The sequence below is a fragment of the Cuculus canorus genome, chromosome 1 (genome assembly GCF_017976375.1).
Source record: "Cuculus canorus isolate bCucCan1 chromosome 1, bCucCan1.pri, whole genome shotgun sequence".
Taxonomy (NCBI): Eukaryota; Metazoa; Chordata; class Aves; order Cuculiformes; family Cuculidae; genus Cuculus; species Cuculus canorus.
This window is the reverse complement of record NC_071401.1, coordinates 66,433,401-66,494,348: the sequence shown is the minus strand read 5'-3', so window position 1 is coordinate 66,494,348 and position 60,948 is coordinate 66,433,401. Positions and strand designations below refer to the sequence as shown.

The following is a 60,948-nucleotide window of genomic DNA, read 5'->3' as shown; positions in this document are numbered from 1 at the left end:
TGGAGATGTATGAATAGTACAAGCCCAAAATATGACAAGAAAACTTCCTGCATACTGATGTGATCACATATCAAGAAATCCATTTCTTGCAGTCTGGAGTGTCCTTTTTATCTGACATTACATATACAAATTTAATAAGAAGTGAATTTGAAATATAAAAATCATGCATGCAGGAAATAAAATGCTGTTTTTTCAAGTTTGCCTGTAAAATTTGGCTAGAGGCAAAGCCTATCCCTACCAAAAAAATGTCTAAAGAAGAAACACAAATTAATCATCCCAGAAAAAAAACGAAGCTCTCAACCTTTTTTCTTACTGAGATCCAGCTGCTGCCTCTGTAGGACAGCAGTTCCTGTTGATGACGTGTAATGGGACAGTAACTTCATTGCTCTTTCAGAACATGTTCTAATCTCTTGAGTCCCCTGGAGAAAGTGTATCAGATAGCCTCAGAAGTCTGCTTCAAATCAATACATAGACTTTAAAAGATATTTTAATAATGGGAGAATTGTGAAAAAGAATGCTAAATTTATCAGATTTATTGCTCACTCCAGTTCCCTAGCTAACTGTTTCTTAATGCCTTGTTATTTCACTCTTAAATAACTAAATCTGTATGTATTATAACAAAGAATGATATGTAGTTTCTAACGTTCTGCCTACATAAGAAACAAAACTTAGGTAATGAGTCACTGTTTTTGAACAAAACCATAAATAAAGTCGTACTTCTAAATTCAAGGACAAAGTGCTGGTACGTATGTATACCCTGCGACGTGCTTTAGCACATACTAAAAGTATGACCTGACCAGGCTGATATTCATATTGTTACCGTTCAGTAACTCTCCATCTGAAGAAAAGACGAAAAAAACCTTAGTCCACCCCCACAGGAAAATACAACTGTCTACAAAAAACATCTAATATTAAAGATTTTTGTCTAGTTACTAAAAAAAATTATTTGGAAATGTCAGTGGAGGATCTCATAAACTGCCATATCCATGGGAACTGAGTACCTTATAGCCCTAGGGTCTTCTAAAAATCTCCTGGCTATTTCCTCTTTTCCCTGCCTCATCATCTTCATACTTCTCATGGAGCTGAAGCATTGCACTGAGAGAGCTCGTGGCTTTAATGAACCATGGTGTAGGTCTCCAGAGGGCAATGGCCAATATGAGACAAATAACTGGTCTAGAAGGAGACCAGCTGTCCGTTTAGTGAACACTGCCATGCAAGTGGCAAACTGACTCTGATGCAAGAGCATCGCTAGAGATAACGATGCTCCAAAATCCAGCAGAGGTAGTAATGGCCAAATTGCATCAGCTCCTACCTCCCAGAAGAGTCTTTAAATTTCTCCCTTTAGCTTATGATTTGGAAGGACAAAGATCTTTTTTTCCTAAAAGATGCTTCCCAAGCACATTTCCTACCATGCTAGATGGAAAAGGAGGGTCAGTTCTTGTTTGCCATTGAAGGATTAATATAATATTTATCTTCCCAGACATATACTGACAGAACCACTGGTCCTAAACACAGTGACTTTCTGTGAGGGCAGACGCATGGTGAAACTAGCTAAATCTATCTTTAGCAGCAGCTGTAGAAAAGCTCTTCACTAACTTAACAGTAAATAATCATGGACATCTTCTTTCACGCTGATAGCATAAGGTGTGAAAGACTCCTCTGTTCCTAATAGCAATGAACGGAAAAGACCAATTTTGTTCGGTTTTGGACCAGCTCAGTCATTAGGGGTTTGCAAGTTCAATTCAGATTTAAAGGTTATGGTGCCTGCATGCTACTGAAAAAAGATCAAAGCAAGGAAAGGAACAAACATCCAAGTCATGTCACAGAGGAGGGACACTTCACAGGCTTGGACATTTACTGTGCCATTAGTTCACACTTCTGGTGTTTTAAAGAAAAGGATGGATGACCTTTAAAAATATGAGGGAAAACATGCATTAACTTTGCATTAACTGGATTCTTAAAACCTAAAATTATTATGAAATATGAAAAAACAGAATTTTGCAGACAATATGTTTGCTTTTAGTTCAGTGCAAGTTTTGAACAGGATAAGGTCTCTCTTCCTGAGTTATCAAAGATAGATATTCCTCAGGAATAGGAAAACTTGATAAAAAGACACCAGATCTTTTCTGCCCCTTCAGTTGTGGCAAGGTGGGTGTCCCAGAAGTCTTCTTTCTTAACATGGAATAACCTTGTTTTGGAATATGTGACTGAGAAAAGTGTTTGCAGTGTTTGGTCATGTAGGTGGGGAATATGCTTCTTAACCATGGGCATCCATAGGCAGGAATTCTTGCCCCCAAAAATGTGGCAGAGAACCAGCATTTCTGCCTTGCAATGTGGTGGAGATCATTCCCCCAATTTTTTTTCTGTCTTCACTCTCCAGGTTATCAGTGGTCTTGATCTTTATTTCATGCCTGTGATCAAGGGAAAGATGAAGGATCACTTATGTTATTGTTATGTGATCTGTATATTGGTGGGAAAATGCTAGAAGGCAGTTGCCACTTATCCATGTAGCTGTGCACCATTTTCCCCTCTAGTTAGGAAGCTATTTCAAAGGAAGGATGCTCTGGCTGGCTCCATCCTTCTGTACAAAGCTACCCATGGATTTAGCATATTAGCATTTTTTTCTCCAGCTCAGGAGTGCGCTGTTGAAGCAGATCTGCCCTTGGCTCTTCTTACCAGTTTGGTTCACACCATGGAGCAGTCTCAGGGGGTGTGAAACTGACCCTTTTGTTTAAGACTAAACCAGGAGATACACTCCAGGAATTCACTCAGTGTACTATGTTTGGTAATGGGTGTTGAAACCACTGGCCCAGTTTAATGTTCTCTCATGACCATAAGCTTTTATCAGTCCTTCTTGACTCAAATCCAAAATAAGGGCAGCAATTTGCCTAAGTCATAGCTAGGTTAATGACAAAGTGAGGATCACACATTTTTTCTCCTTGACACAGGTGAAATCACAGTCCTTAGCAAAGCTCCTTAACTTTTGTGTTCTGTGCTTTGCCATTTGGCAGTTATTTGCTTATTTTCCTTACTTATTCCTGTGTCCTGCTGTATGCCTGATGTGAAACCTCTCGTCTATAAAACCTACTTCTGTCTGCCTTCCCTCTCCCATTTTCACATTTCTCTAAATCACTTCCTGCACTAAACCAAAGCTTATTGTTTTCCCTTCAAACTACAAAGCATGCATTGTCTTTATTTGGAGATGACTGGCAGAAATGTTTAACTTAAATACTACTTATTTGCTAAATATTCTGATTCATTCAAACTCAAACTTTTCAAAATCCTGATAAATTATCATTCTATTCTGACCTTCACTGTATGAAATTCCTGATTTCTAGCTCAAAATAACTGACTGCTTTGTAAGCTAGGCTAATTATGCTATAAACTTTTGTAAAAGTCTGAGATGTAGAGGAAATATTTTAACTGCTTTGATATAATTTTTTCCCCCTGATTCTTAATGTGGGAAAAATTTCAAAATGCTGACATTTGTCCCAGCTTGAGGATGAAAAAAATAGAAATCTAGAAATATTTTCCTTAGCAATAAAGCCATATGGTTAAGAGGAGCAAAGCGCACATATGGCAACAAGATCATCTCCTGTAATTCAGCCTATTAATGCAAGAAATTTGTTCAGACAGGTATGGAGTTTGATTCTCATTTATATTACTGCCACCTCGTTCTTATCTGACCATAAAAAAGGCCCTGAAATTCTAACGGTAAATATAGCATATGCTTCCACTAAAAGGTGTAAAAATCTTCTTGCTTCCTTACACCAAATTAGGCAATAGTGTGTGCATGTAATGTATGTGTGCTTGGTAAAAAATTGTAGGGTTTTTTGTTATTATTTTCCTTGGTCTGAAATGAAACAACTGTAAAAAAGCCACTTGAGGTTTGCAATATTTTTACAGAATGAAAATAAATGTGTTCTCTAACTTGTGCATACTTCCTTTTCCTACTGGGCAATCCCTGTTTTGACAATTCCTTATTGCGTAAAGAGTTGGTCCTACTGTCTGTGGAGACATTTCTTTGTGATGAAGCATAAAAACAACCACAGATTAATATCCTTAGTTTCAAAGGGGTTTATGGTAAGGGTGCTCAATGATCAGTAAAACAAGGAAAAAATATGTAATTATCCTACTCCCATTGCTGGCTTTGGGGATGTTTCAGTAGCTTCATCATCATTCTGTGCATGTTTATCCCAGTTTCCTGGAATACTGCTGACAATTTACATGGACAAAGCCGAAAGCCTTGCTAGTTCAACTGTCAGGTTGCTGAATACTGTGCATAGGGAAGCTGTGTGACCGAAGAGATAGGAAACAGTATACCTCTTGTCCAATGAGGAGTGTCACATAAGTCTCTTCACCCCTCTATGATTCAGATTCAGTGGTACCGTCTGCCTCTCTAAAGCGCTTAAGCAGACCTGATATAAAGCCGTGGTTATTGAAGATGGCAACAGCACACTTCAACACAGCAGTATTGTTCCACAAAGTGTATTTTCAAACAAAGTTGTACTGACTTCCGTTTTGGTTTAAATGCTGTTTGATTGCTTCAGGAAATATTTATCTCCAAGCAAACTCCTGTAAATGGTACCTGCTACATAATCTGCCAAGTTTCTGCAAAACCCTGTGTTCCAGCCTCTGCACAGCTAAGTTAAATTGAACTTTTGCTGTTAAAAGTATAATAGTAACAGGTATTAGCTAACTTTTTAAGAAGCCAGATGGAAGAAGGTAGAGCACTTGACAAAGTCAGATATGGAGAGTGCAAGTAGTACATGATGTTACCAAACCCCTCCATTATTATTATTATTACTACTATTACTATTATTATTGTTGTTGTTGTTATTATTATTATGTAGAAAATATCCCAATTAATAAATTATGATAAAATTCGATAACAATTATAATGCTCTGACATTGTGGGGCAGACTGGAGTGAGACCTGATCTGTTGGTTAGTTGTAGTGACTGTGCATCTTTGTGTATTTAGACCCAGACTAACCCCATTTCTGAGTTTATATTCTCTATAATAAACTTCGCAGTCACTGCAAAATGAAAGGCTGAGCTGAAAATAATACAGCTTTCTAAGCTCTTGCTGAGAAAATTCTCTAATATAGTCATTTTATTTAAAAAAATAGCTGTGAAAATCAAAACAAAGGCGTTTAAACACACTGCCAAATTGTTCCATAGATATATCTCATTTTCCTTTGGTTTGTTATTTATTTTCATGTTCAACAGCTTATTACTATCATTCAGTCTTTGCCCTCAGGTTTGTTTGGGAACAAGGATTAAGGAGACTGTCCCAGGAGTAGATTTTACTGTCAAAACCATCAGGGGCTGTGTAAATCCATCGCATATGTTTCAGGGGAAAAATTAACAATAGTATCTAAGTCTTTTGATAATGCAGTAGCTAGCAGGTATGCAGAAAGAAGACTAAAACCAGTATCTGACATTATTCACTGTCAGAAAATGGCTGTTTAAACATAAGAAAATGATCCTGAGCCTAGCTGATTTTAAATGCCTAAGTCCACAGGACTGCTGAGAGAGTGAGTGAAATTTTTCACACGATAAAATTCTTCTGGACAAGAGGCTAGAGTGAAGAAATCACGTTTATTTTCTGTGATGGTAAAATATTTTAACTGAGAGAGGTGATATTTTTACTTCGACCACACATATGTTTCTAGCACTATTTTTGCCCTAATGCAGCGCTAGGGTCTCTATGTGCCTAAAGATGTCACAAGATTGTGAAAAGACTCCCCGCTGAAATACTTTCAAACATATTCCCCTAATGAAATCAAGTAAACAAGACAAAATGACCATAGGAACATTCAATATTTAGCCTAATTTTGATTTTTCTGGAAATGAAAATGTTTACAGAAAAATTTGATTTTTTTTTTTTAAGTTTTGATTTTTCTGAAAATGAAAACCCTTCTGACTAAGAACAAAATGTTGCCTTTGGTCCTATCATAAGTCACTGTGAAGGTATTTCTGTAACACAGGTCTCTGACTCCTGCTCTAGCCTCTGGATCATGCCGATTCAATATTGTTCTGCTTTCTTCTGTCGTTTCCAGAGAGCACCAGCTGTGTTTTGGCTTGCTTCCCAGAAAATGCTGTTCCAGAGCAGAGATTTTGACCCTCACTAGAGACAAAGACATATGAATTAAAAATAAAAAAAGAGGTAGCAAATAAAACAGTGGATCTCTAGGCATGTGAAGAAAATCATAAGCAGTTTGAATGGTAGACCTTACCATTAGGCTGACCTCTAAATATAGGTCAGACTTGCACACCTCTAATCTTCTATTTGCTTTTCATGGCCTGTAGTTACCCTTGGGATGTCTTGGCTTTGTGTACCAAATATTCTTGAAAGACAAACATCTTTTCCAACTTCCCAGGAATGGTTACTTGGATTAATAGTAAAAACACATATTAGAGGTAGATTAGGGGAACTGTGATGGGTCTACTGAGTCTAGCCTAGCTAGACCTAACTTAAACATGTATGTGCCTATGTATTCAAGTGTCTGTCTTTGGAAAGGCATTTTGTTGGGTACTTGGGGAGCTCTTCAGTTCAAGCTGTAAAGTGTTTGGATTTACTTGCCTGGAAGCCTAAGAAGCTGGGAATGTGGAGGAAGTTAAGTGCATTACACCTACCGTTGCTGGTCTAAATTATACAGTTTTCTAAAGGATTGTGTCCCGTTTATATCATGAAGTAACAAAGGAGAGCCTAGTTCAGTGAAAAATGTTAACTAAGCAGCCCCTCAGACAAGAAAGGTCAATATAATTGGTGTGAGGGATGGCCTTTCAATGACTTTTAATGGTGGCCATAGCAGATCCCAGTACTCAGTTTAACAAAGCACAGCATGAAACATTTTCTTAACGTATGAGAGTACTGTACATATGTATGTCTCTTTAACTGCCATCTCCATCAAAAGATGCCTGTTATCACTGCCAACATCTTCAAGCGTCTATGTAGAGATCAGAGAATTCTAGGACTATGTCCTTTGCTCGTGTATCACTGACATTAGTATGAGCAGTATGAGACAATATGTTTACGTAGAAAAGTACAGTATATGGGTGACTCAAGAGCATACTCTGGCTCTTAATATTTGCATTGGTTCTGGAAGACTGGAGTCAGGCCAGGATAATTGTTGGATATCAGTATGGCACAAAAGGCGTTCAGCATCCTGTCATTGTTTCCTCATTAGGAAATAGTCTTTTATCTTGAAATGGATATCAGTAGACCAAATGCTGTGAAACTGGTCCATTTTACAGGGTAGGCAAAGGCCTTTGGTTAAAAGAGGACAACTACCAACTGGAGAACGGGCTGGCTGTGGAGTATTGGCGATGTTGGTTTTCCTCTTCACAGCCATGCTGTCAGCCCTTCGTTTTCCACCTGTCTCTTTTTGTTCATTCCAGTTGTCTAATTTTTCCCTTCCTCGGTGTCTTGAGTCAAGCACATCAGTTCCTTTTTTTGCAGCCTTTTGTGTTCATGGATCGGATGCTGTCATCTCCTTGACTCTCCTTATCTGCAACAGAACCCTCCAAACCTGCGCCTCTCTGCCTGCCTGCTCCACCAGCCCCTCGCTACCCCTTACCCTGGGCTGTCGGCATAATGAAGGCTTGATTTCAATGCTTCCCCTCATTTCTCTGTTCACTGCTCTGCAGGTTAATGCAGATTCCAAACTTCAACAAGGAGCTGTTAAACATGTCATTAACACTGCTTCGGCTGCAAATGAAACTCTGCTATTGGGATTATTCTGGGAGCTATAGTTTTGTGATGAGCTTTGTCAATCACAGCTGACCTGCTGTGTACAGAATGAAACTCAGATTATCTTCTTTCTTCCTCAGACTCTTGTCATTTTTTCACAAAGAATTACTATTCTACTCCCCGAAAGATTGATTACTTGCACAAATAAGAGAGTCTGAGACATTAATACAAAATTCACAGGCTTTTCTTTATCTCAAACCTGCAACTCCCTCTACATTTCCTCCTGGTAATTATATTAGAATTGTGTACACTAGGAATTGCCATCTGATTATTATGAAACTAGTTTTGTCATGACAAAAATGAGCTTAAGTCTTGTTTTTTTGGAAAATGATCAGTACAGTGCACTGGATGAGAGAGAAGGAGATTAAATCCAACTTGCTTTCATCCATGAATGCTTTCATCTCTTTTTCAAACACAGGAAATGATTACCACTGCTATAAGCTGCAGTTCATATGAGTGAAAAAGGATAAGAAAATATTGAAAATTCTGTAACCAACAGTAGGATATAATATAGGTCCCTGGTACCCACTGAGAGACATGTACTTTATTTTTCTGTGCTGGCAATGTCAAGGGTTTCACATTTTAAGAGTTCCTTTCTACTGAGGTGTCATTAAGTACTGGAGAATATGTTAATTAATTTGCCATTTCTGCAGGTTAGGATTTTCTTTTATTGTAAGAAAGCAAAATATGCTAAAAATTTTTCACTCAGATAGCCTGTCCTCATCAATCACTTAATGAACCTTAGTGTCATGTTTTCCAGTAATTCTGGAATTATTGAATAGCCCAAAAGTGAACCCAAGCTGTCTTTTGTTTGTAATACTTAGACTATATTCAAAATGAAGTAGGAAACATTTAGCACTGGTCTGGCAGGCTGAGTTCCGTTCTTTCGTGTTCTATTTTAATACAATGTTATAAATGTTGGTTTGCTTTGGTTTTAATTCTAAAGTTGAAGGAATTGCTTGACCTCTTCCACAGCACTTTTTCTTTTACTGAAGCATCAATACCAATGAGCTCTGCCTCCTGTGATATAAAACTCAATATTGGGAATCAGATGCACTTTTGGGCAGAGGATATATTTAAATTTGAGCTCACCTCCTCTAATACTGCAGTCCAGTAAATAAAACCTTTTCTAACTTCATTGTCCTTGCCCAATAATTTTCCCTTTACAAGGCCTGTCGAGTTTGTGTTGAAAAGCAAGTCCTGGTAACATTTCCTCCAAATCACCCTTGGAAGACTTTGGGTTTGTTAAATGGTGTGCCGAAGTAAGAAATTCAAACTCTCCCAGGCACCTAAGCCAACAGAGCTGTTGAATGTAAAAAGCCAATGTTCAAAGCCAAATCACTGCCTCGTGAATCATGATCACACTGAACAACTGAAAAAGAAAGACTGAGAGGAGAGAGAGCATGTTTTAGAGTAAGAGGGGAGAGGCAAGTGAGTAAGCAGCAAGTATAAGGTCTGAATCAAAGGGAGAGACCAGGATGATGAAGAGCGAAGGGTTGGGAAAATGTGGGTGCCTCTTCACCCCTGGAGCCGAGCTGCTAATTTCCTTCTCTTTTAACCCTTGTGTCTAGCAAAGCAAGAAAGGAGAAAGGTGTGAAGTGTGGAGTGAGTGACAAAACGCTCACCAAACAAAACCTCACAATTATTAGTAATTGAATATTTCATATTTTGAGTCATTCAAGCTCTATGAGCCCCAAATAGCACTTTTAAGTATTCAATTTTTTTCTCCATTGACTTTAATTAAGCTTGCCCCAGGCTGGCAATCCTGATGAACATGGAAAAGGTTTTTATAAAGAAATAAGCTTTCTACCAGTGCAGATATTTTTTTTTCTTCCTGAAATCATCCAGCTGTTATTAAAACTCAAACTCTTATTATGCCATCAGGTACAGTCTTAGAAATATAAAATACAGATCTATTAAACTGCTGCACCATAAATATTTTCCACTTGGTGACTGTGAAAATTACCATATTATTTCCTGATTCAGATATGCCTGACGAAACCTAGTATTAGTGATAAGTGACTGTATGTATAGCAACTTCTGTGTAGGGACTAGCATAAAACGCTTTAATGGTGGGATTCACCTACATACCTGCATTAATGCACATGATCTCACATCTTCTGCTTTTCTGTCATTTAAGCAATACTATAGCCTTAACAGCAAAATGTCCAAAATGACCATAGGGTAAGATCATTTGGAAGCAACTTTTCCCCGTTATCAGTGACACTCTTTTGCTTGCATACAGTGAATTTACTGTGTTCAGGAATTGTTGAACTCACTGACTAAACTGCTCTTGATGATAATGCACTGGTGTCACAGAAGCCATACAAATCCATACTGACTGCAATTATCTCCCTATCTGTCACTGAAATACAACCAGTTTGGTAACTCTGGTCTTTTCTCTGAGATGTTAGCTATTCTGGTGTTAAAGCATGGTGTTTTCTTAGAGCACATAGGAGTCTTATAGAAGCAGTGACACAGATATATTGAAAAAAGCACGTTCTTCGTGTCAGTAAGTTGGATTTACTGTCTAGATACTCTGCCAATATTACTTGCTCTAACTTGTTGACTTCAGTCTAGCTATATTGATTTCGACTAGTGGTGAGTTAAGATTTAGAAAGCACAATGATCTGGAATGCTAACAAACTACAATTATGACAGAGTGAGACATCAAGGGGGAAATAATCCTTGCAGTCATGCAAAGCTCAGTGCAGAGATCAAGGGCAGACAGTCATGCAGTTGCTGAGACGGTGCTAAGCCTAGTACTTGTTAGGTAAAACAGTGGACTGCCTTCGGGGCTTCTAGAAAACCCAAGCTCCCCATGAGATAAATAGTAGTAAAGTTGAGGTATATGTTAGAAACCAAGTCTTTGGACGCTTGAGAAATTCAAGTGACCATGTAACATGATGAAGACTTCAAAGGTGATGGTGGTGACAGCTTATTCTGATAGCTGTTCTGTAATGGGCTCTCCAAGTAAGCCTCAGCATTCTGGAGCACAGAAGGCTTACTATGAAGAACTGATTTCTGTTATAGCCTCTAGAATTACCTTTGTTTTACCGAATGTTATGGTGACATAGCTCCTATTGTACCACAGCAAATAAAAAAATATTCTAACCTCTTCCTGGGATGCTTGAACATTATGTTAAATCTAATTTGAATAACTCTGCCTCTCTGTTCTTTCCTGTCTTAGTTTATCTGCTGCAGATTTTAATGTCTCTCCAATTAAATGGCATGACATGTCAGCAATCAGTTCTTCTGGAGATCAACCTCAAACCAAACTTGCTTCATTTGTGACCCTATTGAATATTTTCCTTGTGGGCCCCTGAAGCTATGGCTGTTTTGTTGCCTTGAAAAGACTTGCCTTTGCTATCTCTCAGCAAAACTATTTTGGCCAGATTTGTGCCTGACTATATCTAGGCACTAACCCAAATTCATATTTGCACATATTTGTGATACAGCTACTCACTCAGAGGATCCTGGACCAGTGACTCCTCCAGCAATTACCAAAGTTCTTGCAGCCAGAGCTTTGTTACAATGGGTCTGGCAATAAGTGATAGGGTATTGGGCTTCTGAAATGTGGGCTATATTGGCCGATTTAGCAAAAGTTGCTTTCTGCACAACCTTACATGAATGTTTCTCATGCTCATTTGGAAGTAATCACAGCATAGAGGCTGTGTGGGTGACTTCTGCTATGAATATTGCCTGGTGCTGATGCTGCATTAGTAGGATACAGTATTACTAGTAGTCAAATACCAAAGCAACTTTGAGTGCATGGATGTGCAGTTTATCCTTATGAACTAAATTTCATTTGTACATCAAAGTCAATATTCATGTTGTAGTTAATGCTAATTAATTTTTGTAGCAGGGAAAGGGGTAACACCAAGCTGCCTTGTTTTATGGTTGTTTGTGCAAGTACATAAGTTTTTTACTCAAACTTGCAGTCCTTGAGTGTGAGGTGTAGAAGGTGACTATAAAAGGTGAGTATGAAAGTCTCACCTACTATATATTTCTGAACATTTTTTACACACTTGATTCATGGAATGGGGCTAATTTCTTTCCTGCAGCTAAAATAAGAAGAATGGGTTATACCCCAACCCTTCTTGCCCCTTTTCTGAAGCATACAGGCGCCTGAACACTCAATTTCTCATCTTTGCCAGCCTGTAAACTTTTGAGATTGAGCGGCACAGCCAGCAGCAACACAACTCATCTCCTGTATGCTAAGGGGGAGGCCAACATAAGGCTCTGAATTTCTGTTGAACAAGCAGAATTTAAATGGCCCTGCCTAGGCTGCAGGCAAAAATAGATACAAATAAATTCAGCATTGAAAATGTTGGGGTTTTTTTTTGCTGTTGCCCCTGTGCTAGTTTGGAATATTTGGGGTTACCCATGTTACAGATCTCATCATGCCAAAATTATCAAATATGAAATTATTTGACTATTTTCTATGTCAAAAGGGCAACGTATTAAAAACAAGTCACAGACAATTCTTTTCCTGTAAAGGTTAGGGATTCTCAATGTACATTCAGAGCCATACACACAAGTGCAAATAAGTCAACTACCACAGCTATTTAATCAGGAGCGTTTGTTGATTTGAGCAGAGCCCCTATGCTGTGAAATGAAAAAAGAAAACCAAATTTTCTTGAGCAATCTTGCTGTTCCTGCTTCAGGTGCTAGGCCATTTCACTAAAGCAGCTCAGACGAGAATGTCATTAGTTCTTAAGCCCCAGGTGAATTTGCCACTGTTCCACATGATTAAGCCAGATAATTGTGTGTTGATAGCGAATGTGGTTGGTGAAATACAATTTCTAGGACCTTCCTAAACAAACACAATGTAGAAGTGAGTCAAAGTGCTGTCATTTCAGTCCTTTGTCACAGGCTTTGCACTTGCAGACATCTCTGGTGAGGACCGGCGAATCATTCTGTGGCATGTCACTGCACTCTTAAAGGTGACCTGGCTCAGAAAGTGGATCACGCATCTTTTGGCGTGAAGTTTAGGGGGGTGAGAGGGGTTGGGGAAGGCCTAGTTAAGGTGCTCATGAACAATGCAGTCTTCCAATGTTAGCCCATTTTAAACTACGCATGCTGGCCATTGCTCTATCCTCAAGTAACTTTACCATTCTAGACAGCATTTTCAGAAGTGATTAAAATGCTGCAAGTAATGTGCAATTATATATCCTGAGAAGCAAGTCACTGAAAACTTTTTAAGATCTATTTTAAATGAGATTTCTCTATCAGAGCAACACTGACTCAGTAAGCAGATTTCTGGGACTGTATCCTGTCTCTGCTGACTTTCTCTGTGACCTTGAATGGGTAACTAAAGATTTGACTTTTGATCCTGAGCTAAGAAGAGGTAGGGCCCTAGAACTAATTTTTTTTTTTTTTTAGATTACAGGCAGATATTCCATGGCAGTGATAGTTTCAGCAGGCATAGAACTGCCCTTCTGTTCTCCTGGCCACTTGTTTCTGTGCTGTACTGGCACAAACATTTATTTGGTGAGTCACAGCTGGGGACTGACTTGGCTGAAAATAGTTTCTTCTGCCCCCAAAGAAAGGTATTTTTTCAGCATATTTTGTTCTCTGATCCTGCCTACCATATGGCTCACCAACATTTGTGCTGGGCCAGTGCAAGATGAAGAGGTGGGAATAAGCAAATATGTTTAGGACTTTGGAAAGGGAGAAAGAGAAAGCAAGTGCATTGATTATATTGGTGTTGCTGCCAAAAACTAGTTGTGATTCTACTTCTAAAAAAGAGCTGCTAATACTCAGGCTGGCATGGTGGGGATTCTATATTGTAGTAGGATCTTCTGAGATTTTTTGATACAAGTCACAGTGGAAACAGAGGACATTAGTGGACTCATTCGACTTACTTAACTCTGGTCACAAGATGTGCAAAGTGGTTAATCATTGATGAAGGAAAATATTTTTACAAAGGCAAACAAACAGAAAGGAAGGCACATAAAAGAAGCTGATTTTCCTGATTTACCTACATTACATCAGCTGTATGTGGTAGTAGCAGGAAAATCTGTCCTTTGATTTTTCAGCTCTACTTTTTTTCTGAGTTATTATGTTTATTGGAAGCTGGGAAAGATGAAATAGTTTCGGGGACACAGTGGTACCTCCAAAACACACAGCAAGTGCCTGTTTATCCTGGAGATGCATGTTATAAGTCCACGATACTTTGCACAGCAGCCTTTAAAACAAATGTCAAGTTCAAACGTGTGTGTGTGCATGCATGCACGTCTGTGTGTACTGCACGTGTGTACACGCTTGTGTCTGGATCTTGCCTGCAAAGCTGTGTTTATCAACCAAAAGAAGGAGAATATGAGCAGGCAGGAAAGGGACTGGAGGTACAGGAAAAGAAGAATGCTCTGCTTTTTTTGAGTACTTTAAAAATATTTATCAGGTTATTATTTTTAACTCATTTCATTCAATAAGCAAGCATTTATTATGTACAGCAGTATCCTGTAGAATTATCTGGCAGTCGTTGTACCAGATGAGAAAAGAAGTTTCGTCTCATGATTTATGATGCCATTAGGTGTTGATTGTTTATCTGTGCAAGCTAAACATTCTTCATTCCTGTGTCTGTCTTCCCCATCCGTTTTCCTACAGACTTACTTACTTAAATCACACTGATCATGTATCTCCCAACACATCCCAAGTCCCTTGAAAGGCCATTTCAGCTTTATTTCACAGACTGGATGGGGTCTCTGGGTAGTATGACTACTGTTTTATCTTCTGAAAGTATTTTTCACCAAAAGACGAAGCACTGACTGAGAAAACAGTTCTCACCTGCCTCCTGGTAGTTTATTAATATTCAAAGATGAGTGAAGAAGCCAGAACGTGTATACCTTTAGCAAGCAGGTACAGCTTTATCTAGAATAAGACAAACTGATTACATTGACAGTATGGCAAGGTGGTTTAAAGCATGTGCTTTCAATTAATTTTAATTAGATTGGAGTAAAAGGAAATTTAAATTTTGATGGCTGTTGCAGGCCTGAATCACAGAGGAGTAATAGAAACTTTGTTCTTTGTATGTTTAACTGTGTTTCCTGATTCAGGGCACACAAGATCTGGGGGGAAATATTGTCATATAGGTTTCTTTCAGTGAAGGTGCTCAGAACTGTCACAGGGATGGATAAACCCTATCAAAAATATATTATATTATATTATATTATATTATATTATATTACATTACATTACATTACATTGCAAACTGAGCATATGCTTAATTAATTTGGGAGGGGAGGAGTTAGTTTTTAGCAAGATCTAAACTTTGTGATCATCCTTCCTGTTGAGGAGAAAAAAAAATCTTGCTAATATCAAGTCTTCTTAAAAATGGTTTTTGGTTCATAAGAGTTTAGTCATTTGTGTCAAAAGACAAATAATTTTCTGATTCTTCATAATTTAGTACTAATAATTTCTCTTTCTCGAGGAAAGAAGACAGCTGTGGATCCAAGTGGCCAGAGTAGAGTCCTTAAAGCAACTTCCAAACAATGTCAAAAAAAAAAAGGGGGGAAAGAATCCATTGTCTACACTCTGGGTAGAGCTGCCCTAATGTCATCACAATGTGCATTTTAGAAAAAGCAGAGGCAGTTTTTAACAATTTCAAATAATTGTGTGAAAATAGCCTTGATCTCTCCTTAAACTACTAAATCTTTTTAATGCTTCTCAAAAAAAAAAGGGCTCGAAATGGATTTAAACAGCTTTGATGAATGTGAAACTTATCTCTCTGCTTGTAATATTTCCAGAAATAGTGCTATTAAGTTGATTTGTGCATGGACACAAATCATTCGCAAATTGGACCCTTCACGTTAAAAAGATTTTAGTCAGTGTTTAACTCTTTGGATGAAAACCATGTTCAAAACGGGCTTTTAGAGTATAAACCGTGAGTTCTATAAAATGGGGCATTGATCTTTCTTATCCTTAATATTTAGTGTCATGGGCATTGCACGTCAGAAACTATGTTGGTCACTGACACAAAGTTGCCTTCTGCTTATGCCTGAAGGCAGTTAGCATCAGTCTGCTGAACTATCTTCTGACACCTCCTGAGGCAGAGAGGACTTTTTCATCTATCACTGACAGTCTTTTCCACTTACTGGAGGTGATTATATCCCTCGAATTCACATGGGAACCAACCATAGGAACATCCACAGCTACGATACACAAGCCCACACATCCGATCCCCAGACACAATTCAGTGGAGCCTTCTAGTCCCCTTCCCTCTCGCCTTTATTTTAGTGAGACGGTTTTAACTTTGGGTACTCAGAAACATGGTTTTCCCCTTCTGTGCCTGCTTTTTGAAATCTCAGAAGACGGGCTATTTCAATACCCATCCCTATCAAGGGACTAGAGAATAATACAGTCCACAGCTGCCATGTCATTCCTTTTTATTCCTGTTTAATTACTCACTACTTTTTTTTTTCCTCTTAAAGAAAAACAATTGCTTGGCTTTCATAATATTTCAACAGCGTTCCATACTAAAGACTGACGCCACAGTTTCTTGAATACAAACTAAATGAGCTAGAGCCACAGATCTAGTTCACTACCTTTTTGTCTAGCAGATTCAGACAGATGGTATCAACCAGTTGGAACACTCTTAGTTATAAGCCATTAAGATGAGCAGCGGGTCAGAGCCTTAAAAAATAGGTAAGTATGTATTTGCTTATAAAATGAGTTTCTAACTACTGAACAGTATAATTTAGTAAAATGGAGGCAAACCAATTTCTGTTATGAAACTGCTGGAATACCAATTTCTGACTCTGGTGATCAGAACTATTCTCATTTTCACTTAGCTTTATTGTAAAAGTGAGTGAATTAGCAGAGAATGCCCTCCTTTAATTTTGGATATTCCTCAGACATCTGGATAACTGGGTGTCCATTTTTAAAAGCATACTACAAAACTTCCACATATTTCAAGAGGTTTTGATTGTGCCTTCAAAAACCTATTCCTAATGCAGATTTTCTTGGGTTTGAGTGAAAAGCTGAAAGAGGAGATCCTTATAAGCAAAGAGCAATTTTGCTAAGCTGTGTTTTCCTTTAGATCTATATTATTTTAATTCAAGCTCTTCAGGACAAAGACCATCTCCTCTTATCTGTCTGGAATGTGCATACAAAAAATGAAGAAGAAGACAATTCTAAGGGAAATTTTGCAATAGTTTTAAATGCTATACGGTATTACCAGTATGAACAGCTTTATTAGATCCTTGTATTAACAAGTCTTAGTACAGTATATTAGTAGCAGCTGGCTCTGCATTAATTATCTACTAGTTTAAATATGACTGCAATATGTATTTATAGTGGTCAGAAAATTTGTCATTACCTTAGCTAACTTTGTCTTGGTAAAGTAACTCAAAGTGTTGTAAACTTTAATGATAAATTGGCCTGGGTCATCAGTGTAACTATCCAGTACTGCATTTTATTTTATCCCAATCAAGCCCAGAGTGACTTTAAGAATGACCACTGTACAGATATATGTCATTCAACATCACATCAAACAATTACATCACCAGCCTTTACAAATCTTGAAGACTGTCTCAATGGGGTTGAATCAACACCCAAACCAGAAAACACGTTTCTCTTCTTGAACTAAACTAAATATTTTGTTTCAGATCTGCTCAACATTTATCTGTGTTGCCCTGCAGTATCTTTGTGCCTGACATCCAAGGGACCAAGATCTATACAGAAACAACTCCTTAGCTGGTTTACATTCCACATGTCATAACTGGATGTCTTTTTTGGGGCAAACCTGGGGATTTGTATGGTGATGTACCTTGTGGCACACACAGAAAATCTCTCTGTAGGAAAAAATTAATGCAAGGTGTCTATACTTCAGCTCTTGTAAGGCGTCAAGATCATTTCAGGGGGACTTACATTGGTATTGAACTGAGATAAAATGTAATGCTTTGGTTTCATTCAAAAAGAGTTATTCACTGTTGCAGTTTTGTAACATTCAGGGTTTCCTTTAGATCAGAAACACTAAATTGGCATGTTTTGACAATTCTGAACTTTGTGATTTTTAGAAGTTTCAGTAGTCAATGTTTGACTTTCTGTTCCAAATTGGGATAAAAGTGAATATGAAGACAGTGAAATTTTCAGTGGGACTGAAAACATATGTTCTTTCAGCCCTAGCTGTATCCTCATTCCACATAAAAAGAGTTTCAGATATTTGCCAGGGATACTGAATTTTGACTAGTTTCAGCTTATTTCCTTACAATATAAAACAGTGGGGATGCAACATTTGTATAACTGTAATAGGTGACTTTGTTTATTAGTTGGCCTTCTCAGAAGTGAAAATTTTAGCATGAGAAAATGAAAATGCAGCATATGTTTGAGTTTTTCTAAAGAGGTATAAACTTGAGTCTTTCTTCTTGCATTGATTCTGTTTTATTTTCCTCAGGGGATTCAGTGTTTCTGCCTGATATGCCCATACCCCTGTGTGCTTCTTAAGCAGAAAAAAATGAAATGGAGATGATACTTCTGTCGGGAATACCTGTGCCGTGTGGGGATATACCAGCTCCAGGCCTCTTACTTGACAACATCCTTGGGAAAGGTTCAGACACAAGGGTTCCCACAGAGACTCAGGCAATTGAAAATCACTTTCTGATATGTCTTTAGGATCTCTGTCATGCTCAAGTGCGGTGTATAATCTGGTCTTCAGTGTCTTCTCCCATTGTAAAAACATGCATACTGGCAAAAAAAGTGGAGGTTAAATATCTGTCTTATGTTTTAAATGAACAGCAAAAGAAATTAGCCCATTGCAGCCTACCTGGTGTGTGTCATCCATCTATACAGAGACACATTTGCAGTCAAGGCATTGATCTAGATGAGAATGAGCTTCTTCCCATGCCTGCTGAAAAGGTTGGAACCTTTATCTTGCTCCTGGAGAAAGAGAGGTGAGCACAATGCATTTAGTTCCAGTGAGATGTTACCTGTAGCATCCTCCATATCTTGTCACCATGACACTGAAAAATAGTATCACCTCTCTAAAAATCTCCACCTCTTAAGATTTCAAGATACACCAAGTTATTTTTCATCTCACACGTGTTACAGAGTCTCAAAGTGCCAAGGGATGTACAACAATGCATGTGTGCTGGAGAAACTTGTATGATTTGTTCTGTGGGGTTTAAACACCTCGTTTTCCCCTGGGGCTTTGCTATTTGGGAACAATTCAAACTCCACTGCAGCAGGCAGGGACACTTTCCCTCTCCAACGCAGATGACCCCTCATTCATCTTCGTCTTTGTCACATTTTAGTCACCTCTCCAGCATGACAGGTAGACTTCCAATGAAAAGATGGTTCTCAGGCTGCAGTAACTGGGGGCGCATGAGACAGTCCAATGGATAAGCCAGCTAAAGCAAAATATGGAGCATATATGATGAGGCTACTCAGACTATGAGATGCCTTTACCTTTGAAAGGCTGGAACACTGCACTCACAGAAGAACAGGGAAGTTCCAAACAGCTTTGGCCTATGTTAGCCCTGATGTGATTCGTGTGCTTTCTGCATCACTCACCTTTTACCTCTGTGGTGAGGCTGAGGATTCTGGGAGAAAGCCATGTAATGTAAATAAGCCATACATGCACAACTGAGAACACACTTTAGTCGCCCAGTGCTTTTTGTGCTCATTTATTTTTTTCAAGTTGGTTTTTTTTTCAGTTCAGAGGCATATACAGGACAAACGCATACAGACGAAAATAGTTCTGGCCAGTTCAGAGTCCAGTTGATTCTGTTTCCAGCTTCTCTGAGTTAGAGCTTCCCACACAATCTATCCTACATACATGTCTCCTAAATCTTTGTTCAGCAAAAAGTGCTGGTGGCCCGAACATCCTAGTGCATTTGTTTGTCGTGATATATTGGGCTGCTGTGATCCTCCCAGCATACACCACACATTTGCCATAAATCAGGTGCTAAACCTGTGCTAATGCCATGCCCTCTGTGCAGAAGTTGAACGCACGTGCACCGCAGTTGTGCAAATTCCCCCACCATGACCCCTCCTGTAGGATCTGAGCAGCTTGTTTTGCTTTGCAAATAGCAGAGACATTAACCACACAAGCCAGTTGCATGCAGCTATTTCAGGCTGTCCAGTATCATTTTATTTTGTATTATTTTATTCGGATTTTAAGTATCAGAAGGGCTCTCCCTGGCTGCTGAGCACAGATTTAGCCAAACCTCAGTCTTGTTTGGAAAGTAGTTTTTAATACCTATCTGCAGTGTGGGTGAAGGTGAAAGTTGTCAGGCTGTGAAAGATGGAATCGGTGTTGGCTGACCTGAAATAGGCTGTAAAGTTCCATTCCTCACAAAGGCAAGATATATTATTGCTGTAACACCATTATTCCGCTCCATCACTTTTAAACCTTGTTCCCATTATCTGCAAGTTAAATATAACCCTATGTAAAAACAGGAAGGACAGCGCTAAGTTGTCCAGCTTAACAGCACACACTTAAAACATAATAGAGCACTTGTTACTGTATTTTATGGAACGGAAACTCCAAATGTAAAGATGTATTAAGGAAATATCTCAAAGTTATTAGGGAAGGATATTTACAATTACAGATTGCTTTATATTATGCTTTTATGAACATCTCAGGAAATGAAATAGCCCTCAGCTGTAGAGAGTGAAGAGGGAGGTAATTTTCCTTAATATGGGTGATAAAATTAATCTGATTGAAATCGCTAGCGATTATTTCGCAGAATACTGAGTGGCAGTACAATCACTTACACTCTTTTATATTTTTTTAGTCAAAGCTCGTGTAGATGAAAGCTAATTACAAAGTAGTGATGTGAAGCGCTAAGGAAATAGTTTGTATAGCATAGAACAGGCACAGCTAATTGGGGTTTGTGATTACACAGATTGTTGTTAGGGAGAATTAACTACCAGCAGTCTCTCCTGCAAAGCTCCTCATCAAGGCAAAGTAAAAATAGACACTGGATCTGTTATTTATCTAATTATGCTATGAATATTTTCACAAGCATGTTACACACTCTCAAATGGTTTGTTGTTCAAAAACTTTCAGTCTCGTGTTGCTTCTGATCAAAGTATCAATATGAAGTTTCTGACATTTGATTTTTTCACTTAATATTATACACTCAGTCCTTCCACTCCACAAAACTATGCCTGGGAACTGAATGGTATAAATTTAAGCATCTATCCATAATGCTGTGGCAGCAGGAATGCATCAAAATTATTGCAAGAAAGGTGACTGGACAGAGAAGATTGCAATGAGTGACCAAAGTAAGAAAAAACAAGATAGGCTTGAAATAGCACTAAGATTTTTTTTTTTTAGCTATTACTGTTTACTAGTAACTAAAACCTTGCAAATATGCAAAAATGCAGGCCTTTGTTTTACACAGCTCTATACAGAACAGGAAGGGGTGGAGGGAGGAGATGTTCCATATGGAGACCCTGATCTTGTAAACTAATCTGCATGGGAGACTCCTTATGCTGCATCGAGCCTCAGTGAAATCATTAGGACTCTGTGTGGTGCAGTGTGTAATCAGGCTGATAATAGATGCTCATTGAATTTGTTACATGTTTTGCTTTGCTTTGTTACTAGCTTTTACTTGCTGACCTGGAGCAGCTCAGAAAGACTGAAAATTGTCATGTGATAAAGTTTCAGAGAAATCTGTAAGTGCTATGTATGAGAGCACTTTCTGTATGAAAGCCACTTAGAGTCCTGATTTCTGATGGATTATTGAATTAACGGATATTAGTTAATAACAGATTCAGCAAACTTTGGTCATCACCAGAATAGCTGCAAGTAGTTTGGAGGAAGGCCCGAGAAGATCTTACTAGTGGGTTATTAAACTCTATATTAGTAGTCCTAGCACAAATGTTTGTCATTCTTCATAGAATTTCTTGGGGAAAGGAAGAGCAATCATGCAAAGCTTAGGCAGTTGCATTCAAACAAATCGGCAGGCATGAATATCACCACTGAAAGGAGCACCACACCTTCCTGTGAGCTTCACTTCCTGGAATTACTGCCTCTTGGTATAAACCTCAGATACTCCCATCTCCATGTGTATAATGTGTCCCTGTACCATCCCTCAAGAACCGCTTGAATAACACCCAGCTGCATACTGCACAGGGGCTGGATGCTTACTATTTCTAAGAGATCTTAGAAGAAAACTGCAGCAGAGAAGCATTTTTCCTCTGCATAATCTCCATTTTCTGTATTATACGGAATGTACAGTCTTTCAGATGCAGTTTAGAAGCCTGAAGGTGAACAGGCAATTCACAGCAGTTTAATATTCATACACAAAATAAAAGAAAAAAGTATAAGAAGCTGCTTCTGACTTTGGGTGGTCAATCTGAGGCACTCGGCTTCTGGTTTGCTTTGTAAAAATTCTGAGTTCCCACAATCTCCACTCCAAGTTAAAATTGAAATGCCCCAAGTCAGAGGACCATTTTAGCATAAGCTCATATGCTTTATTTTGCTTTGCTTTTTTCTTCTATTTTTCTGAAAAATCCTCAGGCTATATCTTGCTAAACTGTGAGTTGTCCTACAGTCTTGCAGTTTCCAAACTTATTTGAACTAACAGCAGATAAAACTTCTGCCAATGCTCCAAAAATTAGTCCTGCTGTGGAAATTCCTCTGCACCCAGAGGCACTTCTAGCTGGCTGGATATCATGGTAGGAGATTATCCTCACCATAGCCTTACGGACTGTGCTTCACAGTCAGAAAATCCCAAGTCCAGGGACAAGTGATTTATACTACCTCTATGCAAAGAAGCCCAGAATATTTGGCCTATAGCAAAAGTTGCATTAAAAAAAAATAGTATTCCATATTCATGGAAAACAATAGGTGTACCAAAATGACTTCAATGGGAAAGTGCTGTTATACTTTTAAATAAAAGAGTTGGCAAGAAAATGTATATACAGAACCAGAGTAAAATGTTTCTTTTAGCTCTGGATAGTCAATTTAAGACAAGCTGGGTCTGATTTTCCAACATGCTGAATTCCTGCAGCTTTCACTGACTTCACACTGAGATACCCAAAATCAAAGCAATAAATATAGCTTAAATGCCTGTAATAGTACTGCTTTCCCAGCCCTCCCCTGCCCCTTTCGAGCAGCAGGACCTCAGTCCCAGTGGACAGCCCTTGACAGGAATCCTGGATATTCCTGCTTTGTAACTTGCATCCTCCCCTTAAGACGGGGGTACAGCTTCACTTTGGGTTCCCTGCCTGGGTCTACATTCTCACAGGTATGGACGGAAGAAGCGTAAGGTATGTGTGACAGTCTGAGTGGAACATGTCTGCATATAGCACTGTTGGGGACTATGGCATACTGTTCTCGTGTCTAAAAAGCCCACATGAAGCAAATTTCATAGACAATGGAAAAACAGCTTGCCCTCTCCTGAGGCAATGGACTTGTAGCTTCTGCTCAACCCCTCTGAGATGTTGTTCCCCTCTTATGGGGCTTATGTAGTAGAGTTTTAATTATCATTTTAACTAAATCCACCTTCTCATGGAAAATTCCTGCAATCACAAGCATCAGGCAGATGAAGAGGACCCTCAGCTGTGCCACACAATGCAAGGGAGGAAACTTAGCAGTGACTTGAAGATGTTCATTTCCGTTCCTACAGTACTACCAGCTGTACTGAGGGTACTCTGCCAAGCTACAGGTATTATTTCCCAGGCGTGGTATCTGCTCGCAATGTGAGGACATGGCATTTTGCAGTCCCCTGCAATGAGGAGAAGACTATGAGGAGGAGAAGGTATATAGAAAAGGAAACCTCATCCACCACTCGCTTTAAAATACATTTGGAAAAGTACCAAGAACAGAGTTACAGCAGACAAAACTGCCCATAGTAAGCATAGGAGGCTCTCATATTTCATGTTAGTACATAGAGGACATACTGGATCAGACAAGTTGTCCACCTCCTTCAGTAAACTGTTAATAAAATTGGCTAGCTTCAGACAAGAATTCCAGCAAATCTGCAATAGGTTGTTACAGAGGCAATTTGCCTACAGGGAAAATTTCCCCCTCATCCACGGACTGTTTTATGCTCTGAAGCATATGAATTTACATCCTTTCCCCAAAGTCTTGGAATTTTTGATTGTTTGATTGTTTGTTTTTCTGCTCTTTACTACAATAACTGTAGATATTTTGGTTATTGCCCATAAAAATTCATAGTACACAGTATTAAAATATCATGTCAAACACCTGTATGTAAATATTTGCTATTTATTTTATCCAGAAAATTAGTACACATATAATGTAAGATTATATTTTTTTCATACTGTTACTAATGGTCTGACAGTAGCAACACACTCTGTTTTACACATATTAGCAGTTTCACAGCCTTTTTGTATGTAGAGAAGATAAAAACTATCTTATATGAGTATATGCAAACTATGAAGGGTCTGGACCTGTGCTAAGTAGTTTCGCTGTGTTCCTCTAATTCATCCACTTCAAGTGACAGACACTGAAAATAAAATAATTTTCAATAAAAATTCTGTAACCTGAAATGAATCCCTACAGGATAATTAGAATATCTTGCACCTAAAAAGTAATCATGTATTTTCCACTTGTGAAGAATCCTCCGTAGATGATTGGCAGCCCTGGGGTGCTGGTCAAACCAGATCTGTAATGTCCATGAGATTTTAACACTCAGCTGAGAGATATCACCATGCCACACTGCTCAGGGACATTTATTTCCTCTAGCATATAGTTTGGTTTGCTGCTCTGAGTAAACAGTCCTGTACTACTTTTTGCACTGCTGTTATTTACGACACTGACTCCACCATGCCTCCTACTTTCCTGTCCCAGCAGTCCACCCTCCCCAACAGCACTTGGTTTAGAACAAAGTCTTCCTTTCCGTGTTTGACCACCTACATTAAAAGTTTTGCCATCATTAAGGATCTTAAGGTTCATTGGGTGGAGATAGATTTTGTTCCAGCCAACTCAAGTCCTAAATATTTTGAGACCTACAACTTATGCATTAGCTTTTGAGAGAATATAAGTCTCATTGCCAGGCCTCGAATCTGGCAGAAAACTGGGCATTCCTATTCCAAAAGTCTCATGCTTGTAAAAATACTACACTGAGCCTGTATCAGGGCATCCTAATTCTCAGTACCACTTATATCCTCGGCTCAAACCTATCCCCTTACAGTCACAGGATTTTCTGCTCAGAGCGTGAGCCAAGCAAATGCAAGTCTTCCCTCAGTCTGTGCTCAAGTGAAACAACCAAATCCACAGTAAAAAATAACTTTGACTTTGCATTTGTAAAGAAACTAACAGGCCAGAACTCTGTAAATCTAATGAACTGCTTTATTGATATTTCTTGTCATTGTTCCTGTGTATTACATAGACACTTAATTAGGATCACCTTTACAATATAGTGAAAAAATTCCCAGAGACTTACAATCCACAAAGGGGACACATGGAGGATAAAGGAGAGAAGAAAAAGATTATCTCATTTAAAGAAATTTAAAGAAATTAATTTAAAATTATCTCATTGTTTTTAATGTGAAAACCTGAGGCAGAGGACTGAAATACTTTTTCAGCCATTGATTTGGGGTGTCAGTTTTCACACCCAGTGATACACTCAGAACTGAACATGTGGTACAAAACTTAAGGAGGATCACCGCTTTGATTTGTTTTCATGGGCACTTCAGGATCAAGATTTCTCAGACACTGTTCAAAACATGTGACTGGGGAATGATTTTTCTGTCTTATGTGCAGTTCTTAGTGTTTCAGCTTTGCATGGAAGTGACTGTGAGACCAGCTGAATTTTTTTTGTGAAAATTAGGAGGAGAAAGCAGTGACTATAGCACTGCTCAGTTATTTATCAGCCTTATAAGAATTGGAGAGTTCTGTCAAATCAGGCAGAAAAGGGATAACACTAATGGATGGGATTAATTCCTATTGGCTAGACAGATAAACTTCCTCAGTTCAGAGAGATTCATTCCTCTGGACACTTACCCCATCCCAAGAGAGATATGTGAGATGAATCACCTTCTGGAATAGCTTATCTTGACCTAATGTATGTTAGGTGTCTACAGATATGTTTGGAGGATCCCATCCTTGCCCAGTGCACCCCAGGTGACCAACAGTTTAGAGGCTGCTGTGCAGTGATTCCCTTCCAGTCACTTCTACTGGAGCTGCTCTGGTTTGTGCAAATGCTGAGGGACCTTTGGCAGGAGACACTGGCAAGGGCAGGACCTAGCACACCAAGGCAACCTTGGTCTGAATCTTTGTTTCATTTCAAATGCAGCAGGAATTGGACAGTTAGACATCATGTGAGTGCTGTAACCAATATAATTTTCTATATTTTTTCTCCATCTCAGAATGAAAAAAAACACTTCAGTAGAAATCCTGGGTTACCTTTCATCATGAAAACTTTGCCATGACTACTACGTAATGTCACGTGGTTTCCCCTTTGGTTCTCCTGACAGTCTTCTGGGAGAACCTCTTAAATAACTCCAGCAAGACACGCTCTACAAGAAATGTGCATAGGTCTAGCACTGAATGAATCACCATGATGGTGCTCAGAGCTTCCTAATGCATGTGTTCAAATACCCAAAGCTTTCCTACTTCCTATGAAGTGTACTTACAGCTCTCCTCTCTCGGAACAAAATGCCTGCAATGTTGTGCTTCCATGACGCAGTTTTTTTCTATTTCATTTCCTGTGCTGGCTGCCCTTTCCCCATACTGACCTCTAATCTGTCTGAGGTGGTTCAGGGAAACCTTCTTGTACCAAAAGCCACCCATCTCCAAGCAGGGGAGTCCAAGAACATAAATTGTTTCCTCACATCCTGGAAGCTCAACACGCTTTTACTATAGCAGCTTTACAGGTAGTAACTGAGCCATTACAATCATGATAGAAATTCATGCATATGCTTGGAGGATGACAGACTATATCTTAATGTAGACCTTTGTACGATGCATAATACTAACTCTATGAATATACGAAGCTGCAATTTATTTACAACTTTGTTTTGTTTATAAAAAATGCCCTATGCATACATTTTACATCAGAATCACTTTTAGTCCACACTTATAAACTAGTAACTATTTACTAGTAGGCATCCACAAGCTTGGTAGAATTCACATTAGTGATGAGAAACACGACGAACTGCATCCCACAAAGGTTTGGGTTCACAATGGGTTCGGTCCTGAGGTTTTGCCATGATGCTTCTAATACAATACATATTCAGTAAAGAGGAAGAAAAAGGGGAATAAGTTGACAGCGTCTTGTGGGAATTTCTCTTCAATTCTTTGCCTGTGGTGCATTTTGCTTGAACATTGCTGTAGTAAGTTTTATCTACATATTTATCTATCTGTCTACAGCAGTGGATATATTGGCCAGAATATTATCCCCGACCTACATCTGGCTTTGTCCTGGCTCTTAAATCTTCATTGTTACCTAATCCTTTGACAAGATCTACAGTGTTCAGCTCCTGGGTGCCTCAATACTACAGTACAAAACAGATTTTCATATAGCTAAATCACCCCATGAAAAATTCCCTTGGTGCCCATTTTCTACTTAAACTGGTGATTAAGTACCTCTATCTACTACAATTTGAAAAACATCAGCATGTTCCTGGGTGCCTATTTTGGCTGGTTAAATAAGTAATTTAGTTTTCATGGGGAAATGTTGTATTGTTTTTTCCCCTGTGATGTTCCCCATGCTGCTTTGTTTTTTTCCTGAATAAAACAGAGAAAAGCCATATATTTCAATGACAGCAACAAGAATAATAAAACAGGACAGATGGGGGAGGGAGTGCCCTTACTTTTGGAGTAATAATTTAAAAAATCATACCACAATTAGCAAAAGAATGAAGTAAATCTAAGCATTTTTATTTAAAAGCTAAACAATTTCTCATTTTTTTCTGTTATCTGTTTCTGGTTTTCTCATCAACAACGAGCACATTTGGTGGGAAATCTGTATCTTGTTAAAAATATCTTCCAAGAATTTTTTTCAGCAGCCCAAGAGTAGTTGTACATATATAGAGAGAAATATAGTTTAAAAATGTTGAACCTGAATGCTAAAGCTAAGAGTGCACATACAGTCTTAATTTAATTCTCCTATGTATGTGCCTAACAGGAGGGACTTGAATTCACATACACTCTTTGGCCTTTTTACACATTCACTGGAACAAAGCAGAAGTAACTGTGGTAGATCTGGACAGATGAGTATTTTCTTTTCCTTGATGGAAACAGGGTCACTGGTCACAGCTGCTTCTACCTCACTTCTGTTTCTGGTTGCATGGCTGCACAAACGGGCAGCATCGGGGCTCTGCTTCAGCTGATGGCATTGGGCAAGTCAACCAATGTGAGAATGGCTGTATTTTGAGGTGTACCTGGCTCTGGACAGGACCATAGAAAAACATCTTCACCATATCACTACGTACCTGACCCATTTTTAAGGATGGGAGAAAATAAGACCCCACTTTTTTTTTTTTTTTTTTTTTTTTTTTTTGGTGGATAGCATTGTACCTCAGCTACGGGCTTTTCTGAGGATGTAGCCAATTGATCCAAGTATAAGTGCCACCCTAATATGTTTAGCATGATTTTAGTACACCTCCCTGGAGGTGTTTAAAAGGCAGGAAGATGAGGTCCTTGAGGATGTGATTTAGTAGTAGACAGGTACAGTTGGACCTTATAATGTCTAAGGTCTTTTCCAACCTAATAATTCTATGATAGTACGTAATCTAGTATCTAGCATGGCTCTAAGTCAGCACTAATAAATAAAATTTATTTTCTGAGACAAAGTACATGGCATGTTCCTGTCTATATGGCTAAGTTCTCTTCTCCCTGCCTTGTTCCTACTGTCACCTGGGGACTGTCCTTGCTCCAACCTATTCCTTGAACAATGCCTAGGAGACTACTAGTGGGCATGTGCCCAAAAGTGCCTAGGAGTTTTTTAGCAATTAAGCAGTATGGATGGTCATAGACCTGGTCCCAACCACTGGTTAACTTGCTAGCAGAGAGGCAGCTGTCATAAGCCATGCAGAGTGATGGTTGGCTCACAGGCGGCTTGTTCTTCTCTGACACAAAGCTGTGACCTGTCTTCTATAATTTTTTAACATTTCCAGGGCTCAGTAGAAAAAAAAATCCCAGGATTATGAGAGCAAACGAAAGCAAGGAATGAAGACTGTCTGCAATCTTGTCCGTAACGCTGGTGACAACCTCAGAATATGAAAATAGATGTTTTTTTGTCCCATGTGTGACCCTTTCCAGGTATGGGCCATTTCTGGTCAAGGGAAATGGAATCAAAGGCGCTCCCACTTCTTTCTTTTAGGAACCAGAGGGTCTAGAATATGGACCTGATTAGCAGTGCTTGTCGCAGTATCAAACACATGCAGAAAAATATGATTTTTCTGTTATTTGGATTCCAAAAGAATTGCAGATAGTTAAGCAATAACTAAGACTCTACTCAGGAGGTGGCAAGCAGCCAGTGTGAGACTGACTAGATAGCACATTCTGGGCTGTTGATTTTTTTTGTGAGTAGATATCCATAAAAGATTTCCCATTTTCCCCTACATTTTAAGCAGCTGTACTGTCTCTTTTATCTGCCTACCAGCCACTTCCCTTACTGATTTTTGAATCTGTTGTGAAATAATTAATATTTTCATAACTGTTGGCAGCTGAATGAAAGAGCACCTATAGCTTCCGGTAAGAGTACGACAGGCAGAGTTCAGTTCATGTATTCCATTTGGCAGCAACTTGCCACTGATCAACAATGTTATAGTCTTCAGCAGCTTTGCTGTGTCTTGTCTGAGACGGTGTTGTAGAGACTGTGAGGGAAAACTGGGTTATTCAAGGCAAAGCCTGAAAGAAGCAAAAGACAAAAATCTATAGGAAAACTAATTTCCTTAGTCTGGCTAGTCTTAGACAACATCTATTCTAAGCTTTAGAGATGCCAGGTGAGGGACAACCAGGCTATACTGGACATATCAGTTTCTGGTGCATCACTTAATTTCATTATGTCAATGCAGTAGCCTAAGTGGCTTTATCCTAGAATATGTTTTCCAATAGTTTCTCAGGAAACACATATATTTCCACACACTACCTTTGAAGAACTGCCTTGTTGTGCACAATTGGTGGGCAAGCCTCCAATGCAAGTAAGCTTCATGCTAGCTTCAACTGTGCTGAAAAGTCTTGTATACAATTGTAAAGTTCATTTTTAGACACAGAGTGCATATTTAAGCTATAGAAAGAAGTATACTCTAAACACATAAATCGCTGTTCAGTTTGGATAGAAATTGTTTTCACAGGCCATTCCTGGCACATTCAAAAGAGCAAACTTAAGGGGTATCACACTTAAGGATCTTTTTCATTTCACTCAGATCAACTCTATGTCTGCACATTGCTTCACCACTGTATGCATCAACTTAGTGGGAAAAAAAATACTACATATTCTGTCTCCAACTTCCTCATACAAAATCAATTTATCCAGAGTAAGATTATGTCCTGCTTCTCCAAAAAGGCTATTTTCATGCTAAATTTCCATATCAAATCTGCAATATTAAGGTGTAGGATTATTTTGCAGACAAAAAAATGTTTTACATGAGAGAAAACTGGATTTCTTCATGTTCAAAGATGGCACGAAACACATATGCTAGGAATATGTTTAAAATGCCAAACTGTGCCTACCTGACACAATCGAACCTGTGAGAAGCGAGGCTGCTGTCATTTTCTGAATTACATGGATTAGTCTGAATTTCTGTAGCTCTGTTAGCCCAGGAACAGCTGAGGTTTACCTTAGTGACTGCAGGCTCAGTTGTTTCTTACCTCACATGTGTTCACTTACAACAACGGGAAACAGTGTAGGCACTGGTTCTGACAGCTTTAAATCAGTTTCTCCTACAGCAGTTAGCTAATGTGTTATTGTGAAATTAAACCAGCTCATTCAGACATTGAAAGATGTAGATAGGAAAACAGCATAAATCTGATTTTGACCTCAGCAATGGAAAATTTCAACCCACACATAAGCATTTCAGCATACTCCAGTGGGGTTGGCTAGAAAGCAACAATTCAGTCTAATCAAAAACTCTAAGTGTGAATATTTAGCTGATTTTTCATTAGTTATTTTTCATTAGGATGAATCCCATCCCAGACAAGTCAGAAGACAGCAGCTCTGATCTCTGGACTGGGGAGGTTCCAGAGGACCAGGTCTGGATAGAAGGAATTGCCTTCCTCTCTGCAATCCTCCCTATGGCTACTGGGTATTTAGCTGCTTCAAAACTTCTGCTTGTGGGAATTGAACCAATGCTGTATTCTGGACGTGGGACTGTTCCAATGCTGTCTGTGTTTATGTAAATAAAAACTGGAATTTAAGTAATGTGCAAATCCCTAAATGCCTCGGTGTGACCAGTACAGATCAGGATCCAAAACATTTATGGTAGTACAGGCACACAAAATAAAACTTCCCAGTTAATTATGGGTTATATTTTGCTGGTTTTACATATGTTTCTGCAATACCTATGAAAAATACATCTCCGAGCTGACATTTTATAAGTGCAGAGCATATGTAATCTCGTAGCTCTGAAACATGCCTGGGATGCTTGATCCTTATCCATTGTAAAATGCCCTCTTAGCTGCCACTAATTATCTGTGGTCAGACAGAATATATGTTCAAATAACATTTTGTGTTTCTGCTAAGGCACTTATTTAACTAATTTCTGGTTTAGCCTTCATTTTTCTTTTGTGAGTTCCAGCCTATTGTTTAACTTGCAGGCAGATCCCAGATTCAGAAATCATCCATGCACATATTAAGAAATGGTTTGTCTGTCAGGGTATTCATAGTCCAGGTTTATATGAACTACTCAGAGTTTCCCCTGCCTCTACACTCTTGTTACTTATTTTACAACTTGTTCTTTTGTCAATTCCTCTGTCTACTGTGACCAAACAGTATCATTTCAATAATGTATTATTAATAGTTGAGCATTAATAATAATAAAGCAATAGCAAAAATTATAATCTTTATCTTTAAATATTCATGCATCAGCAAGACAGAAACTAATTTCAGAATTAATATGTGAATATTTCAAGCAAATGTAAATAATTATACAAGTAGACAATGGCAAAACATCACTTCTCTGTGGGTGCACATAGAATTTAGATATAAACTGTTTTATTCACAGATTAGTATTTTAAATAACCAGAATTTTGAGTATGTATGCCCATTTGTTTTAACGAGTAAGTTCTGAGGATTTCATCATATACTTTATGCTGCTTAGTATCCAGAAAAAAAACAGGAACAACAGATGCCAGTTGCTGAACTTTAGTGCTGTATTTCACACTGTGCTGAATGCAGAAGGTTCATACTAGGAAAATGATGAAAAGCAATACTTCTATAAAAATGAAAACTATAATATTTTGCTTTTCAAATGAAAGGAAAACAGAGCATAACGAAAAAAATGTATGCCACAGAATTAATTTTTATTGTCAATCAATCTAAGACAGATTTCACTTCCTCATAAGTTACATCCCAGGTCATTGCTTCAGAAATAAGTGGATGTTTTCTCACAATGGAAAGAAGTATCCTAGCTTGCCTTGGTACACTGCCACTTGGGAGTAACAGTTTCAAGAAAATTGTGGTTTGGGTTGAGCTGGTCTCTATAGGGTTATGGTTATGGTTTTATTACCCTTCTGGAAGCTAGTCCTATCAGGTCAGGATATTAACAGATTTTTTTGTGTTTATCCTTCAGGATGGAGATCTGATTTTTATAAGAAAAAACTAGTTTTCATCTTAACTATATTTGGCAAGGAAGCACGTAAATGATAGCATAATAATTTGGAAATATGTCCTATGCTACACCATTAGGAATTTGGATAAAGTAAGAGGAGAATGAACATCTACTTGCCCCATCAGTACGAATAAAAGGAAATGAAACTTACGTCAGATGGGCTGATCAGAAAAGTTACAGATGAGCTAAAGTGTACATACTGAGTAATTGTACCACTGCCTTCTGGAAACTTGAAATGAGTCATTACTGATGAACTCCACTGAGAAACTAGTCAATGAAATTATCATGCAGCTAAGTGGTACTAAAAAGAAGGCTCTACCTAAAGTGTGCTTGCTCATAATATACAAAGTGAAATTGTGTGCTGTTGCAAATTGCACAACTGAGAAAAGAAAGGGTTAAAAATTCTCAGCAGCTCCTTAGTTTTTTAAAAAAGAATTTTCTGTTTTATTCAATAAGGCTGTTTGTGTTTAGGATTGCACGCCATGAATATGCATAATATTTAGCTTTATCCTTGTCATTGTTTACAGTATATGCTGCCTCTGCGTTGGCAAACCATATTGTCCATCTTGGACAAGGCACAAAGGATGCTGTGAAAAAAAGGAGGTCAGTTTGAGTTTACCATTATATACATGGGAAATCCCTTGACCCAATGTTTTTTTTTGCAGCCTCTTTGGGTCTTCTTCTAGGCATTGAATTAAATGAAGCCAGGTAGAGGATCTCAAGGGAATTCTCTGTTCCCAAGCTCTAGTTACTGGCTGGGGGATTTCATGGAAACTGAACGGGAACTTCCTTTGGAAGTTTTCCATCTACTTGTGTATTTGCATGTGTACAGATGGTGGGAGCTTTGGAGCTCTCCAAATATTCGCTGATTCGCAGACACACTAAGCCAGCTCTACTGTGACTTGGCCCTCTTTAGGCTACAATCAGAGAAGGTAACATTTCTCTTATACTGTCCCAAATATCTGCATTTCAGTAGGTTGCAAAATATGTCCCCAGGTGGGGGAAGAGGTGCTTTGGCAGAAGAAAAACTCCTAAATAACCTCTTAGATAGCTGCAATCTTACTGAAAGTCCTTGCAGGTCAGGGCACACCATCAACAGTGCAATACCATGCTCATGTAGCCACTGCATCACCCGCCTCAGAGCAAAGGGAGTTTAGAAACCATATATTGAGAGTCAATCTATGCCCAAAGCCCACCCTTAAAATCTAACTAGACAAAATCAACAGAGATGGGAAATGAGCATGGAAGCCGCTTGCTCCAAAGTCACATCAGCCTATGCAAAGGCAAATAGACTCTACAGAGTGTCCCAAACAATCCTGCATGCTAGGTCATACTGTGCAAGGAAACAGAGGCCATGTTTCCAACACAGTCTATCAGAAGTATATTATTGCGCATAAACTATTCAAGCAATAGTATTTTGCCTGCTTTTCAAGATGCTGAAGAATTTGTAGCCAGATATTTCTGATATGGATAGCTAAATCTTTAATTAGATTGAAATTCTACTAGTTTTGATCTCAGAAGTACAGCTTTTTCAAAGTTCTCAGAGGAGGTAATTGACATAATTTGGCATTTATTGCTTGAGAGAGACACTTAGTCTGAGGAAATGCCATTTTTTCTGATGGAATTATACTATACGGTACCAGTGCTCCTTGCAGCTCACTTACACACTTACACACTGACTGTTTCCATAAGTAGGATGTCTGCAACTGAAAGCAAATAATGATTTCACAATTCTATTCTCATTAAACAATGATATGTTTCTGACAGATAAACTTTACTTATTAAGAAATTGCCCACATCCTCTACTGGAAGGGAAAATGGTCTTGTAAAAGCACATAGATACATTATACAAAAGGGCTGATTTTATCTCTCTTCCTCACAGAATTCAGTGGAAAAATACAAGTTGCCGTAATGGGGGTTGCAAGCTACCATCGCTCAAATCTGACTTTAAAATTTGGTTTATTTAGAACATAGAAATACACATGAAATTTAATCAGCATCTCAAGTCACATTATGTACTCTCTGTTCAACAGGAACTGAGCACATAAATTAGCTGAACTGGGAGCTAGTCCCAGATCCATCCCTACTTGGCTACAGCACCTTTTGCTAGGAACTTCCAGCAGGGGAAGCTCTTAGCACATCAGTATCTTCACACTTCTTTGGGAGAGAACAAAGTTTAGTCAAGACGGAGCAGGGGGTGGTGAGGGAGGGGGGAGGAAAAAAAACCCAACAATGTCATAAAGAGTAGTATTAGAAAATTAAGAAAAAAAAAGTGTATTTTGATTAGATGACTTTCTTGCACCTTAGACGTTTGAATAACATACAGGCATGGTATGTCAAGAGCAAGGAGACTGAGAGTATTTTTGTACGAAATTTTGTGGCTTACAATACTCCTTCTGTGAGGGAACTGCGTCCAGTTTGGGACTGACAGGCAGTCTACAAGCTTTGTACTGGCACACTAATCCCTTGTCTGTGGGTTACTGAAAAGCTACTTGCATTTTTGTTCTCAGTTCACCTTGGTGAAAAAACCCAATTCCACATATGATAAATCCAGTGTCTGCAGAAAGGCAGTCACCTAATTGCACAGTGAAGCAGAAGAAAGCCTTGCAAATGGTATACAATTTTCAAAGTGTTCCAAGCCTTAGGCAAAAGCCTTTCAACTGTGTCTAAAACTGAATGATAAAATATGTTGTACAAATTATCTGTGAACAGGAAACATGTGGTAGTGGCAGGGGACTGAAATGTAACACTTGTAAAGAAATGGGAACTGCCAGTCATTTATACCCTTTTACTTTTCTCTCAGTCACAAGTTCCATCATATTTTTTTTCACCATCAGTTGATGTTCAAGTTTATAATAAGACATTTATCAGATCTCACTAGGCCAATTACAGCTTTGTAGCAAAAACAACAAAAAATACCAACCCACAGGAAGCTAAAGGTTTAGTTTTGTCCCTTTCTTCATATTTTTATAGACTTTCTGTTTTATCATTGCAAGGATGTGTGTGGATGGAATTTTGAAAGAGCTTCAGGACTGCAGAAATGCTTGGGATGCCAGTCATCCACACTTTAAACTAAAGTAATCACAAGTTGAGAAAACTTTCTCAAGTCTTGTCTATAAAACAGTATTAAAAAACAAAACAGAGAGTGAGAGGAAAAGAAGAGAAACGCACAATTGCTGTTCAGCAGGAATAAAAAAAAAAAAATCACAAAACATCTATACTGAAAGCTCATTTCTGCTTCCTTGCTCTTAAAGTTCCTGGAATAATGGTGTATCTTATATCTTCTGTTTTTTAAAGATGTAATCTTTATCACCAATACCAACCACTGTGCACTGTGGTCCTCATTGATGGAATTTTTTATAGTTTACCTGCAGAAGAACACTTCAGGAGTGAAAGGGAGACAAAGCAAAAACTTTTACTTTTCTGCTTCACCTTGCACAACGAAAAGTCAACAGTATTGCCAAGTCTCGAGAAATTTTTTTACATAAGTGAAACACGAGATTTAAATGCAATGCTTTAAAATGCCACCAGTAAGCAGCTAGAAAATAAGATAAAACTACAAAACGACATGGATTTTTAGCCATGATATTTTTTTTAGATAACTGGATTTTTATTAGTCCTAGTTCTTAAAAACCTTTGAATGCATAAACGCATATAAAAGTGTGTGAAAGTCCAGCAACAAAGCAAAGTTCTTACATGACTCGCTGAATGACACCCTAACCCTCATTTACGACTGTATTAATTCTCTGTATAATGCTGTCCTAATTAAACCACATTAGGTGTCCTCAGTTTGCTGTCCGGCCACAGCCATTCATGCCCGTTGTGATAACATCGTTGGTGTAATTTGGTGAACTGGTGAACATGCAACATTAGTGTCTATCAAATTGTTTTCCTGCTGATATTTCCCGTTACGTACACGACAGGGACAAGTACTTGAGAAAATAATTAAAATTTTGATTGTATCTGAGATAAAAAGACTTGCTTTCAAGTTCTGCTAAGAGAATCTTTCAGAGGCAAAAGAATTAAAGGTTTTACAGCATTCTGAGAGACTAATGAAGAGGTTGTGTGATTTAAAGGTTAGCTCATTGGGCTGGGACTCATTAACATAACTAGACAAACAATAAGGTGAGGTCTTTTGATTCAGTGATCAAGCCCCAGCATTGGGAAAAATCTCAAGCAGATCTTCAAAAACAGTTTCATAGTTAAAACAAAACCAAAGCAAAAAATTTTATTTTAAAAAACACGTATTTTTTCAAGCTGTCTCCTTTTCAAGGCTGAGCCATTTTTCTTAAAAGAAAGGTGATGAAAAAATGGTGCTTTAAATTGAAAAGGCTAATTTTTTTTTTCTGAACTATTTTATCACTATTTGAAGGAAGTATTTCATTTAAAAATAATACAATGAAATCTTTGTAAACAACGTCAAAGTTTCCCCTCCCTTCCCATTTTCTGGCCACAAATATTTACTGCTGAGAATTCGCAACCGGTTTTGCTCCCTGTAGCTGTGCTTGCACTGCAAACCAGTAACAACTCCTCAGCCTCAGTCTCCAGTAGTCCAGACTGGGCTCTGCTAGAAAACACAGTGGCTGCTTCCCATGTTGCATGTCTGGATTTACTTTGCATGAAAATGAGGAAAGCATTAAGCAGTGGTGGTTTCTGTTTGGCTAAGTAGACGCAGGCAGACGTGGGAAGCATTCCTGGCTTCCTCACTATCACCATAAACTTTGAAATATTAGGATTATTCTTTAGTGTTTTTTTTATTAATCTGAAAAATTCTACTTGTTGAGTTCCGAAATAAATGTCTAAATCTATTATTTGGGAGTTACACGTCTTCTGGTCAGTATCTGTATATTTATGGGTTTTGTTTTGCCTGTCTGCACAGTAGCGATAATAAGAAATGCTTCTGTTGAATATATCTTTGAACTTTTTACATGAAAAATGCTATAAAACTATATTTGACTGTTCCAAATGATTTGTGCTTTTTCTCTTTCACCTGTTAATTCCCATTTAATTCAAGCATTTTTACAAGAAAAGAGAAAAATCTCTGCTTCTAAAAACTTCCAGTGCCAGGTACTTCTTGCATTTCCTAAGCCTAATTCCCAAATTCACAGGGGGAAAAAATCCATTGAAGGCTAGTAGAAATAAAGATATCACATTTAGCTTAGGATATGCTTAAGCCATAGAGTACTGCAGTCTAGCAAAATATTTACACTTCTGTTGTGGTACTTATCCTGTTCTGTCACTCTTTCCTCAACATCTGATATTGTCTTCTGCTTTTCTTTTTAAGGGTTGAGTGAGAGTGCATTGCTCTGCCACATCACAGGCTGGAAATGTTATGTAAATTTCCTGAGTCAAATTCCACTCCCAGCTACTCAAATGGCTTACCCGCTTCCATCCAAGGACATCTTTTCCTGTTAGTGTCAGAGTCAGCCACTCTGACAAAGTAGCATTACCAGAACATGTTGGTATGAGGTAAGACTGTTGTCTTCTTCTGGAGATGTGGTATTGGACTGGTTGATTGCTGGCTCTGACCCTGTATGGTCTTATGCTCCATACAACAGGATTCTAAGTCATTGGTGCATCTTCTGAGGAAAGCATACAGAGAAATCAGAATATGTTTCACTTGATAGTTTTTATATCTAACTTCATCCCTCAAAGCACACAAACACATGAAACAATAGGTACAAAGAAATGTTCTTTCTTTGCAGGCCATCTTCTGTCTCCTAAAGCTCCTAAGCGATGATCTTCAAGTAAAGACAACCTTGGGTATCAGACTGTCTTTTCTTTCTGCTGAGGAATATGACTGTGGAAAAGGGTCTTTTTTTCAAAGGGGAAAACACCTTTATGTCATGTGGGGAAAAGGAGCAGAAAACCTGCATATATTGCAATCATCAGTGACTGGTTGTTGGAATCACTTTAAAGGCCAAAAGACTTGTTTGACTTCTATTTGCCTCTACAAAAACAGTTCAGTATGCCTCTTTGTACCATATCTACCAACCTCATTAGGAAGTTTCTAATAGTCTGTGAGAGGCTATTGCTACTTTATTCTTTGGAGTCTTCTGTTTGGGAATGAAAAAAATTTAATAATGATTGTCCAGTATTTTTTTTTAAATCAGAACTCTTAGACTGTGGCACATGGATCAATTGTGGTCTATAAATCACTTTTCAGTTATTATAATGGGTCAATGGGCTGTGTGCTGTTGTTCCTTGACCTTATTCCAGATGTCAAGTGCTACTAAAAACTCTAAAAACTCTAAATTGGTGCCTAATATCGCAATTGCTACAGTTGCCAGTGAGATAACATGTGATCACAAATGGGAAGGGAGTAGGTTCATGAGTCAAACTTGCTAATAAGATGTGTCATCGCTATGATAAAACCCTGCATGGATTAAATAAATAAATAAATAAATAGCTACTTAGAGTGAGATTCTCTGAATAGACAGATAGTGTCAGGTTTATGGTTGGACTCTATGATCTTAAAGGTCTTTTCCAACTTAGCAATTCTGTGATATATTCTGTCTTATACGGACTCTGTTGAAGTAAAATGGAGCAAAGTATGTGTTGCTGGAAGAGCACATCAGTAAAAAAAACCCACTAAGTCTTTTTGCAAGTATGTGCCATTAATCTAACTTGTCTCCTTGACAAAGTAAAAAGAAGTCCCATGGATCCTTGTGAGATCTGTGCTAGGTAGCTGTTGTGTATCTCAGGCTGTCCTAATAACAAACAACTTAGAACACTATTGGGTAGTTTATCAACAGAGAATTTCTCTTTTGCAAGGTGGTGAATTGTCGCCTTTCACGTGCACCACATATACCTGCAATTTTGATTCAAACTGTCCTCTCAACCTGAAAGAACGGTGGTGTTGCTTTTAAAGGGAAAAATACTCTTTCCAAGCAAAATCACTTAAGATCTGAATTAACAGGCCACATTACTATTAATTCATTGTACCAGAAGGGAACTAAATTCAGACCTACTGAAGCAGATATCTCATGCTGTGGATGCTATTCACTTTTCCTGGGTGCTTCTAGCAGTTCCTGGAATATCCTATACTAACTTTAGGCAGACTCTGTTGGCTGCTTCACGCATTGCAGCAGCAAAAAGACCTATTTCAAGCTCAATAGGAGGCTGAAGCATTACAGGCTCCCCAAGAGGGGCAGGGAACTAAGAAATGGGAAAGAATTGCTGCATAACCAGGAACCCCTACATAAATAAGATTAAGTAATATTTTCCCCGACTTCTACCAAGTGACTAAATTCATAGTGCCATTTGATTCAAACTAAATTGTGTGTGGTAGATTTCAAATCCCAGTTTGAAGGAATGCCATTCCTGAGAATGTTCCATGGCACCGTGGGCTGGAATGTTTTTACAATAACAATGATTTTCATTTTTATGAAGAATTTCATTTTTATTATGAATTTCATTTTAAAGTGTCCCAAAGTGTTTCATAAAACCCAAACATAGAGTGTGGCAGATTTGTTATCAATGGGAGAGAGGCAGGTCAAGGAGGAAAAACTGTGAATAAGAGTCTTCAACAATTCTTGTTTTATGGAAAGTATATGAAGTATTTAATGCTTACAGAGGTGAGATGGGGCCTCTGTTCTTTCATGATCTGTTTCAAAAGAGTTCAATGGAAGAGAGAAAACTAAACCAAATATATTTCTTAGGAAAGAAGAAGCCTTCTTTAAAATTGATGCTTTGAGATTGGGAGCTTGTGATTTGAAGGAATAGATATTCAAGCTTGAAACTGAGGCTTCTGAGCTAATATTTACCCAAACGTTCTTGACACAAACAGCCAACTTCCCAATTATTTTGCTCTGCAATGTTGTATTGAATTGAGCAGAAAAACAGGTGTAAGGGGATGTTTTTAACAATGGATGAAGCATTGGGGAATAAATGCATGCTTAGTTGCTGCTCTTTTAAGACCTGACCTCCAGATTCTTACCAAACCCTTAGAGGACTCAGTGAGTGAATATAAAAAATAGAAAAGACCCTATTTGTGTACCTTTTACATCATTCCTTCAGTTCCCCATAAGCACCCCAGGATATCTCCATGCTGTTCCACTCTTTATCCACCACATAAGTGACTCAGGGTGTCTGCCCCATGCACTCTATCCATATAAGTGACGTAGGTTTCCCGACTTCTACTCGTACAAATCTCTCCTTTCAGATGATTTTGCCAATGCTATTACAACTCTATCCAGGCAAAATCTCACCGAAATCAGGAATGACATAAGAATCAAAATACAGATAGCTAGATAATATCTTCCTAAGAAACAAAATCTTCAGGGTTGTGAAGGTAGTGAAGACCAGCGTGGATCCCTTCACCCAGCTGTACACCAGAAAAAAAGATAAAATAGTGCTGCTGTATATGTAGGATTCATCTAGGTTGACTTAGTCCTGCTCCCACTGCTTAGCTCCACAGCACGACAGCTCTGACTGCAAAGTTATCCTGCCAGGGATTTCTGAGGGACAAAATGGAGAAAGTTAACAGAGACCTAAGCTGCCTTCTGCCAACATTAACACCTTTGTTGAAAGCCAAACTGCAAGGCTACACTGATGGCATAATGTTCTCACACTTCCAGTTGAAAACACTGTTTCCTGCTTGCCTATTTTTAAATACAAGTTGTGCAGCACAGGGGATGGAACAAGCCTGCTGTGCTCTGCCCCAGGAGTGGCTGCACGGCAGTTTCCTGTGCACAATCCTCCTATTTGCATCACTGTTATAACTGCTGCTATTCCCATTGCGATGCTTTTTCTCATTTCTGCGGAGAGGGTTTATCAGAATTCCCTTCAGAGTAAATCAGTCCTCTGTAACTTCATGAGGTTTTAAAAAATAATTTAAGGCTAAAGCCTAGAATCATATTGCTGTCTCCATCTTCTGCAAAGAAGCTGTCATTAGAGACACCAGGTGGGAGCAAAGATCACTGAAACCATAACTGAATCAAAATACGAATTTTGCTGCCTGCTGGGGAGTTGGCAAGAGTGTTTGCTGTTCTTTGGCTGGCATGACTGATTTACTGTGAGGGACAAACAGTTGGACTATCTATTAGAAGCTGAGAAAGTTCATGTATTATATTGCCATGCAATGCTATCCCAGAGAACCAAAGCAAAGGTTCGAGGGAAATGGGGAATACCAAAAGCTCTCCAGTTTGCTGCACAAAATGGCTTCACGCCTGAGACAGCTGCCAGAAGGCTCTGGTTTTGTCTCCAAATGAGGTGTGACTTATACTTTAAACTGGTAAAAACAGTTCTTCTCTTAGAGTTTTTATTTTTCTTTCCAAGGTTCTGTTTACCAGCAGCATTAGTTACACTGGGACACCTCAGTTTTGGTACGTGGGATAATGTAAATTTGCAGCAGTGCTGAAACAGTATATTAAAAACACATGCACACAAACCACAGCACAATGTATTTTTTTCATGTTTCAAAGCCAATAAGGATAAAATCACAAATGTTCCAGACCTATGGGACTTGGTAATCTCCTTGTAAAGGTTTTCAAACTCTCTTCCTACCTCCTCTCTCCTGAAAGAGGGAAGAAATGTGCTTTGATCATATCTATCTTCTTCCTATTTCACTGGCTGTATCTGCTTTGTTTTTTTCATATGGGTAGACTAAGACCATGCAAAAATCCAGTGTGCTTGAGCCTAATTCACCTAAATCACTTCTCTAGGCATTCTTATGCACTTAATTAGAGTCTGTAGCTTTTGAAAAACTAAAAATCTAGTTTAGATAGAGCCTCATTCATTACCTGGCCATTATTATCTTAACTCCATCAATACCTGTTGTTTTCTGTTTTACAGGTTCCTTTGAATACTACTGCACTTGCTGGAAAACTATTATTTACATTAACTGAAGTAAATTCCTATTATTCAGATGCATGTAAGATTATTTATATGTATTATTTATATAAATATTATGCAAATGCTTCCTATGTGTTTCTAATATGTTTCCTACAAAGTTAAAGTTTCTACTTAACTAAAGTACTACTGAAACAGCTATGCTAGCACTTAAAATGTGCATAGCCATGAACAAAGCTTTGCCTGTAGAAAAGAATAGACTAGGACAAGTAGCCAGCCAGCCAGCCTGACTGACTAAACCAAGCTATCCTCATGAGATTCAACAAGGCCAAGTGCGAGGTCCTACACCTGGGTCGGGGTAGTCTGTGGTTTCAATACAGGATGAGGGATGATGTGATTGAGAGCTGCCCTGTGGAGGATTTGGGGGTGCCAATTGATAAGAAGCTCGACATGAGACAGCAATGTGTGCTCACAGCCCAGAAGGCCAACTGTATCCTGGGCTGCATCAAAAGAAGCGTGGCCAGCAGGGAGAAGGAGGTGATTCTGCCCCTCTGTTCCTCTCTCGTGAGACCCCATCTGCAGTCCTGAGTCTAGTTCTGGAATCCCCAGCATAAGAAGGATATGGAAGGGTTAGAATGGGTCCAGAGGAGGGCTATGGACATGATCAGAGGGCTGGAGAACCTGTGCTATGGCCACAGACTGAGAGAGTTGGGCTTATTCAGCCTGGAGAAGAGAAGGCTCCGAGGAGAACTTATAGCAGACGTTCAGTACCCGATGGGGCGTACAAGAAAGCTGAGGAGGGACTTTTTAAAAGGGCATGTAGTGACAGGACAAGGGGGAATGGCTTTAAAATGAATGAGGGAAGATTTAGATTGGACATTAGGAAGAAATTCTTCATGATGAGGGTGGTGAGGCACTGGCCCATATTGCCCAGGAAAGTTGTGGATGCGCCTCTCTGGAAGTATTCAAGGCCAGTTTGGATGGAGCCTTGAGTAGCCTGATCTGGTGGGAGGTGTCCCTGCCCATTGCAGGGGGGTTGGAACTAGATGATCTTTAAGGTCCCTTCCAACCCAAACCATTGTATGATTCTATGATTCTGTGATTCAAGGGGTATAGATAAAACAGCAGCGTTAACAAGCACCAGACGCAAGGCTTTACATTTTTAGACTTTGAATTATTTAACTGAAATTGGAGGACTAATCAGCTCCTCAAGAGGAAAAAGAAGCCATGAGAGTCCTGAGTCAAGCAATAAGTCACCAGGAGCAAAAGCTATTAGTTACAGACAAACAGTGAAAGTGTGACTTGTGTAAACCTTTAAGGAGAGAGATGTCTTGGTACCCTCTGTGGAATGTGTTCACTCTCAAGGAATAATAACATTCTGGAAAGAGAGTGAGAGAAAGAAATAGCTCCACCTAACACTGCTAATGTTGCACTGTTGTCAGAAATGGAACATTTCCTAAATATAATATGGAAGAATCCTAAATATAATATATTCAGTGGGCTCCGGTGGCAAAATGGGTGTTTGACTTTCATATGGACAGTAGAGTCTGGTAAGCAGTTACACCAGCAAATAACTTTTAATATTTGAATAGTTCCACTTGCCATATTGGGAGATATCATTTAAGTGATGTTACCCACAGATACATATAAAGGTATTGATCTTAAGGGCATGTCATGAGTTACTCCACTAATTCATAAATTTACAAGAAAGTAAGCTTCCCACAGAGATTCAAGCATAAGAGTTTTAAAACGCAGATTATGAGTGAACCTTAAAGCAAACCATCCTTTAACTTTAAATCCACATCTTTTTTTCTTAGAAAAAAAAAAATCAAAAGAAACCTCCAACAAAATTACCCATTGGGCTTCCCCTTCCGGTACTGGAAAAAGATTGTAAGTTCTGTGGGACACCTGAAAATTGATGATATAACCCCCAAAAAGCTATGACTAGACTTGCAGCTCTATCTTAAGCAAAATGGAGAGGTCTGCCACAGCACACATTATTTAGTATGGATGAAAAGTGCTGGACATTACTTAGACTGATCTAGTGTTCACCCAGAGTCACAATGTTGGAGAAGTAGTAATCATGAGCATTGGTGCATGGAGAACTCGTTTATCACTACAGAACCACAAAAGAAAGAACCCATTTGAATCCTATTTTCAAGTGTGCTTTGAAGCGCTAAGGTTAACAAATCCTTTAGTCACATACTGTACAGTCCTAATCTAAGCTTTTTCTACTCGGTCCTGCAGAGTGTGTCTTTTTGAATGAATCCCCTACAGAAATAAAAGGGACAGTGATAACTCCGAAATCGCACTTCTGTTTGAAACTTCTCTACCTGCTTTTGTGACAAGTAGTCCTATGACGACTGCAAATGACATAGGTAATTTTTCTGTTTGTTCAACATGTGTGTTTGATAGCTCTTTCTACATAGTTGGTGTCACCACCATCCTTGTTAGTGTATGTCTTTTGCTCAGCAACCACCAAGAAATCAGCACCTCAGGAGCACATTGACACAAAAACAGTAGGGAAGGCACAGATCTACCTTAAACCATTTTCCATTATTATTCACACATACTTATACCTAAGCTCAAATCCAAACTTCAAAAGATTTGTCAGATTAAATTTTTAAAAAAATGTTTGATTGAATCCTTTTTCTAAGCTCCATCTCAGCCAGGACAGATATGAATTGAAAGAAATCTATAATAAAACATTCATATTTAAATTCCCTCTTCAGTTCATTGATGTCATGAGGCCTAAACTAATGTAAATATTTGAGACTGAAGTCACAACAAACCCCTCATTCCTCCTCCATACGTCATTCTACTGTTAGTACTGAGAAGTCTTTTGACTTCAATGATTTATTTGTTTCCTCTCGTGTAAACAAGGATATTTAGCAAAGCAAATATCTTTAGGATAAAAAAAAAACACAAAAGAAGACTCCTAACTGTGCATTGGTAAAATTTTACATGTAATTGAAATTACTGGCCAATAGTGCCTGCAGTACTTGCCTGGCTTTCTGTTACATACCTTGCGCCTGAATATGACCTCACACTGATTTCATATCAAATAAAATTTCATTTGATTAGCCACCCACAGATGCAGCACTGTGGTCTTGCCTTCCTTTTCTTTCTTTCTCATCATTCCTTCCTCTCATGTCATTATTTATTTCTTTTTCTTCTTTTTCTTCTTTTTTTTCTTCTACTTCTTTACTGTTTTCCATCCTTTTAAAGGCATTCTGTCATTATTTCATATTTTCATGTCATTCGGTACTGATGGGATATGTGTCTTTGATCTATTTATGTATCTAGTCCACAGGCAAGTCAGCTGAAAGGAGCACAATATTTGGTAGGAAACTTTCAAGTCTCCAGGTGCAGTTCTGACAGAACGAATGCACATATGCAAATTCAGAAGCTTTTGGTCAGACTCTTCATGTGTGTGAGAAAATATGGCGCCAACTAAGCTAACAGTCTCTACGGAAACATTCGAGTTGAGGGTTATGTACTGATTTTGAGATTAAAATCTCAGAATTTGGAGATCCAAAACTTGAGAGTTTCAAGTTTTCTCAATCCTATGCTTGAGAGAAAATAGGTTGTATAAGCTTTTGCACCCTGAAATGATGCCATTTTGCAGGTGATAACATAAGTAATATTAACCATGAGTGCTTGGGCTCTGCTCCGAAAACATAAAGATTTGTATAGATGGTAACTATCATTAAGTACTGTTGGAAGCATTTGTTCTGCTCAGGGCGGTCTTTGACAATTAGTTTCTTCGGGCACATTTTCAACAAGCACCTTTTAAGACAGCTTCTTCAAAGAATAAACTGATTCTAAGCTTCAGAGCTGATAAACCCTGTACAGAAACTTTTACTGAAGTGGAGCCTTTTGTTTCTAGAAGAGGAGAATGGCATGCTGAGCCATGTCCTGGGAAGGAACATAATGTCAGCATCTCTAAATGAACAAATGCAAAAAGAAACACTCTGTGAATTTTAGTTATACTTTATTTTCAAAGCCACAATATCCACTGGCAAAAAGAGGGTGTCACCAACCTGCATTTGAGGGTTGAAAAAACATAGTAACACTGAAAGATGGAAGAGATCATTTAGTCTTGTATGTTACATATTACACACCAACAAAATTCACAGAGTTGTAGCTATCCATTCACTGAGTCCAACAGCTTGGATATCACTGAAATCCTAAACCATTTTCTGTCTCCAAAAAGCAAGTGATACCAGGGTGCTCTCAATGCCCAGAACCCTGCAACGGCAGATGATAAAATGTGTTATTCTCATGCAAGGGTAGGGATAAACTCCAGACTCTAGACAACTATATGCTGTTGTCTCCATGTGAGGCGAGTACAAAAGTTTCCACAACCATGTGGATTTAGTTTATACATTTGAATATGTCCAGGAAGGTATTCAGTTAATTCTAAAGGAGGCATCTCTCCACATTTGGTCAGCTCAGATACATCTTGGCCTTCCTGAACTGTCTGGGTTGGTTCTCTGTTAAGTATAGTGGAAACTACCAGCTTACATGTAGACACATATATTTAAAATCCTAAACCCCTTAAGAATCTAAAGACAATTCCCTGGGAATTCCATCTCCCATGCTGCAGAGAGTAATAAAACACCCTAAAAGCTCGGCTAATATACACTTGTAGAAAAAATTATTTCCTTACACTGAGCCTAGCAGCCACCTGTGTATGGGAACACATATGTTCAAATGAATAGGCTTTCCAGGCTTTTGGAGATGACCGTGCCAATAAGCATGAAATTTCACCGTAGTTTATGTCATAATGTAAAGTTGAAAATGTCATGAGGACAATGCCTAAGTCACTGATTTCAGTAAAGGAAAGGAATGAAAAAAGAGTTTCACAAGTGTGTGTTGACAGGTACAACACACAGGTTGTGAGAGAATAAAAACACAGCCATGTCATCAGAAAACCCAGGCAGCTTTTCTTGTGGAAACGTTATTCAACACCAGCATTTTGAAGGCTCCAATTTGAAAGATTCCAACAAATGGTGACCACTCACACCAGCTAAGTCATTCCAGTGTTTAATTACCTTCTACACTAGGATACTGAGTATTACTTCAAAGCTGAAGCTAATATCATCTTCCCATTAATATCATCTTCCCATTAATATCATCTTCCTATTAATATCATCTTCCCCTTAGTATATCTTCTATTATGTCTATTGGTTAGACTGAAAACCCCCTTACCTGTCCCAATATTGTATACATAATATTCAAATTCTTTCTTATTCGCCTTTTTAATAAACTATGTTGAACTGCTTGCTTTCTTCTGGTAAGAGATGTTTTTCAGCTCCTGTTTCTGTAAGGAATCAGTTTCTTGGGTTTTTTTTTGTCTGATAATTTTGCTTAATTTTCCCTTTTTCATCTAATTAAATATTTATTTAATCATTTTTACAAAGAATTGCAATAAGTGTGTTAGTGACATTTCCAGGGTCTGGGTATTGGCAGCTGGTTTTGCTAGCATTTGCTTTTTTTAATGCCTGTGATATTTATTGAATTTACCAGTATGTATGATAATGCATACTATGAAACTACATGATGAATTGCTGCCATGGCTTTTACATCTATATTTTCATTTTGTAATAAATCCCACTTACCTTGTGTCTGGTAAGGTCGTTGTGTAACTGTGCTGCTTCAGTCTGTGTACAGAGCCTTTAGTAGTTATGTGTGAAGTACAAAATACTCAGTTGTTGCTTTCTACTGCAGAATAATTTCCATGTTTATTTTAAAAGACTTGAAATCACAAATAAAAATCAGTAAGTAGACCACACTGTATATTTAAAAATCCATTCTGTTTGTATTTTCAGCAGAGGCAGCCAAGATCCTGGAGGTGTTTCAAATGATTCAGGTGAGCAGAAAAGTAATTTAAGCTGACATTATCTTGTAAACATTTTGTAAATGTTTGTTTCCTATCACAAAAGACCCATAACATTCTATTACAATGAACTGGCTATTTGTAAATATAGTGCAGACAATGCATTTATGTGCTTGTAAATGGCAACTCCAGAGCAAGTACAGTGAGCTTAAGAGTTGTTATGACTCCTGTGTTCCAGGATATCAACAAAGACACCATCAGGAGTACTAATAAAAAGGACTTTAGATTAAGCCTCAACTACCAGGCTTGGTATACAATCGTTATTAGCAGTGGTGAATATTTAAAGCTTATGGTGGAAGCAAACATATTTTTGCCTTTTATTTTGCTTATCAAGGACAGGGCTTTACTCCTTAGAACAGCATGGAGAAAGAAAAAAACTTGATAAAGCACTCAGGGACACAGAGAAATACATAATATGAAATTACTTGCATGAAGAGGATATTTTACTGTTTCTGTTTTTCAAGGGAAAAAGAAAAGCACTTAAAAATATGTATACAGGGTTAGAAATATACATTAAATTTATAGGGAAGATAAAGTACCATAGAATTTTGTTTCTGCTTCGCATATGTCATGCCTAGGGATAAGTTAAACTCAGAACTCTGGTGAGTATAAATGACACCATCGCAGGAATATCAGCCTTCAAGTCCTCCCACAGAGGACAGCACTGAGTAAAACAGTGTATTACGTGGAGAGAAAAATATAATATTACTGGCCTATGTAACTAAGAACAAGACTACACACAACTTCATAGTGTCAAACAATCACAAGGGAAGGATTAGAAAAAAAATCTGGTCTCAGCTCAACAGAAATTGTATTAAAAAACCTGTCTAAGTGCAATAAACATAAGCCTTGTCTCCAGCTTCCCAGTAATTAATTAGTCAAAAATAAAACAATCTTTTAAGGCAGAAGTTTTTGGAGGTTTATTGAAAAAAACATATTCCAGGCTTCTGAGACTAATGGCAAAATGTGCCATCTGAGGTTGAACATTTGATGGGACCTGGTGAGATCAAAGAACTGGAAAGAAAAAAGTATGCTAAATAAATAAGAATAAGCTCCAATTAAGAGCTGGACAGTCCTTAAGCTTAACACAGCTTAAGCACGGCTGGAGACAGCATTGCAGCTCCTTACTTAAGAGAAATGCCATCAAGATAGCTTGAACTAGAGGCAAAGGATTTTGGGTTCATCTCCTTAGGCCTGACAGCACACAGCGTGTCAGCCAATGGAAGTGCCAAAAAGTGAGAACTCAGTTAACCAATGTCATGCCACTGCCACTGCATGCTTCCAGTCTAAACCTCCTTTTTACCAACTCTCATCTGAAGGGCTCAACAGGCTTGCAGTCGCCTACATCTGGTTCGTTAATTTCTGTTAAAAACATAGTCACACTATCCACAATTGCATCCCTACGTTAGGAGGGAGCTCTAAGTTAGGAAATTTGAGCCCTCAGAAATGAGTTTCTGGAGTGAATATATGTATTCCTCTTGATATGTCTTGCAGTCTGCTCTAGCATTAACAAGCATTGAAAACCTGAAGGTGCAGTTTCACATTTTCTCTTAAGATAGTGCAGATGCTGCCGAAAATGGCTTCCCCAGCTTCACAGCCTCCCTTGCTTTAGATTCTTATTCCCTCTGTCTGTAGAAAACCAACTCCAAAATAAGACTATCTCATCCAGCCCATTTTTGCTATCACCATATGTAAAATAAAGGAAGTTCCTGGTCAGAAGAGAAGACGGTTGGAAGAATAGGGCAGACCATTCTGGCAATAGCTAAAGTTAGAGCAAATTAAATACAGTGCAATGTAGCCTGACTAGTCACGTGCTTCCCTAAAATATGAGCAATAATGGAAGCTCATTTGTACATGCATGAAGGATGAAGCTATCTTCAGCACAATAGTAATAAGTAGGTAGTAGCTGAAGTGGCAGTGCAGGATTTGTGCTAAGACAAACAATTGGCCACAAGCAAATGCTGGATGCAAATAAAATATCTATATTTTTTTCCCCCCCCGTGTACAGTAAGGAAAGCTTGCCCTCCTGTCTAAAGAAGTCTCACAGGGAGAATTTCTAAGCACTGTCTTCAGACCAGTTCCATTCTTTTTGGTGTCCTAGTCAGTGTAATTATGTGGATCAGTAGATCTTGTCATGTTGACCCAGCTTTATCACAAAGAAGTTGGCTGAAATGTTGCATCTGTACTTGGATGTTCAAACACTTTTGTTTATAGGAACCCATTCAATCACCCATGGGGATTTTTCTATCAATATCTATCACATCTGGAAAGAGATGTAAGGCTAATTCTGTGCTTTTGTTTGAAGATAATAACATGGACCTCAATATGATAAATAAAAATGTCCATGGGCTCGAAAGATCTCTGGTGTTTCTGTTGCCCTACTGCTCTCACGCAGAAGAAAGACTAAAAGCCCTCACTTGATGCTAACATTACTTTAAAGAAAAATTTATTTAGCAATGTTTCTAATACAGATTAAAATACACCTCAAAATAAAACTGGTTTAGCTGAAAACGATAAAAAACATTGTGCTGAATATTGCAAAACTATTTTTTTCCTCCAGAAAAACAATTACTTTTGGATACTGACTGACATTAGACCACCTGATTATATTCCATTTTATTAAATACAGGGAATTTACATAGTTGTAAGGTTGTGCATAGGACTCAATATCATATAATCTTGAAATGTTAACTTTTTCAAGCCATGTAGTCACTCTGTATGGAAGGGTAGGTGATAGTTCTGCTTCAATAACCTTCTCAAGACTCAGCAAATAGACTCGGCAGGGGTTAACCTGCAGGATGTCCATAACTGAGTAGAATATCTCCTCACCTGTAGGGATAAAAAATCAGCAGAATTTTCCTCTTTTCATATATAAGGAAGAGTATGAAACCTTTAAAAAAAATGCATGAGGACAGAAGAAGCTGAGTGCAATAGACTTTATTATGATTTGTCCTCCTGTGCTGGATGAATAAAGTGCTGAGTGACTGGCAGATATTTTAAGATGCACTTCTTCCAATTTTTTTTTGTCAGAAGAAATTGTTCATCACTTTCTTTGGTACACAGGCCTTGATTCCTGCTCTGGAACGCTGGATCAGCGGACAACTTTTTAATAAAGGCTTTAGCGATACCTCACTGTTAAGCAGGCTAATAGAAATCTCTATTCTAAAACACAGTTTTGAATTTTTTAATTTTCATAAAGTCATATCATCATAGAATGCTTTGGGTTGAAAAGGACCTTAAAGGTCACCTAGTCCAAATCCTCCCCCCTGCAGCAAGCAAGGACATCTTCAACTAGATCAGGTTTCTCAGAGCCCTGTCCAATCTGACCTTGAATGTTTCCAGGGATGGGACTTCTATCACCATGCTGGGTAATCGGTTCTGGTGTTTCATCAACTTCACTGTGAAAAATTTCTTCTTATACCTACTCTAAATCTATGCTCTTTTACTTTAAAGGCATTACCCCTTGTCTTATCACAACAGGCCTTGCTAAAAAGTTTGCCCCCATCTTTTTTTTAGACCTCCTTTAAATATTGAAAGGTTGTAATAAAGTCTTCGAGAGACTTCTCCAGGCTAACAAGTTCAAATTTCTCAGACTTTCATTACAGGAGAGGTATGTCTGATCATTTTTGTGTCCCTCCTCTGGATCCACTCCAACAGTTCCATGTCTTTCCCATGCTCTGGGGTCTAGAGCTGTACTCAGTCTTACAAGAGCAGAGAGGCAGAATCACCTCCCTTGACCTGCCAGCCACACTTCTTTTAATGCAGCCCAGGTTATGGTTGGCTTTCTTGGCTGTGAGTGCACATTGCCAGCTCATGTCCAGCTTTTTATCCACCAAGTACCTCCAGATCTTTCTAGGCAGACCTATGTTCAATGCCTTCACCCTCCAGCCTGTATTGATACCAATAGTTACCTCAACCCAAGTGCAGAACCTTCCACACAGCCTTGTTGAACTTCATAAGTTTCACACAGGCCCACTTCTCAAGCTTGTCCAAGTCTCTCTGGATGGCATTCTGTCCCTCCAGCATGTCAACCAAGCCACTCATCTTGGTGTCATCTGCAACCTTGCTGAGGATGCACTGGATCCTGCTGCCTGTCATTGATGGAGGTATTAAACAGTAAGAACCCCAGAGGGACACCACTTGTCACAGATTTCCATCTGGGCATCAAGCCATTGACGTCTCTCCTCTGGATGTAACTATCTAATCAATTCCTCATCTACTTAACAAATAATCCACCATAAAATCTATATCTCTGCAATTTAGAGAGAAGGGTGATGTTGTGGGACGACTGTGTCAAAGGCCCTACAGGAAGTCCAGATAGATGACATACACAGCTCTTGTCTACTGATACAGTTGCTCCATCATAGAAGGCCACTATGTTGGTCAGGCAGGACTTGCCTTTGGTGAAGCCATAGTGACTGTTTCAGATCACCTATCTGTCCCCCATGTACCCTAGCAACAGCTTCTAGAAGGACACCTTTCATGACCTTCCGAGACACAGAGGTGAGGCTAATAGGCTGGTTGGTAGTCCTCCTTTTTACCGTTTTTTAAAATGGGTGCAACGTTCCCCTTTTTCCAGCCACCAGGGACTTTGCCTGAGTGCCCTGACTTTTCAAATATCATGGAGAATGTCTTGGCAACTACATCAGCCAGTTCCCTAAGACTGTGGAATGCATCTCATCAGGTCCCATAGACTTAGATATATTCAGATTCTTCAGGTAGTCAGGAATCTGATATTCTCTTACAGTGAGAGGAACTTGATTCTCATAGTTCCTTCCATGCCTCATCCACTTGACAGGTGTGGGAAAAGAAGTTGCCAGAGAAGACCGAGGGAAAAAAATTGTTTGAGTACCTCAATCTTATCCTTGTTCATTGTTATCACTTTGCCAGCTGTGTTTACTAGGAGGCTACACTTTCTTTGACTTTCCTTTTCAGCTTTATGTACCTGTAAAAGCCCTTATTATTATTGCGTCCCTTGCCAAGTTCAGCTCCAGCCATGTCTTAAGCTTCCTGACCCTATACCTACACAACTGGGAAGGGTCCCTATAATCTTCCCAGGATACCTGTCCCTACTTCCATTGACTCTCCATTTCCTTCTTGCCCTTTAGTGTGACCAGCAGGTCTCAACTTAGCCCTGCCAGCTTCTTGCTTCCCTTTCCTGATTTTCTGCACTTGGGGATCACGAGCAAGAAATTATACTGTATAAAAAACATCATTAAAGATCTGCCAGTTCAGTTCTGCTTCCTTGTCCCTGAGGTCAGTTTCCCAGGTGTTCTTATTTAGTAACTCCTTGAAAAGCTGAAAGTTTGCTTTCTTAAAATTCAGAGTCTTGATTTTACTCTTTGTCTGACCCATATCTCTCAGGACTGTGAACTCCACCATTGCTTGATCACCGTAGCCCAGGCAACCTCCAATCTTGATGACACCAATTAACTCACTTGGGTTGGTGACCATCAGGTCCAGTATCACATCCCCTCTGGCAAAGTTGTCTATTACCTGGCTTAAGAAGTTATACTCAATATGCTCCAGGAGTCTCCTGGATTGCCTACAGTTTGTCGTGCTACCTTTCCAGTATACATCAAGGTGGTGAAGACTCTCTTGAAGGAGAAGAACCTGTGAGCATGACACTTCCTGTACCTGGAGTAAGAAATAAGAATTTTCCTAATGTTTTTCTCAGACTTTCTGAGGTTTCTGTCTAGCTTAAAAGGATAGACGATGTATGTCTGTATACGCACACACTGGCCATATACTGCTTATGAAGAAACAACTCTCAGCTTTGAAGCGGAATAGGAAACTCCAACCAGGAATGCATTTTTAAGTAGTCATGATTATTCCAGTTGACTGTAATCAGGCCTACTATGAAGCTTTCCTTATGCTATTCTATTAGATTATTATGATTTACTGCTTCTGATGCATTCTGATACATGCATTCTAGAGTGATAATCAATTACTACAGATACGGAGGCAATCACACTGTAACTTCTATTCTCCAAATAATGCTTAGACTTAAACTAATACACAGTGCTGGTGCCAGATGAAGATTCACTAGCACGTTCACAGTTTCTTGCTTCTCTATAATTTCTATTTGCTAATCTCAAAAGTCTCATAAATGGTTATAAGCCAGAAAAATCACACCAGATGTGGATTATTTGCTAGTTAGCACTATTCACTTGCCTTTTTAAAATTTAAAGTCTACCAACAAGAATGGAGAAACCACAACATCTGCTTTTGATGGTCAGTTATACATTATAATTGCCTGGGGAAACTGATTTTTGAACTACTTTTTTCCTAGGTCAAAAGAGCTTTGTCCAAGTATTTGTTGAATACTTAAGGGTAATGAATATATTTGCAGAATTCAGGATTGCCTCTTGAATGGTTTGTAAGGAAAAAAAAAAAGACAAAATTCACAATGAATATTATTTACAACGAATAATTCAACCAGTACTAATTATTTAGCACCTGTAGAGGAAAGAGAGAGAAATAGATATGCTAATATGATGTTGCCTCTTTTCTGCCTAACTGTCAGGTATTGATGTAGACAAGGGCAAATGTCTGTCACACAGAACACATGCTGGCAGATGTGTTATCAGCAAGGAAAGAGGATTTAATTTGCCAAAATTATCCATCTATCTGTCTATCTAGACATTTATACAGAGACACTCATATAGAGGTAGCTATTGTCCCTATATTTTTAATAAATTTGTTGAACATGTACATTTTAGCATTGCTTGACAGCTCCAAAATACATGTTGACTGTGATGTGCAGGACGCAAATACATAAAAACCACTTGTAGACATATGTTGTATTCATTCTAGAACAGGAGCTTAAGGGATGTGTTTCTTCTGAAATGGCAAATCCAGCAATTTTTATGCATGTAATTAAGGTAGATACAGAAGGTTTATCCTTATATGCATGAGTCACTGTATTGTAGGTTTCCAGTATGTGTTTGCATAAAAAACTATTATGCTTGCTTTATTTTAAATACTAGGCCTTATAGTACATTTTAAAGAATTATATGATAGACAAGAATCCCAAAGGTCTCATGAAATAATAAGGAATGTTTTATATTACCTTATAGACTTTATTCTCTTCTGTGGTATATTATTTTTCAGAATGAGATAAAGTGTCAATAGTTTATTTGAAAATTGCTGACTGTGCTGTGATAATCAATCAGTGGACCACACACTGTACACTTTATGATTGGCACAGTTATGGATTGTAACCTGATGTTTCTCAACATTTTGCATTCACACAGACTTGTGTCATGCATTATCACTAAAGTGGTACCCGAAGCACAGAAGATTTATATTCTTTTTTATTAATAAAAGTATTATCACTTGATCATTTTACTGTAAAATAAGACTTCTGCCCTCAGCACCCTGTTTTGAAAGTTATATATATAGAGAAGCCTAGGTTACGTACAAAAAAAGACTGGACCATTTATATTGCAATAAATACATAGAATACATAGTAAGGAAAAACACAGATTTTGTTTGCTCTGAATATCCCAGGAATTCATGTGCTATGAAACCCTCAGGTAGACTAACACACTGAGGTTTTGTCCTTTTTTTCCTAAGGAGATGAGAGCATAAATACAATATTATGGTGTGGCCAATAGGGTAGGATATTCTAAACCAGAAGAGGATTAATTTTAATGGCAGCGAGTAGATAAATAACTTAGATTTAGAAGATCTCTTGTAACTGGAAAATAGCGTTTGGAAAATGGATGAGGGGGGAGAAAATCTGGATGTTATCAGGAATTATCTAAAAAATATAGAAATGGATTATAAGTTTCCAGGTAGGTCTACAGGACCGTATTCCCACAGTTCCCATACCAGCAAATTAGGTGTAAACTGCAGCTGAGAAAGCTTAATCTCTTCTAACGTAATTTTCAGTGTGTTTACTTTTTTTCCTCTATGAGATTTAAATCACTGAGAAGAAAAATTGGCTCAGGTTCTCAGCTTTTTCCAGCACAGGTTGAGTTATAGATCACAGGCTATGAAGGCTCCACTTGTAATTCAGTGGTTCTGCGCTGGTTTTTGCCAGTCCTTAGAAACTTCTGAGTTTCTCTAGATGTTTATTATTCTGAAGGAAAAACATAATGCTTGATGACTGTTGAAAAGAAGAACACACCAGTCATGTTCCCACTATGTTTGTTTTCCAGATAGCAACTCCTTGGAAAAGAGGATAGGGGAATGATCATCCAGTCTGATTCACTGGACATGAAGGCCTGAAATTTTACCTTTTTGAAGCTGATGCAATAACATCCATTGATAGTATATTGTAGCTCCTTTGGGCTATTAACATGCATGCCTGGAGGAGATTCTGGCCCTGAATATTTAATTTTGATTCTTTCTTTCTATTTTCCTTATTCTGTTGCCACTGTTTTAATATATGCCATGGTTGTTTCTTATTTCAGTACAGAGATGAACTTTCTCAGATGCAGGGTGTCTTGAGAAAGGAGGTTCTAACAGTATGGCTACATTTATTTGAGAACAAGGATAACCTCATAAATGTTTTGTCTTTGAAACAGTCTTTAAATGTAATAACAGTTAAAGCTGTGAAACAAGACAGAAAGCACATTACAAAATGGGTACTGCCTTATGCTGCATGCTTTGCTTGCTGCTCCAGGTGACTTAGCATAGACACAAGTAAAAAGGTGCTTAAGAGAAACCTTGATAAAAAATAGGCTTTCATGGACCTCTCTCTTTTCAGTTCTTATTTTTTTCTGTGACACATCATAACTGTGGGCCATCAGGGAAGCTTCCCTATGACATAAGATTTCAAAGCTACAGGTTGTCTCCAAGCACGGCACTTCAAAGAGTGTTTTGATTAAATGAAACAATGTTTGTGTAATATGGATCCTAGATCTTTGAACTTTTTTCAGATCAATTCAGCCAACAAAGATTCAATTAGGTGAGATCAGAAGACCCACTTCCATCCTTTGTTTTCATCCCTCATTCAGCCTTGTCTTTTCAAATAGCTTTAATACAAAACCATGGCCAATCATTTACTTTAATGAGGACCACAGTCATAATGACTGTGGTGCTGACAATGGTCCCTGTACTAACACTATTAAAACACACTTGCATCTAGCAATAGTGTTTGCTTTAAAAAAAAAACCCCAAAAATAAAACTAAAACCAACTAATATAGCCTAAGCAGTATTTTAACTGAATTAGCACATGTTGGCACAAGCTGGGTCTGTATCTGCTACTGAAGCTTGTTTAACTCTACGTATCTTGTGTTTTTTTTCTTTTTTTTTCTTTTGCCTTCAGTGAAAGAAAAACTGATCCTAACAGTTTTAAACTTGTTAATTCAAAACATATGTCATAGAGCCAGTCTCCATATGGTGCAACACCACCTTATATTTACAGGGTGCTGCTTTTCCAAACATTATTCTAAAAGCTTTATTTTTCCCAAATGTAATAGGTGGAACTGAGCTCCTGAATACAGCTTTTAAAATACCTCAAGTGTCTAAATCACATGCTGATATAGCAAAACCACACCAAGTACTAAAAGCTGATTACAGCCCATTTTATTGGAAAAATGTGCTAACCAAGTCCCTGACTGAGACTGTATACTTCAGAGAAAGAAAAGCATGTTGTCAATCCTCAGTCCTCGCACAGGGCAACAAAAGATAGATGTGGAAAAAAAATTCAACAACTTGTAGAAAGACTTTTATGATTTGATCTTCCATGATTGGTTGTCCAAACTATGCTAGAGTTAGAGCAAAGATGTAGCCTCTACCATTTTTGTTCTTAGGAAAGAAAAAAAGAGGAAAAATCCCTCTGGATTTCTGAAGCAAAATTGCAATGGAAAGAATGAAGGAAGTCAAAGAGACTGTTGAGTTTGACGGGTGCTTTTTGTTTGCTTCTATCTACTGCTAAAAGAAAATTATGTGGAAATATCTTTGAAATGTCTGTCTTCAATATGGAAAAATGCTGAAGAATAGCACAGGGTGCTTTTTAGGATCCTTGAGGACCTTTCCTTCTATAACACTTCAGTCTGTTTACTTAATTCACCCTTCTTCCTGGGGCACCAGAAGATACCTACTTACTTTCCAGTCTTGTTAACAACCCACTCTCCAAGCTGACAAGGCCTAGGGAACAGGCAAAGAGATCATAGCTAATTCCTCATTATGCTTTCTTTGGGGTTTCTTAGGGGAATCTTAGGAACATTTGCTAATTTACAGATAATCTGAAAATGTAGCTTTAGGTATATAACATGATTATCTAAACAATTGTTTCATATGCGTAGGGAAGACTACTACGTTGAAATATATCACCTAGATCTGTTCTTCATATCTAGTAACAAAAAATATTCTGCTTTACAGAGTCTTACAGAATGTAAAATCTCCATTTTTTTCCTACCTTGCCCAGCTGATTCTTCATCCAGCCCCTGTATAAATTCTAAGTTTTATGTTGGGAAACATTATCCAGGGTGTACACGCATCGGTCTGAAAGGAAACCTGCAGCCAGAGTGAGGATGGTGGATTGAAACCGTTATTACACATCATTCTTCACATGTGTAAGGCTGCCTCACAGTCAGTCTCTCTTGGCTTGGTCTTCTTTCTTTGTACTCTATGGTTAAAGTGTGACTTCCTTGCTCCTGTTAAAAAGGTTCTTGGCTGTATGATTTTTAAGGCTATACAGTATACCATTTTTTCAAAGAAGCACCCACAAACCACAAACAAGCTTTAAACTATTGACACATGTGCAGTCAAATTCTCTGATCGTTTATACCACAGTAACTAAATCTACCATAATGAATCTAGAATAGCTCGATTGGCATCAAGGGAGTTACTTCTGGTTTCTCACTGGTGCAGCTGGAGGCAGAATTTGACCATAGAGAGAAACATTATTATTTAGTTCATTAATCGCCAAGGAAACTCGTGAGCAGGAGAGTCCTACCGGGTTTCATTATTTCCTTGATAATCTTATTAGAAACAGAATTCTAAATTGCATGCAGAGAAATCAGTGGAAAGACAACAGGCAGCACCTAGCAAGCAGTTCAACCTATTCCAGTACAATAAGTTAATAGAAGTGTTCTTACAGAACCCCATGCAAATGAAAGAAAATACAACTGCATTTTGAAATGAAAAAGAGAAACACATGCACAAATTAATGAAATAGTTCCGTAAATAATGCCACTGCTTAAAAAACCCAACTTATTGTCTTCAACAGCCTCCCACTTAGATTAAGCTACCAATCAATTAACCCATTCCAAGTACATAATTCTTTCTTAATATAACAGTCATGAATGGATCAGTGCAAGAATGATACTTCTTAAAGAGAATGAGCCCAAATACAGAAACTAAGAAGATATAAACAGAAGATAAATGTTAACATGTACCTATTTGTTCAAAAGAAAATCAAAGGGTCCACCGTATGAGGCAGTGCCCCAGCTATTCAAACAGGACCTCTCCTGAAGAACAAGAAACAGTAACATGGTGTGGTTTATTATGGTAGATTAGCCAGGTGATTATTTCAGTCAGGAAAGGTGTCCTTTCCAATAACAGCTCAGTCCAGTTTCTCCTTGTGCAGTACATGTCTGTAAGTCTTGCTATTTTAGTTAGGAATGAAATTAAGAGGTTTGATGATTATGCCAGTACCAACAGAGAAAAAATCAGCACAGTAATCTCCTACAAAGTGCCCTAAATTGTTTAAAATACCAACTTCAGACTTTTGCAGACTTTTCATATTTTCTTTTCTAGTCCTCAGCTAATTTCAAGAATTTGTAGTGCCTACTAAGATACTGGCAACACAGCATTTTAACTGAAATTTTCAGGAAAACTTTTGCAATTTATTGAATATTATTTTATCAAAAGAAATAGGTATTTTCTTATGTCATACTGAGGCTTTACACCATATCAATTCTCTGTATGAAATCCAGTTGTCCTATAAGCAAGTTGTTATCAGAATGAATACTAAAAAGGCCAAAACCAGGCAAAATAATCCTGGATTTCAGACCACAGAAGTGCAACATGAGATAACTCTGGTGATTTGCTGTCTCTACTCTAGTCTTACTTTGCGAACTTCAGCAAGTTATTTTATTTTTCAGAACCTTGGCTACTCATTTATGGACCAGGAACAATAATAAGTCATTTATTGCATGTTTTGTTTATCTTCTCTACATGGAGGATAGCAGCTGGGTCTGCAGAGTATCAGCTCAAACAGAGGCTCAATTTTAGCTGGAGCCAGTACGAGCTACTGGAATGCGAATAATAGCTGCATCAATAGAAATAGTAATAAATACGGGGGAAGGAAGATTATCAGCATGATTAACATGTGGACTGCTTGTGCCTAACTATTACACATCCCATATGCCTTTTGCTTTATCACAACTTGGTGTTTCCTGAGACCTCCATTCTTCAGTCATGCTTTTACTTTGAGTTGAGGTATCTGATTGCTGCTATGCAGGAACAAAACTCATTTTGCCAAATGATTGGTATAAGAAAAGAAAGGCCATTCCTCCCTCTCCCATCCAACTAACCAGGTATTCACATGTGTGGGACAGAAGAGATCAGCTTGTTTAGGTTATTTGTAATAGCTATTTAAGAGTCTGGAAACGTGAATCATATGCTGCACTTCAGCCTGTTGCCTTTGCCATTGTGGCTATATAAATTATACCTTTTATGAAAATCAGTAACTTGGATGTTTTACAGGATAGTTATAGCAAAAGAAACGCACAAATAGGGGGATATGCTTTCATCTCTTAGTTTAGCAAACCATAGAATCACAGAATAATTTAGGTTGGAAAAGACCATTAAGATCATCAAGTCCAACCCTTAACCTAACA

At 38.4% G+C, this 60,948-nt stretch overlaps 1 long non-coding RNA gene across 3 annotated transcripts; it reads right to left on the bottom strand.

The window, feature by feature from the left end:
• Positions 1–827: 827 nt before the first annotated feature.
• Positions 828–30,474, bottom strand: LOC128850943 (uncharacterized). 3 transcript variants are annotated; one of them, XR_008448204.1, is made up of 4 exons: positions 30,358–30,474; positions 18,523–18,635; positions 18,247–18,443; positions 828–2,411 (listed from the first exon to the last, which is right to left on the bottom strand). It is a non-coding gene; the product is annotated as an uncharacterized LOC128850943 (long non-coding RNA). The 3 variants fall into 3 exon arrangements; XR_008448205.1 differs by lacking the exon at positions 828–2,411 and adding an exon at positions 5,736–6,131; XR_008448203.1 differs by lacking the exon at positions 828–2,411 and having other exon boundaries at positions 15,670–18,443.
• Between the last annotated feature and the right edge of the window lie 30,474 nt (positions 30,475–60,948).